This window comes from Ochotona curzoniae, unplaced genomic scaffold (genome assembly GCF_017591425.1).
Source record: "Ochotona curzoniae isolate NIBS_2020 unplaced genomic scaffold, NIBS_Ocur_1.0 scaffold_1037, whole genome shotgun sequence".
Lineage (NCBI taxonomy): Eukaryota > Metazoa > Chordata > Mammalia > Lagomorpha > Ochotonidae > Ochotona > Ochotona curzoniae.
In genome coordinates this window covers 21,867,101-21,938,416 of record NW_024467083.1, presented here as the reverse complement: position 1 = coordinate 21,938,416, position 71,316 = coordinate 21,867,101, and the positions used below count along the sequence as shown (strand labels likewise).

At 44.3% G+C, this 71,316-nt stretch overlaps 2 protein-coding genes and 1 long non-coding RNA gene across 14 annotated transcripts; 1 reads left to right on the top strand and 2 right to left on the bottom strand.

Moving 5' to 3' along the window:
• Positions 1-11,894: 11,894 nt before the first annotated feature.
• Positions 11,895-14,632, bottom strand: OLFML3 (olfactomedin like 3). 2 transcript variants are annotated; one of them, XM_040999342.1, is made up of 3 exons: positions 14,262-14,632; positions 13,355-13,640; positions 11,895-13,052 (listed from the first exon to the last, which is right to left on the bottom strand). In XM_040999342.1, the coding sequence occupies exons 1-3, from the start codon at positions 14,373-14,375 to the stop codon at positions 12,235-12,237; spliced, it is 1,218 nt and encodes a 405-aa protein (XP_040855276.1). In that variant the 5' UTR covers positions 14,376-14,632; the 3' UTR covers positions 11,895-12,234. The 2 variants fall into 2 exon arrangements, with proteins under 2 accessions (XP_040855276.1, XP_040855275.1); XM_040999341.1 differs by having other exon boundaries at positions 13,355-14,355.
• Positions 14,633-15,959: 1,327 nt separating this feature from the next.
• HIPK1 (homeodomain interacting protein kinase 1) lies at positions 15,960-69,314 on the bottom strand. 11 transcript variants are annotated; one of them, XM_040999325.1, is made up of 16 exons: positions 69,234-69,314; positions 57,125-58,202; positions 47,272-47,395; positions 40,786-40,905; positions 39,937-40,023; positions 38,046-38,230; positions 37,590-37,752; positions 35,296-35,521; positions 31,086-31,210; positions 30,102-30,236; positions 27,198-27,394; positions 26,637-26,819; positions 25,989-26,195; positions 23,563-23,804; positions 21,749-21,879; positions 15,960-20,612 (listed from the first exon to the last, which is right to left on the bottom strand). In XM_040999325.1, exons 2-16 carry the CDS (start codon positions 58,198-58,200, stop codon positions 20,124-20,126), a joined length of 3,690 nt encoding a protein of 1,229 aa, XP_040855259.1. In that variant the 5' UTR covers positions 58,201-58,202; positions 69,234-69,314; the 3' UTR covers positions 15,960-20,123. The 11 variants fall into 11 exon arrangements, with proteins under 11 accessions (XP_040855259.1, XP_040855262.1, XP_040855257.1 ...); XM_040999328.1 differs by lacking the exon at positions 69,234-69,314 and adding an exon at positions 68,845-69,025 and having other exon boundaries at positions 27,198-27,340; positions 31,086-31,207; XM_040999323.1 differs by lacking the exon at positions 69,234-69,314 and adding an exon at positions 68,845-69,022.
• Positions 69,315-69,345: 31 nt separating this feature from the next.
• On the top strand, positions 69,346-71,012 carry LOC121168856. Its single transcript, XR_005885759.1, has 2 exons — positions 69,346-69,607; positions 70,578-71,012. It is a non-coding gene; the product is annotated as an uncharacterized LOC121168856 (long non-coding RNA).
• Positions 71,013-71,316: the final 304 nt, after the last annotated feature.

The following is a 71,316-nucleotide window of genomic DNA, read 5'->3' as shown; positions in this document are numbered from 1 at the left end:
TGGCCCCTATAATTGTTTTTAAGACTTATACTGTAAGTATCCACTGTAAATACAATTTCTGCAATTTTTAAAGAGTATTTTAGTTTTATTGGAAAGTCAGATATACACAGAGGAGGAAAGACAGAGAGGAAGATCCTCCATCTGCTGATTCACTTACCAAGTGGCCACAACGGCTGGAGCTGCACCGATTTGAAGCCAGGAGCCAGGAGCCTCTTCCATGTCTTCCATGCAGTTGCAGAGTCCCAAGGCTTTGGGTTGTCCTTGACTGCTTTCCCAGGCCACGAACAGGGGGCTGGACAGGAAGCAGGGCTGCCAGGATTAGAACCGGCACCTATATGGGATCCTAGCACAAGCAAGGCGAGGACTTTAGCTGCTAGGTAGGCTACCACAGCAGGCCTGATTTATGCAGTTTTTACAAATTGCTGTAGTCCTCCTGAGATGGCTCATGATAAGACTGTGGTCTGTTCATCTGAACTTTCCCTGTGCTAATGGGCTGACCATTCAGCTATTGCGATTTTCCTATTAGAAACAGTACCACACCAATGAGCCTGGTCACCGTGCTCAGGTGACAGCCACTCTATGGGGCCTTAGAAGCTGCAGCCCTGTGCTTGGCCATTTGTTGCAGCGCTTCAGACCCACCAGGGACACCCACGTGCCATCCTGCAATCCCTAGGTTCAAGTCCCAGCCCTGCCCCGATTGCCAGCTTCCAGCTCATGCACACCCTGGAAGGCAGAAGGGACAGTGCTTGTCTTACCTGGCCCCAAAATGTGCCCTCAGTGCTTGTCAATGACACCAAGAGAAAAGAGTCACAATTAACAAAGAAAGGGTTGGCTCCTGGGCCAGCCTCCAAGTCCCACATGTGCGAGAAAAGGGCTTTTTCTGGTCATACTCCATCCCCTCTTCCCTCCAACTCTACCCCTCCCGCTCCGTCCCCATCCCCCTACCAAAAAGGGACCCAAGGCCAAGTCTCCTGGGAGAGTGGGAGGAGGAAGTGTTAGTGTGTGGGTTTCTGCCTCACCAGCTGGGCTCAGGCCAGGCAGGTGGTCTGCTGCGGTTGCATGCTGATCTCTTTGCACTTCTGCAGCCACCGCTGTGCCTGGTGGTGAAGGGGGAGCTTGGCGCGTCACCGAATCCAAACGTGGAGTCCTGCGCTTGCTCCTTGCCTCCAGAGGAGGGGAATCAGCTGGCTTCCTGCAACCTGGCCGGGCCTGGTAGTTAGCACCAGTGCTGCCCTGTGGAGCTAGCTTTTCCACGCCCCTGATTACCCTCCAACCACAGGTGATTCGCGGCATCGCCTCCTGTTAAAAGTTCTGAGTGAGACGAGCAAACTGAATAATGTGCAGTGGTGAATTTCCTCTCTGCTCTCAAGAACAAGTGACTGGAGAAAGAGAGAGAGAGAAAAGAACAGTGTTGGACCAGGGAAAGACCAGGATGCCCTGTGAGTTCTTCAGCATTCTGGAGAGAAAAGCATCAGAAACCCATTTAACAAAAATTCCACGATCTGATCTCACTTAGAGATTCTCATTAATTTCACAATAGAAGATGCCTTGACATCTTTCTGGTATTCTTAAAATAGAGAAATCTGCAGTCACATTCAGAAACAGAGGTGGGACCTTTATGGTCCGGTTTGTGATTTGCATTCATATGACAAGGTATGGCCCTGTTCCCCAGATGGCCTGCTGTGACAGGGGGCTCCCGAACCAGGCAAATCCACTGACAGGTGAGGAGGCACAGGGATTTCCTGTCACCTCCTCTGCGTGTGATATCCATGCCAAGCCTCCACCCTCTGGGCCAGGGTGTCCTGCCGCAGGCCCTGGGCCACACCAGCCTCCTGGGCTTGTGAACCGGGTTTGGTTGAATGCTCTGCTGTTGCTTTCTTGAAATTCTTGGCTTTTGTTTTGTTTTGTTGTTAGTTTGTTTGTTTTAAAGGCACTCCACATTTTCCTTTTGCCCTGGGCACCACAGAGCTGCACCTGACACTGTGAGGTCAAGGGCTCTGCCCTTTCCCAAGGCTGTTTTTTCTCAGGGACAAAGTAACCAAACGTTTATTCTAAACATGTCAGAATCACGTTTATTCTAAACGTGTCAGAATCGGGTCAAAGTGCATATCTCTTTTTTTAGAAAGACAATTTGGTGTTTCTGTTTGCTTTTGTTTCCTGATTTCTTTTTTCCTTTTTTTTAAAAGATTTATTTATTTTTATTACAAAGTCAGATATACAGAGAGGAGGAGAGACAGAGAGGAAGATCTTCCGTCCGATGAGTCACTCCCCACGTGAGCACAACGGCCAGTGCTATGCCGATCCGAAGCCAGGATCCAGGAACTTCATTCGAGGTCTCCCACACGGGTGCAGGGTCCCAAAGCTTTGGGCCGTTCTTGACTGCTTTCCCAGGCCACAAGCAGGGAGCTGGATGGGAAGTGGAGCTGCTGGGATTATAACTGGTGCCCATATGGTATCCTGGCGCGTTCAAGGCGAGGACTTAAGCCACTAGAGCACACTGCCGGGCCCATTGTTTCCTGATTTCAAAAATAATATATGCAAAGCCCGGCACAATGGTTCAACTGGATAATCCTCCCCATACAAGCGCCACAATCCCATCTGGGCAACAGTTTGTGTCCTGACTATTCCACTTCCCATCTAGCTCCCTGCTTGTGGCTGTAGGATGGCCCAAGGCCATGGAACGCGACACCCATGTGGGAGGCCTAGAAGAAGCTCCTGGCTCCTGGCTTTGGATTGGCTCAGCTCCGGCTTTTACGACCATTTGGAAAATGAACCAGTGTATGGAAAATCTATCTTTCCTTCTCTCTGCAAATCTTCTTTTCCAATAAAAATAAATAAATCTTTTAAAAAAGAATGGCAATTGTGGAAATTTGAAAACCATAAAGAAAAAAATTTGTCTTCATATTCACCAGATAACCATATATCTTTCCAGTCATTTTAAAAATCTATTTATTTTTATTTTAAAGTCAGAGTTACAAAGAGAGAAGGAGAGACAGAGAAAGATTTTCCATCTCCTGCTTCACTCCCTAAATGGCAGTAATCACCAGAGCTGGGCAGATCCAAAGCCAGGAGCCACGAGCTTCTTCTGGGTACAGGGACCAAGCACTTGAAGCATATTCTACTGCTTTCTAGGCACGTTGGCAGAACACTGGATTGGAAATGGAGCAGCTGGGAACTGAGCTGGCACCCAAATGGAAGGCTTAACCTGGCAAAAGTTTTTGTTGTTGTTGTTTTTAAGGCTTATATTATTTTTAGTGGAAAGGAAGATCATATTTATAGATAGAAGGAGAAACAGAGAGAAAAATTTTCCATCTGTGGTTCAAGGCCACAATAGCCAGAGCTAAGCCAATCCGAAGCTAGAAGCTTCTTCCAGGTCTCTCATGTAGGTGCAGGGTCCCATGGTTTTGGGTCATCCTCTGTTAATTTCCCAGGCCACAGGCAGGGAGCTGGATAGAAAGTGGAATAGTCAGGACACGAACAAGCACTCATATGGGATGCTGGCACTTGCCACTTGCAAAGGGAAGACTTGGCCATTGAGCCATTACACCAGGCTGCATACTCCCCTCCCCCACCAATCATTTTCTATGCATAATCTTGTCTTGTATATACACTGAAATTATGTTTTAGAAAATGCTTATTAAAGATTCCTCCAATACCACAAGCATTTTTTTTCATATCATTTTTCAAGTGTTTAATGGCTGCGTAGTTCTCTACTGTACAAAAATCTTGCTGTTTGTCCCATCTGCTACGGATGGGTCACTTGTGCTTATCAAAAATAACACTGCAAAGGAAACACACACAGACTTAAAAACAAACCAGATTGTTTTCTGGGGGTAAAATCTTACCAGTCAAACTTTACAATGACCGTTGACACTCACTGCTCAAGGGCTCTCTGGAAAGCTCTGCCCTTTGCGTGGTGAAGCAGGGGAGTGTGGCTTGGCTCTGAGGGATGATGGTTCCACTTCTCTTTCAGAGCCAGCAGATCATGGCACACTAGAGGTTTCGATGAAGCTAGTACTTCCACAAAGTCCCAGACTCATTCCTGTGCTACAGGATTCATGAACTGAGAGGTGAGATACCAAGGCCTCTAGGAGGAAGCAGTCCTTATTATTATTATCACTATTTTTAGAGATGTTTTTATTAGGCAAATTTACAGAGAAGAAGAAACAGATCTTCCCTCCACTGGTTCATTCCCCAGATGTCTACAACTGCCAGAGCTGAGCTGATTCAAAGTCAGGAGACTGAGAGAGAAATCTTCCATTTGCTCTCAACAACCAGGGTTGGGCTAGGTTGAATCCACTAGCCCAGAAGTTAATCCCAGAAACCCAAATATGTATTCCTCCAAGCTGCCTAAGGTGGATCCCGGTGGCAGGAAGCTGGAATTGGTATTGGAGCCGGGACTTTGGAAATGGGCGCTCTGTTACGGGATGCAAGCATCATAAACAGTGGCTTCAGCGCTGTGGTAAGTGCCTGCTCCCACAGATGACTTTAAGACTCCCACTAGCTTAAAATAGCTGATGTTTCTGGTCTGTGGACTATTCTTCCTCACTCCTGTGGCCCCAGCAAAGAACCTGTGATGTGCACCAACTTTAAATCTTTCAAGTCCATTTCATTCCTGTCCTACTCCAGATGAGAGGAGACAGCCGATTAGGAACGGTGTGAAGAACCTTTAGCGTGGGCCCAGTGGCTGCAGGGAGAGCTGGCAGGTGTGTAAGAAGAAGCACCAAGTGAAAAAGCATGAGAGCCTCGACCTCCGAGGCGTAATTGGTTCTGAAGGCATCACGGACTCTCGGCAAATGGTAGTCATGGAGGCTGACATCAAGAGTGGTGAAAGCCAGCCTGTACTGCTGGGAGTTGGTCATTCTACTTCATTACAAAACATCTCCTCAACTCCCACTGTGCACCCAGCTCAGGCTGGGAACAGAAGGATGGGCAAAGGGTGGATGCTGCCCCCAAAAGGCATTCTGAACTTCAATTTCTTCCAGTTAGTAAGATCAACGAGCCAAAACAAGTGAGTCTTGCAGCTTGAACCTCAACCACCCTAGAACCCTAAGAAGTGGACAAATCATCACAGGTTTCTGTTTTGCAAACCTGCAAACCGAAGTACAGAGGGTTGGCAGCCTGCTTAAGATCACACTTCCAGTACGAGGCCGAGCCAGAACCAATCACCCAGAAACACCAAGGTCTCCTTACTCTGAAGCCTGGAGCTCGTTCTTACTCCCAGCCTTGCACTCTGCCTTCCTCCTCCAAAAGGACAGTCATCACCGACGCAGAGCAATGCTGCACTTGACAACTGAGTGGATGTACAGGAACACAAAATTCAGTAGCTACAAAATGAAAATGCACGTGCCATCAGACAAAGATAAATACCTGTAAGAGCAAGAGCACCCAAACAGCCCTGATACATCTGTCAAAATCAGCCACAAATAGTCAATAATGACGGCTCCTGGGGACACCTGCTGAAATCTAAAATATGTGGGGAGAAAAATGTGGCAGCTTTGGAGCACTCCATGAAAACACACACACACACACACACTCACACGTGCACACCCCACAATCGTTGCAGTCAGGGTTGGTCCAGGTAGAGAGGGAGCTGCTTTGGTATACCTGATGGCTGGTGCGGATGGCTGTGCAGAACACCTGCCACCTGCCAGGCCCACCATGGCCGATAACACAGAGTTCTGAACTGGGAAATAGGTGCCTGGTCTTCCCATGGAATGATGTACACGTGGAAAAGGAAGAGGTTTGGATGTAAGCTGAAGAGCCCTTGATTCAAGACAGATGGCTTACAAGGGCAAGCGGACTCGGCCACTTGGCGGACCTCCAACAGCCAGACAGCAGGAGTCACGGGCCTGGGACTGAACATTTACTAAGCCTCCACGGTTCTGGATGCTTTGCTACATGCCACACTGGGCCCATTCATCCACTCGTCACACAGTCTGTAAGTCAGGAAGCAGTGCTAGGGTTCTGACAGGTGATTTGCCCAAGATTTCTCAGCTAGCAAGTGCCTGGAGCAGGATCTGCATTCAGCCTGAATTCACATCTGCTCTCTTGGCCTCCAGGATGTCAGCCCCAATATTTATGCATGAACTACGTGGCCTTTGGCAGGTCATCTTAGTCTCCCCAATCCTCAGCTTCTTGAGGTTGACCTGCTTCATGGGATTAGTAAGAAGTCCAAAGGAGATTAAAAGAATGAATGCGGGCCCGGTGGCGTGGCCTAGCAGCTAAAGCCCTTGCCTTGAACGCGCCAGGATCCAGTATGGGTGCCAGTTCTAATCCTGGCAGCTCCACTTCCCATCCAGCTCCCTGCTTGTGGCCTGGGAAGGCTTTGGGACCCCAGGTGTGGGATACCCAGAAATTCCTGGATCCTGGCTTCAGATTGGCATAGCATCGGCCATTGCGCTCACTTGGGGACTGAGTTATCGGATGGAAGATTTTCCTCGCCTCCTCTCCTCCTCTCTGTATATCTGACTTCCCAATAAATAAATAGATCTTTAAAAAAAAGAAAAAGAGTGAATGCTTTGTTATCAGAAAAGAAGTACACCAGGCTTTTGATGAGAGTAATCTTTTTTTCTTCTAAAGATTTATTTATTTTTATTGGAAAAGCAGATATACAGAGAGAAGGAGAGATGAAGAGAAAGCTCTTCCTTCCTCTGGTTCACTCCCCAAGAAGCTCCAACAGCCAGAGCTGAGCCAATCCGAAACTAGGAGCCTCTTCCAGGTCTCCCACACAGGCGCAGGGTTCCAAGGCTTTGGGCTGTCCTTCACTGCTTTCCCAGGCCACAAGCAGGGAGCTGGATGGGAAGTGGGACATCCAGGACATGAACCAGTGCCTATATAGGATGCTGGCATTTGTGTGAGGAGGATTAACCAGTTGAGCTATTGTGCCATGCCCAATGTAAGCAATCTTTACTGAGTATTAACTATGTGCCAGGATGGGAGTCTGGGTTTAACTACTGCTGGGAGTCAGATGCTGAGCACTGGCTCTCCTCCCACAGCCCAGTGCTGTGTAACAGCCTTCCTGCTCGGAACACAGGGCACAGCTGTGCCAGCCTAGCTCGGGAGCTTCCCCTTGGCAGTGGACCCCAGCAACCCTCACTGAGCGGAATGCAGGCAGTGTGCCACTCCTGAGTCAGGTTCCTGAGTTAGGAGACATGCCCACACTTTGCAGACTCCTTCCCCAGGCCGCGCGTCAGCACACACAGCCCAGACCGCCTTCTCAGAACTAGGCTCTGAGTCAGGCTCTGGAGGCCCAGAGATGAGCACACAGCGAGCCCGCCTCCCGACAAGAGATACGCACAGAGTGGTTGGGGTCATGGGAAAGAAAGGCACCAGTGTCGGGTGGAGAGGAGTGCCAATGGCAAAAAAGAAAAAAGAGATAGATTTATTTTTATTGAAAAGGCAGATTTGCAAAGAGAGACCTTCCATCCACTGGTTTACTCCCCAAATAGCCACAAGAAATAGACCTGAGCTAATCCAAAGCCAGGAGCGAGGAGCTTCTTCCAAATCTCCCAGGCAGGTGCAGGACCTCAAGGTTTTGGGCCGTCCTCAACTGTTTTCCTAGCTCACAAGCAGGGAGCTGGATGGGAAGTAGAGCAGCCAGAATATGAACCGGTGCTGGGATGAGATGCTGGCACCTGGACTGCCTGCAAACAGTTCCCAGCTGCAAACTGCAAACTGCCAACGCCCCTGGGGACAAAACCTGAGTTTTCCCCTTGGGGCCACCCCTGCCGAGGCCCCAGGAGTCAGGGTAGACCTCCCTCCCTCTACCACACCAGCCAGGTCATGCAGGAATGTACTGGAAAGTGTGTGTGTGTGTGTTTTAATTTACTTCTTTTTATTGGAAAGGCTGATATATGGAGAGGAGGAGACAGAGAGGAAGATCTTCCATCCCATGATTCACTCCCCAAGTGACCAAGTGCTGCACCAATCCGAAGCCAGGAGCCAGGAGCTCCCTCCTAGTCTCCCACACGGGTGCAGGGTCCCAAAGCTTTGGGCTGTCCTTGACTGCATTCCCAGGCCACAAGCAGAGAGCTGGATGGAAAGCGGGGCTGCCGGGATTAGAACTGACGCATTCAACGCAAGGACTTTAGCTGCTACGCTATCACGCCAGGCCCCAAGTATGGGTTTTTGTCACAACCCAAGTTGTTACAAGAGGGGACTGAAGATTCTGTTTGTATTTCTTCACTCTGCCCCCTTAAAGTAATTCATGGGCTGCCACCTTGACCCTTCTTCTGTGGGCTTATTAAATCCATAAATAAGGATTTAATCTTTTAAGCCCTCGCCTGGAGCAACTGAAGTTATGAGCAGGCCTGCGGGTGAAGGGGGCCACAGGGACTGAGGAGGAGTTTTTTCCTGGACCACACTACATGGGCAGGCATGGAGAGGCTGCCTGCAGGCTCCACAGACAGACTGCTGTGGTTCGTGTTTCTGCAAGAGCTTGTGGTGACCAGAAGCCTAGTCCCCACAGTGGCGGTCCTGGAAAGTGGTGTGAGCCAATAAGGAGGGAACACAGGGACTGGTGCTGTAGCATAGCAGGCTAAAGCTACAGCCTTTGGTGCTGCATCCTATGTGGGAGTCGGTTCGAGTCCCGGCTACTTCACTTCCGATCCAGCTCCCTGTTAACGTGCCCAAAAAAGCAGCAGAGGATGGTACTCGTTCTTGGGCCCCTGTACCCATCCCAGCTCTGGCCATTGTGGCCATTTGTGGAGTGAATAAGTAGGTAGAAGATCTTCCTCAGTAACTCTTTCAATTAAACAATTAAAAAATTTTTTTTAAGAGAAAGGGCTTGGGGCACCTAATCAGAGACCCTCATGGGCATGCATTCCTCTGAACTACATAAATAATATTAAAAATAAAATTGAGAATTAAAAAAAATCTAAAGCAAGTGTGGGGGAGGCCTACTGGGAGGTCCTCAGGCTGACTGGCACATGTCCTTGCATGGGATGGTGGTACCCAGCCTTTCTCTGCTCTGAGCTTGAGGCGTGACCCACTTGTCCTAATGCAGAGTGACGCAACCAGAAGTCCCTGCTCAGAGCCAAGCGGATGCCAGGGCTGTGGGTTTGAACCTCTAAAATGGTGAGCTACACCCACCCTTCTTCTTCCTAAGTAACCTGTGCCAGGCACTAGGTGATTGTGTTGAGGAAAAGCAGACATTGAGACTCAAGCTGAAGGCCGCAGCAACACCTATGCAGTCCCAGCAGCACTTCACAGGTGTGTGTGGTGACCCACGCCAGGTGCAGACTACAGTGAGGCCGTGGGAAGGCTCGGGGCAGAGGCCTGCACTACAAGAGGGTTGGAAAAGGGTTCCAGAGATGCTGAGTCTGAAGGAGGCGGAGGAGGAACAGAAGGAGGCAGAGATGAGGAGGAGGAATGTGCTCTGGTTCCGGTGTAGCTCAGAGCCTCAGCCCAGAGGAAGCCGCTGCAGCTGAATCAACAACTTCATTCTTGACATCTTTGCCCCCTGCCTCCCGGCCAGGGCTCCAGCAATGTTGGCTCAGGTCCCTTGATTGAAGTGAGCAAGATTAACACTTCATTTGCTCTGGCAGGCAGATGTTATCAGCAGCAGTCCTGAGCACAGAGAAGAGAGCTGGGCACTTGGGGCAGGAAACTTTTGGAACCAGTGTTGGTTCTTCCCCGGGACCAAGACCCCTCAAAGCTGCCTGGAGACCTGGTGATAACTGGCTCCACTATGATAGCACCTGCTGGCCCTCCCATCCTGGCCACTCTCTGCCTTCTGGCAACTGTCGGGGGTGCAGGAGGAACATCTCAGCCCTCCGTCCTCTATGAGCACCTGCTTCTTGCACTAATGTTGTTGTTGTTGTTCTACCAAACTGAAGGTGGGAGCCCATTTGCACCCCCAAGATGGGTGGCAGATGGTCTGAAAGGGGTGAGAAGCTGTTCTCTGACAACAGGACTAAGTTCCAGAGGCTGTCTCCTGGAGCAGCAGACAATTTAGAATAATGAATTTGGACAGTTCACTGGGTCTGCCCACACACTTGCACTCACCTTCCAGAATGCTTCCAAAGTAGCACTAGCTATCTTGTCCAGGAAGCAAAAGGGAAAGGTGGGGGAGAAAAAAAAAAAAAAAGACCAAAACGTAAGAAATGGTAAGCTCCCAGAGACGTCTGCCCTTTCAGAAAAGTCTGAGTTAACTTTTCCAAAGAAATGTTCAGCACCCCCCCGAAAAACCCAAAACAAACAAACAAACAAAATCCTGCATTTTCCTTTCTCATCAAGGAACCAAGCAAGGAAAGATACCACAATGAGAGACACACACAGGATGGATGAGGTCTTGAGAGTGGACTTGGAATGCTTGCTCCTGACACTGATGTCAACTACACACAGCAGCAGTGGCTCTGGCTCCAGCTCCAGGACGGAGAGCCACCAGCTTTGTAGGACAACCAGTATGGTCCCATTTCTAAAAGCTTCTGCTCAGATGCAGGCAAACACAGTCCCACTGGAAGAGACCAACACTCCCCACCACGCACACACGCACACGCATGATCGCAGCCTGGACCCTGCTCCCCAGACCTCTGCCGTGAACGGTGCCCCCTCCTCCAGAGCCTTGCATGCACCCTGTGTTAGATCCAGATGTTCCGTGGGCAGACCCCGCTGTGGGCTGACAGGCGGTGATTATGGCTGCCAGCCCCACATTAGGGGAGCACTGAATGGGAGCGCGCCCCAACCGCCTGGGGCTCCCTATAATAGCGCCTTTGTGAGGTGTCTCGTGGCTGTTTCTCCGTCAGAGAAAAGGAAAGAAGACAAAGGAAGATATGATGGGGGTGGGCCTGCCTGAGCCCCCCCCAGCCTGGACTGGGAAGGAGGAAAGACTTGCTGTCCCCTCTCTACCCGGATAAAGTAACCCAGAGCTCTCTGGGGACAGTTTAAGGACAAGTCCCCTAGTGACTCCTGTCCTAGGGGCTCCTGTCCATACACCAGTCTACCCCCGCAGGTTGAACATCCAGATGTGGCTGGGATTGTAGGGAGGGTGGGGAAAGTCAGGAAGGAGATCCGCAGGTGCCCAGAGACCGGAACCCAAAAGCTGCAGCTTGCCTCCTGCAGCCCGTGGTCTGCAACCCCATGCAGGAGGGAGGCTGGGCTGCTTGGGCCAGGAAGGGTTAAGTTGCCAAGACTTCTACTCGGCTTCCGGCCAGGTTCTGGGCCTGCAGTGGTTTATTGGGGGTGCATGAGGATGTAGGGTTCAGGGAATGCAAAGCACGATGCGTGGAGGGTAGGGAGAAACAGTCCCACCAACATCTGGGGCATGGCCACTGCCCCTCCTCCCTGCCCAAACCGCAGACGCTGTGGCAGCAGGAAAATCGGAGCGGTTCAGATCCAGAGCAGTTGTGCAAGCTGGCCCTGGAGAGGGGCTGGAAGCCACATAGAAGTGGGTGTGGTGTGGACACACACACACCCCTACCCTGCCTGAGACTTCAAGTTCTCATGCGTTCCCGGCACCAGTTTCCACATCAAACTTCAACTTAGCAGACATCCATTTTCAGTTCAGAATCCTGGGCGAAGTGGAGCTGGAAGCCCTGCCGAGGGTGGGGGGAGTCCAGTGTGTCCGGACCAGAGGCACAGTGCCAGTGGTCCATCTGAGACTGTTGGATGGCCAGTCCCCCAACCAAGGGCCTCTCGGTAAAGCCTGTTATTGGAAAGTTCCCTCTCCCCTGGGCTGGGGAGCCCAGCCAAGTCCTTTAATGTGGCTGTGGGAGTGGGGAGGGCGTGCAAGAGGAAGAGAAGGGGAGGGTGGTAACGGGAAGACATTTGATCTCAGGGCTACCCCAAACACACACACACACACACACACACACACACACACACACACACACACACACACACACACACACACACACACACACACACACACACACACACACACACAGGAGGAGTGGGTTTTCCTTTTAATGCAAACTATTGCAACAAAAAATAGAGAAAGGGAGGAGGGGAATGTTAAGTCTTTTTTTTTTCTTCTGCTCTCCCCGAAGTCACACAAAGAGCAAGAACAGGGTGCCACTTGCTGGGTCTGGGTTATTTACAGGCCCAAGATGGTAGGGCATGGAGCAGAAGAGCAGGAGTGAACTTTCAGAATTTTGACTGTTAGCTCTGAAATGATGCCTTGGTATCTGGAGTTTCATCTGACACAGTGGGAGCTATGAAAAACCTGGCCTCCCATGGGCTAAAATAAAAAGGAGGGGATGTGAGAGGGAATCCAGAACCCACACCAGCTCCTTAGACTTCCTCCTCTTTCCTTCTCATCTCCAGCTTATAGATAATCTGGTAGCCATCATCCCAGGCATAGAGTTGGCGCTCCCGGGGGTTATAGCGGAGGCTGGCATGTGCACCGTATCGACGGGGAAAGTAAGAGAGTGCCGCCCGTTCAGGGGTGAGGGTACCACTGGCATCAAAGGAGCACTGGATGCGGGCTCGACTGGCAGGGCGTGTGTTATAGACGACGTAGAGGGTTCCACAGATGACAAAGGCAGCCTCGGCATTCTCCCTGGGACACGGTGTGTCCCACTGCTGCTCTGTGTCTAGTGTCTGTGGATCCAACTTAGCCAGACACAGGTGCCTGTCATCCTCGCGGGTGGCGTAGACGGCCCACAGGCCCTCCTCGTCAGCTGCCAGGTCGATGTAGGTGTCTGCTGTGAGCCCATATGGGGGTATCAACCCCTCTGCTGGGAACACCGAGCTGTCTACCACAGTTCGGTTGGCCAGGTGGAATTTGATGAGCTGCAAAGTGTTCAACCCACCGCCCCCTCCAGGCCCTCCAGGAGGCCTCCGGGCGTAATACAGAAAGCCATCATATACCAGCTGCCCAGTGCCCACCCAAGGGAAGGGCACTCGCACTCGGGATGCCTTCCGGGCTGCCATGGCCAAGGTGAAGTCCCGCAGCCTTGGGAAGACAAAGGCTGTGTCATTCAGCGTCCCATCTAACACGTATATCTTCTCAGTTGGCCCCATCGGGTCCTTGGTCCACAGACCAGCCGGGCCACCGAACCGTTTCAGGATCTTCATGGATCTCACCTGGGAGATGGTGTAGCCGCAATCTGGTGGGGGAGGAGCACAGGAAAAGGAAATAAGAGGCGGAAGTCGGATACCTTTGGCAGGAACTCCACCCACCAGTGCGGGCTATGGGGAGAATAAGGGTAGTCACTTGCCCAGTGGAGGTCTACACTCTTGGGGGAGACTAAGACATGCAGGGTATGCCACAGAGGCCTGGGTCCCCAGGAAGTCACTTTAGTAGACCCGTCACTCCAGCAGTTGGAGTCACAGTGGACAAAGAGGACCAAGGGATAGGACAGGGAACATGAGGGCCTGCTCTAACATCTTTTTTTTCTTTTTTTTTTACCTGTTACCATGTCATACTTCTCATTTCTTCTGCCCTTGCCTTTGGCCTCAGGGCCTCCAGTCCCCTTCTCCTCCAGCTCCACACAGGGCAGAGCTGGGTTCTGGGTTTCCAGATAGTCAACCTCCCGCTCCAGACGGTCCACCCTCCCGGAGATGGTGTCAGCCTCGGTTCTGAGCGCCTCCCGCTCCTTCTCCGCCGCTTCCAGCAGCGGCAGCATCTTGTTCTTGAAGTCCCGCAGCTCGGCGGCGTGCCGACTGCTCTGGTCCTGGCACTGGGCCAGGCGCTCCTGAAGGGACGGAGGGATCGGGAGAGAAAGAGCTGCAGGATTACAAGTCCCATGCAGGAGTGGGGAGGCCCAAGCAAGGGAGTCAGGAATGTGAAAAAGAACAAACTTGAGCCAGTCTTTGACAGCCCATCCACTCCCAACAGAAAAGGAAACCAGATGTCCAGAGGTGTTAAGTGTGCAAACAGGCCAGCCCGGCCTCACCTTGGTTCCGAGCCTACCCCAGCCTCCCCACCCGCTGGAGAGGGGTCCCTCCTGCCCCATCCAGTTCTTGCAGGGACTAGGATGTTACAGCCATGACAATGCTTTCAAAGGCAGCAAGCTGCAGATTCCCTGGGAAACTCCACTTCAGCAGAATCATCTGCTCCTCCAGCACCCCAATCCTGGCTCCCGTTTCCTCGTTGTCCCCTTCCCCCACCTAATCCCAACGGGTCTGTTTGCTTTAGAATTGCTCTGTGCGGCAGGAGAGGACCTCTACATGGAGGATTCACTCGTCAGGATAGACTTTTCTGTAGGTTCTTGCAGCCTCCCATCCTGTCACCCCAGATGCCTGACAAATCGGTTGAATTAACACAAGCCGTGGAGTCCTTCCCGGCTGGGCTACAGGAGAAAGCAGTCCCTCACCTCTAAGGCAGCTAGTCGGCGTTCCATGTACTCCACAAGGTGGTGCTGCTGTCCTTGAAGGGGTCCTGACCATGACAAAAGGAACAAGAGGAGGAAAGGAGCGCTGGGTCCCATGGCAGCCTGGAGAGTGGGACAAAAGAAGGCAGAAGTGTGTTGGGCCTGGCCTCTTCCCCTCAAGCCCGTGGGCTGGCTGGGGAGGCGGGGTGGGGGCGGGGCCTTCTTTCTGATCTCCCTCACTACTCTGGAATGCTTTCCCAGTTTCTTCACAACCCCCACCCGCTCCTTTCCATCTAGATTGATCAAACACAGATGGTCCACTACACAGCAGCCAGGAGCCCAGCACCACCCGCCTGGGCTGCAAGCATCCCAGGAGCCAAGAGGCCAGCCTCTGGGCAGTCACTCAGGAAAAGGAGCTAGCTGGCTGCAGGAGGTTGACCCCCACCAGACAACAGCAAGCTCTACTCCTCAACTTTAGGAAAGTGCTTCCCAGGCTGCTGACTTAACAAACTGTCTTCCCTTCCCCACAGGAACAAAACAGGATTTTTTTTACTGCCTCATTCAGTGGAAGCCTGCAAGGGAGAGGAGGGTAAAGTTTGAGGGGAGCTGGTAAGAAGCACAGCTTTCAAGTCAATGAACTTTTTATAGCTCACTGGCGCCACCTTGTGCCAGGCACATGGTGCTCTCTTGCAGGATCAACAGCAATCAAGCAAGCCTTGGACTTCACCCCATGTGGAACAACTTCCCCAGAGCAAGCCAAGGAAACTGAATTTATAGGGGGTTTCATAATTAAAATGCAGACTTCCCCACGGACTACCCAGTTATCTTAGGGCCCATGCCAGTCTCCCTCATCCCTTCTCCATCTATCTGTTTTTTTTTGAAAGAGAATAAGGCAGATCAAGATAAAGCAATCACAAAATGTTAGTGAACTGACTTGATTACCTGCAAGTGAGAAGAGCAGCTCAGCCAATCTACATGTTTCTTGTTTTTATGCCCCTTCCCTTAAAAGCATTCTGGGATACTCTTCTCAAATTGAGGCCCATTCACATCAACTTCCATTATTCAGAGTGGGAGACAAATTTGTGCCCTGCAGTCTAAGGCCACAGTCTCATGAACCCTCACAGTGCTACTACTGAAAGAAAACAGACCACGGATCGTTTCCCTGGGCTATGGTCCAAGAAGTCTCTCCTGGTGTTTCTCCTACAGCTGCAGAAGACCAAATGGCTACAGGAAAGTAGACACCTGGCCAGAAACGTCATCACAAGATGTCAAATACAGAGTATTCATCCAGAGATCTGCAGTCAGTAATCTAGATAAATCCTTCTTTATCCAGACAAATCTTTAGGATAAAAAGAATCTATTCAGAGGTGATCCTTCCCCCAAAAGGACCACATGTCTAACAGTGCAACTTTCAAAGGTGGGGTGGGGCAAGCATCTTCTGCTAGGGACTTGGTTTCACTCTGCTTCTTCAGATGTCTGGTAAGAGACGCCAGGAAGCAAATTCCACCTCTTCCAGAGGGTGAGAGCCCGATGGTCCCGCACTTCACCTCCCCATCCCCACCGCGGAGGCCTGCAGGGAGAAGGCAGTTGTCTAACACTCTGCTGACGACCAGACAGCCGCAATAGCCTTGCTCGCTCCAGAGAAGTCCTTTGTCGATCTCGTAAGTATCCCATTAAGGAAGTCAAAAGCAGTCACGTGAGTCAGAAAACTTACTCATTTTATTGATGCATTGCAATTGCTCTACATTTTACCATATTATGTAGAAAATACTGAAAATACAAGCTACTTTGTAAAACCAAAGACAAACATTGAATCCAAAGATAAACTATGTTTTACACAATGGACCCTTTTCCCGTAGTTAGTATTAAATTTTAAATATCTATTTCTTTTGTTAAGATGATTATTTTACATACTCCCTAAATACATCTGCAATACAAACATAGCTCAGTAATTCTCAGAAACTATCTGTTTCTAGAGGCTTGTTGTAAAAGGAAGCGCACAACCAGAAAAGGGAGAAAGCAAAAAAAGTCTAAATCGCACACAATAACTAGCATATCAAATACATTTAATAAAGTAGGAATTCCATTGCAATATCAAGGATTCGAAGCAGAAATACTAACATTACATATAATGTACATATAATGTACTGCTACATGTAGTGAGATTATTTGTCAAGCTGAATTGAAACCACACATTATATAAAGTTTAGCAACAAACAACCACATAGACATGCTGCACCATTCATCAGTTGAAAACAAATCGAAACAGGAAGCAGGTTCGGGCCATTCCTGTCAGTGAGAGCCAATTTCACTTCCTAGTCTAAAACAAATCATCTCAACTTGTGAATTTTTGCATAAGAAATGCTGAGTAATGCACACATTTCTGTGCTTGCCTGGCTCCTGCAGTCAAGCTCGGCCCCTCTAGTGGAGGACGAGGAAATGAGCGATCACAAACGCAGGCTCAGAATGGTCAGGACTGCTTGAAGCGCAGTTCTCCTTCTGGGGATGGTAGGTAGCTGAATAGGGTGGGATCAGCTCCTGGGAGTGATCTAGCGTCCGACGAGCCTGATGCTTCACTACTCCCCACTTCCTCTGTCACCCAGAAGGGAAGACACTGGAGACCCTAGTTCTGAGAGGACTTACATCAAATTCTTACGGTTTCCCCCATGCTGCCCGGGCCAGCTGTGTTTTCGGATCCAGGGACAGAATCTAAAGCCACATCAAACACATACACATTTGGCAGACACGGGTGAAACTGTATCTTGGTAAATCTGAAATGTCAATCTGCAGTCTGGCAGAAAATCTGCAGTTTTTCTGAAGACAGGCTGCTAGTTAGGGTGACTAAGCAGCAAACACAAGCTCTTGGTTATTCTCTTTTCCCACAGAATGAAGGCTCCTATCTTAAATGGCATCTACTTGGTGGAAGCAGGCAGGGGGATCTTCTCTTCTTGCATCTCATTTTATACAAAAACAATACATTATGTTCCTTGAGGAAGAAAAAGATAAGGAACAAAAATTGTCTCCCTTAGGAACTAGACATGTGTTTGAACCAGGAAGTCAGAATGCGCTTGGCAAAAAAAGGTGGCACAAAGATCACGTGTTGACCAGTAAACAATTTAACAGTAGCAACAGAAATCATCAAATTGTCTGTTTTGACCAATATGGTGCTGAAAATACATCGCAGCAGAACAGTTTAAAGAACCACGCACACGCACACATATGTGTATTTCTGGGTAGACTGCACCGACTGCCCACCCCATCTTGGAAGCCCTTCCTCCTTACAATAAAAAAACTCCAAATACTTAGCTCCTCGGTGTTCAACCCGGTTCAGAATTTGCTGACCAGGTTCCACGAATCTCCCATCTCCATCGGGCACCTCCTTGACACCATCTCCATAGAGAACCAGTCCTAGAATTACTCCTCATGTATACAATTTCCAGCTCAGATGGAACACATCTGCATGTTAGGGTTAACCTTCTTCTTCGTGGCCTTTGTAGGCAGGAATGTTCCCAGTCCCCGTCCCTTCTACCTGCCCCAGATCCGCACAGGAGCTGAGAGTACAAGGACAATTTCACAGCTTGAAGGGCCCCAAGAATAAAAGTTATAAGAAAGAAACTTCAAAAGCCCCGATGATGCAACAAGTTTCAGTTCCTTCTTAGTATCCTTCACTGGTTAAGAAAGTTTGCTGTGAGTTCCTTGAACCAGCAGCACCACAAACTCTTCCTCCAGTGTGGGGGCTATGGTAAGCAATACAACAGGCTCTTTGGTATAAACACATCTGTTAAATTTCTTTTTCAACAAGCAAATATTTTATTATCAACGTTAACTATTTGCAGGAAGGACTGCCACATGGGAAAAAAATCGCATTCTAAAAGTGATTGCACATACTTTTAAAAAATGCATATTTAATATTGGCTTCAATCCTCTCACCCGCTTCCCGAATTCTCACAAAAGCACGGTAGCAACGCACAGTGACAGAGCAACGCAGGGAAAATGCTTCTGTGAGAATTCAGCTCAGAACCCAAAGTGGAAACGGGAAATGGGTAGAGGTTGCGGTAAAGAAAAGCTGCTGTTTTTATTCTTCCAAGTCAGCAGGGAAACTGAGAACAATGCATTTACACAACACAGCTACTACTCCTGTCCCAATACATCCCAGTGAACTGCTTAGGGTTCACGGGGCTTGCTGGTCCATCCTAAGGCAAGCTCACTGTAAACGCTATGAACCACTACATTGTCATATAAGGCACTACAATAAGGGGAGGAAGAAGGGGGGAAAAGACACACACAAACAACTCCTCACCAGACACACCTGTGCAAAACAATTCCAAGGGTTTCCTCTCCTTGCAGGCAATGCCCCTGCTCACTCAGCACTACAGTAATATGCTCTAATATAATTTCAATTAGTTCACATACATTCCAACAAGTATCAGTTCATTTTGGTTTAAATACAATGGAGACATCAATTCCATCTCCGGGGGTAACACTGGAGGATCAGATACACACTAAATACACAATTCAAGTGTAATCACTACACGTTTGATTACAAATAACATTTGGGGTTAGCAGGAAAAATTGCTTGTTATATTTTTCTAATCGATATGTACATATTTAATTATGCAAAATATTAAAACACCACCATTACAAAACTGCTAAAATATTTTTAAATTCAGTAATAAATTTTTAAAATATTTTTTGCAATTCCTACATGCACTTATTACATAAGTTTTAATAAGAGAGCATTCAATTTGCTGCTGGCATACAAAGAAAACTACTTAAAAGTATAAAAGCTATACACAACGTTCTTACCTGGTTTCAGATTCTTTAGCTTCTCCCCAAATAAATCACATAAAACAGAAGGGGAGATGAGGAAAACACAGGGATGTATTATTGAAAATTCATACTACCTTTAGGCAAAGCTCATCAATACCACCATTTCATAATAGAAAGATATTTTGCATATAATACAATAACCACCATACAACAATAACCACCTTAATGGCTTTTCCCATGACATTTAAGCTGAATCAGAGAGAGGAAAACTTTAAAATAACTTAAAAAAGAATTCATGGTGCTCATTTTAAAAGATGACTTGGCACTTTCATGGTAGGTATGGATTGGATTCTCTCACACACTATGTTACCAGAAAGTGGTGAACGGCCTTTCTAACACCACTTTAATATACACAGGAGCAACTGAGGGAATCCTAGGAGTAACACCGAATAAAACATACCACCAGTTTTATAAAACTGATCATTAGGTATGATACAACATGGGAAACAAAACTAAAACATCAGTCTACATGCTTCATAAACAAAGATAAAATTTTGAGGAGAAATGCCTGATAGTACAGAATAGCCTTGAATAAGCTGCTTTCCAAATAAAATGGGCAGATAAGCTTGGCTTTCAAATAAAAAAGTAATGATTTTCCTCTTTTGACTTATCAGACTTTCAATCCTTCTATCAGCATTTTTCCTCTGATACAGTAAAACAAAGAGCGACTTAAAAGCACTTATAGAAATCAAGTCAGAGAGACAATCTCATTTTCAAAGGGCAACCTCAGAATCATTTCTCTTCCTCAGTCACTGCAGAAGATGGGAATCTAAACTTTTTCAATGCCAGAAATGTTGTCACAAAAATAAAGAATTAAAAAATAGGGCAAACTTTGGGAGACTACAACAATGCAGTCAACACTGAGACAGGTTCCCCAGAGAAGAACCTTCTGCTTCTGCTTCAGTGGGCCCCTGCAGAACAAGTTGCTGGCTAAAGAGTTTCAGGAGAGAGTAGAGGAGGAGCTCACCACAGCCATTTTCAGCCTCTCAGGGACTGGGCCGGCAGCCACGACTCCTCCTCCCTCATGCTCACCAACTACAAGTAGGAATACTGGCTGATTTTGGTCGGACTCAGCGGGTACCCAGTGTAAATTGCTGAGCCTCGAGAGGACCCAATGTATGACTGGGTGGCAAATTGGTGTTGGTACTGAGCAGGGGCCACACTGGCAGAAGTGAGGAGGCTGGGCCCCACGCTGACAGGAACTTGGTGCACCAGAGTGCTTGGATGGGTGGTATAGGCTGTGGCATGCCTTGAAGAGCCCTGGGGAGAGAAGAGATGAGCAATGGAGCTGGTGGAACCCAATGCAGCAGCAGAGGTGGGGGCAGCATACGTATACAGGTGAGGCTGGCTTGGCAGGTGAGCAGGGGCTGGGGCCAGATGTGGGTGCCCCGTCGAGTGCAGTGGGCTGCCATGCTGAAAGGCGTAGGGGGCTTGGGAGAGTGGGGCCACAAACGCCTGCTGCCTGCGGGGGGCAGGGTTGCCACTTCTCTCCTGAGAGGCTGGAGCTGAAGATGACTGCTGGTTCTGGAAGGAGGAAGAAGGAAGTAAGGAATATTTTTTTTTTAATTTTGTTTTTTTCATAATGATTACATGGTTGATCAAGGTGGGAAGGATTGAGCTTTAAGGGAAAATCGGGTGAATTCATTGCTTCCAAATTTGCTATTTTTTCTTGTTGTTCCTGGGAGTGAGGAATCTTGAGGTCACTGGTTCAGGGTACCAGAAACCCAGCTGACAGTTAAGGTTCTGACCTGTGCTTGTTTCTGGACTGCCATGGTCCAGACTCTCCCAAACTGGCCATGAATGCTGTTGGCCACCCATCACTCTGCTTCTTGGAAAAACAAATCCTAGACAAGATCAGATAGCTGAGGAAGGAGGAGAATCAAGAGGTGACAGGGCTGCCCACTCCTACAAGTTGGAACTTGTTAACTCACCCTATTCTGGCATCAGGCAATTTAAATTTTTCCTAACCTTTCTTGCCATTGTTTGCTTTTGTTCTCCTCTAAGTTCTTCAAATCTCTCTTGAATTGTGGCGCCTAAAACAGATGCACTACCTCATACTTGCACGTGTTCTCTCCCTCATACACACACAGTTAACATTCTCTATCAGCACTCACTACTGGTAGTCATCATACATGTATGAGAACTTAAGTGAACACAGGATAAAAGGACCCTCCCCACCCCACTGGAGGATCACACAGCTGAGGAAAGAGGGAAGGCAGATCCCGGGGCACTAGACAACAGATAGGATAGAAGCAGTTGATTCAATTAAGCAGCTAGGACACTCTCGCTGTCTCGATTCAATAAACACTGTGAGCTCAGGTTATTTATGGCCTGGGAGATAAAGGGAGAGAATCAGGTCTCAAAGCATGTGGTAGTGTAAAACAAGGCATGTTTAAAAACATTGTAGGCTCTTTTTCAATTTCTGACACTTCTCCAATCTTCCAGTATAGACGAAGGAGGTCCCATGAAAAACACGGGAAGTGCATCCAAGCACACCTACACAGCACATGCAGATATGACACAGGCCACAAAACACCAAACTGACACAGAAAGGGCTTCATTTGGCTTTATTTGGCAATCCAGCCCGAAGCAAGATTCTCTACAGAGTAACAAGTTGGGGGGGGGGGCCCAAACAGAAGTCAGCAGCCCCTAGCGCTTACCTGGCTAAGGTTGAGTGGCTGGGCTGCGTTGGTCCCCCCACGCTGAGCTCGATACCCTGTAGGAGTAATACAGCATCCAGATGACTGCCCACTCACTGAGGCCACTGGCTTGGTCTTACTGTTCAGGAGACCTAAAATGAGTCAGGACTCAGTTGTGAGTGAGTCAGCAGCGCTCAGCTAACTTCTCCTGGCATATCACTAGGTCCCCATCTGTATAACTTTTCAAGATGAAGGTCTTACATGCATCCTACTTGTTTGGTTACTTTTACACTGGAAGAATGAAATCTATCTTACCCATTTCTTTGCTCTTGCTGCAAAATCTCCAAATGGTTCATTTAAGTAAATATTATCTAACCTCCTATTAGATACAAGAAACATTAGAAATACATACATTAAAAAAGACCGAGTCCCTAACCCAAAGGAGGTTATAGCTTAATGCAACGGGTTCAACAAGTACACAATGGCAGTGTGAAGCTGAGAAAGATGCTGGTAGTTCGCAGATTTAACTGTCATTAGAGGCTTAACGGCAGGCAAAATTCCATCTTGTTGGGTATTTAGTCTTCAAATTCTAAGCAATTACAACACAACTAAATACAAAATGGCATTTCCTTCTGCATTCTCCGTAGAAAAACTGGAGCATTTACTCAATGACTTATGAATAGTCCATATACTTGGACCTAACAGTTGAGGTCCTAATAATCTTCCTCCACAGCTTGGCAACAGAAGCTCTATGTTGACTGCAATGGGACTAATTCTAAGGAGAACCACAGTGAGGCTTAACACAATACCCTCAAGTTAGAACTCAGCTTATTCCTATGGCAATAACATAACCCAAATGCAAGTACAGCACAGATGACTACACGGACACCAAACGTTCACTTCCCATCCTTGGTATAAAGTTGACAGTGCAAAGCGGCGGCCTGGGCAAAAGCTAAAAAGGCCAAAAATGTACATGCCCCTGCAAACTAATTCCCTCTTCCTCCTCCTCCTCCTCACTGGATGTGGAGGTTCCAAAGCTTCGGCTCTTAACTCACTGTAAACTGATCATCTTCAATGGAAACTTTTATGAGCAAGAAGTGAACTTCTTTCCCCTTAAATTAGAAGCAGGGAATGTGGCCACAGGCTGCCTGCAAAATCATTTGGTCTGGCCCTGCCAAGGCAACTACATTCAGGATTACAAAGTCAATAAATCTATAGTGGCCTAATCTTGAAGTAGATCATTTTGTGTGGCCTGTACATGTTATAAATACACAAATGGCCCTTAGCAGAAAAAAGGTTCCTCGTGCCTGCTGAGCCATGAAAATTTGGATTTGTTACTGCAGGTAATATTATCGAACAAATGTAACTAATGAACCAGGGAAAACACAAGACTAGTATTTAATAGAGAAAAAATATGGAGGTGATTAAGTTGATAGTAAAAACAGTAATAGCATCATTACTATGGCATTGGTTGAAAAAATATAAGACATACTATTTTCTAAAACACTTGTGTGGTCCAAAATTATCAAGTTCTGTTCACTTCTACATTGCCAATCCAGAATTATTTGTTCAAATCTAACAACCTAATCATTTTCTCCACCACACGAATTGCCCACTTCCTCCCATCAAAAGTTTATGTGTTTTTAAGATTACAATTTCACTTTCATATTAACCCAATTTTTTTTTTCTTTAAATCATGGCCAAAAATAACTTCACAATATAGGGAACTGATATCTGAATTAAAAGTTAATCTGTGCTTTAAAGAGTTACCTATGCCATTGGTCCCTATGACTGTCATAAGTAGATTGAAGCTGTAGAGATAAAGGTGCACTTACCTGATGCCTGGGTTGCTACTGTGCAGTCACCCAGCTGAGCTTTCAGTGGAGGCACAATGATGGTACGGGTGCCAGTGCCATCTGCCACAACTCTGCCTGGCCCCTCCAGAAGAGCCCCACTATTGCCCCGGAGAGCACTCAGGGTATCAGTGGGATATGGGCTACTCGAGGAAGAGTCAGAGTCGGGGGAATCATTGACAGTGACATAGCTGATGACGTTAGATCTTGGCTTTAGGCCAGAGCTGAGGGGAGGAAAAATCACATCAAAGTTTAGTCGTCCTTTGTAAGCAATGTTCTGAACAGCCTCTGGCCTTCTGATGATGATGATGAGAATAATGCAAATCGTAACAACAGTAAGCTTCGGAGAGTTCACTACATGTCAAGCACTTCTCAGGCTCAACACACATCTTGCTCAACCCTTACAACAATCCTAACCAGTAGATATTATTATCCTCATATTGCAATTCAAGTTCAAGCATTAAATAGTGAAAGCAGGATTCAGATACAGAAGAGATTCCAGAGTCCACACTTCTAACACCTATTCCACATCTTAGCCATTCCTATTTAGTCATTTCATTATTTATCACTTGCTCTCTATGCTCAGACCATGGCACCTATACTTCTCTTCATGGTTGGGGTTCTGAGATGAGCAGTTCAGTGGGAGGGATACCCAAAGAAACTTTGTCTGAGGTGCCCAGGCCTGATTCTTGTGTGTGCCACAGTCCGTCACCCCAATCAGCTTATACACATGCTGGTGGCTGCAATTGCTGGGTCAGTTCTGGTTCCAACCCGGCCTTCCACATGAAACAATGAGTGTTGCAGTCCAGCCTAATTCTGTCCAGCTCACACTTGGCCCTCACACAAACCAGTGGGTGCTACAGCTTAGTTGGGGCGACTCCCCATAACCCCCCACCAGTCCACTCCCACAGATTGCTCACGTGCCAGGGGTTGCTCTGACCCATCTTGGCACAGCCCCTCACCTGTCTTGGCCTTTGCCTTACATGCTGTGTCCTGGCCTCCCTGGCTCATGCAAACCAGCCAGTGTAAGAGCCTCGCACAGCATGACCTGTGCTCCATCCTGATTTCTGTTCTTGCTGGTGAGCTAAGGTTTGCTCGGTCCTGCCCAGTCTATCCCCTTTGCCTCAATACTTTTATGGGGAGAGAACAAAAAATTCTACAACACCTGGTCAGGCTACCACTTAACTAACTCTAGCTTTTCCTTTTTAATAAGCTTGAGTCCACTTAAAGTAATCATGCTGATTATATATACCCATTAGGCCATTACCGTTACTTTCCTTACAGGAATGTTGCTTTTCCCTTCCCCAAATCAGTTCAATAACCGCTTTAAAACTTATTTCAGGGCCAGCGACATTCCATATGAGCATAGTTCCATTCCAACTCCATGTTTATAGAGTGGGAAAGTGGTAACGGTTTGGCTCTAATCCTTGGGAGAATGGAAAGAAGCTCTTGGCTTTCAATTTCTGATCAGCCCAGCTCTGGCTATTTTGACAATTTGGGAAGTGAATCAGCAGATGAAAGATCTCTCTCTTAACACTTTCAATTAAACTAAATAAATCTTTAACACAGGAAAAAAAACTTTTCTTGTCAGTTGTCTTATAGACAGCCTCTTTGAACCGAAAGGCTCTAACTTAATTCTAAGTTCCTTCTAACCAATAAATAAACAAACTCAAATTTATTAAATTAAATTCAAATTTATTAAAATTTTATTTGTATGAATCCTTAAAGTCTAAGTCACTTTCATGTGTGAATGCGACCTCCTCAAACACAAGAAGGCTTATTTCCTTCTAAATGCTAACACCAAAAGCCCAATAAATATAACCCAGAACAATCAAGGCAACTGACTACATTAATGAGATGTGCAGCATAGTTCAAGTAGTCACTTACTCTTCCTTAACTGCCCAGTACCTTGATACAAGCTCTTAACAGGGCAGTTTACTAAGAGCAAGTAGCCTAAGGAGAGTAATATGGCACTTAAATTAGTTAGCTTTCAGCTCAGGTAACAGAGGAAGAAGGAAGCTCTAAGTAGAGTCATACCTCTTTCAAACAGAACTTTTCAGAACAAACTGCAAAGCTTTCAAATAACCTCTTCTCGCCTACTCTTTCTGTTTAGGCTATCTATTTTCAGACTATAAAGTTCCTTGGAAGAAAGCAGTAATTCATAATACAATGTGCATTCCAAGCTAGAGCAGTCCGTCTACTTATATCAATCTGCTCTCTAATGTATCTGAAAGCATGAATTAACCAACCAGTATCTGAACGTTTATACAAAACTTGGCAATTCCTGGTTATGGGCATCTTTCCAAAACACCTTTTTTAACCCTTTCTCACAGCCAAGACTTGATTTATTTGCTGGAAAATAATGGTCTAAGACCAAACAAAGCCAGGGAACCATTCACCTGTCTCACCTGTTAGGCTTGTATTTGTTGTCCTCTTCCTCATCAGTGTCACTACGGATAGTGATGACACTCACAGGAGGGCTGGGAGTGTCTGGAATGATGATTGGCTGGTGCTGATCTTGGACAGGGACTAGGGAATTATAAGACGATGTGGTGCGGAGAGGACTGCTCCCAACCAGAGAAAAAACTTGGGAAGGCAGAGTTTCCAGAGAGGATCTGTAGGAAAGTTCACAAGGAAAAATGTCAGTCTTTAGCCACTTAGATTGTACAGCTTTTCTTCAACTTGCATTCTAACATGCTCTTTGACCACAAAAGTTCCAATGAAAAGTAAACTAATCACTTTGGCCAGAATTTCCAAGGGACAAAACACCAAAATACAAAGGCTTTTCTATTTTCGCATGCCATTTTGCCATGGTTAAATTTCACTAATAAACAGAAAAAATATCATAAAGAAAGCCCAGATTCCAGGTGATAGGGCACCATATCATTACAACTAGGACACACCTGGGCTGCATGCACAGATGTAAAGGTTAGATCTTCCTCAGTTCAGTAGGTACTTGCTGTTTCCTATCAACAGCATCTACACCACATTTCCAATGCTGGGCAACTTACATCTCCAACAATTTACTTTAAACACTGGCTTTACTGCAGACTTACTTGGAAGAGACTGCAGCAGCCTGCTTATTCTTCTTGGAAGGGAGGGAACTGGATTGCTGCTGTCGGACAACATGGGCAACACCAACATTGAGGGGCTGAGCAGTGGCCAGCGTCACATGGTTAGTCAGCAAGGATGGCTGCTGCATGATGGTGCTATACTGGTTGCCGTGAGAGTGGGCATTCCTGTGCCAAGAGAATGAAACAAACAAGTGAATCCTGAAACCACTAGGAACTGGGACCAAACAGGTAGTCAAACAACCAAAAACAGTTACTTTTTAAAAGTGAGGCACCTGAATTATATACAAAGCTTTAGAATCTCACTATGTGACTTCCTCTACTCCTTTCTTTGAACTAGGAGAAAATGATTTCTGACCTTAGAACTCACTATTTTCCTGTAGTCAATGTTCTTACAATGTCACCTCCTAACCCGATATAGGTTCTTGGAGAATTTCAAGCATAGATAGATTTTATTTTCTTCTTGGTTTCTTCATATATCAAGTGCTCCTACTCCCAAGGAATCTGCCCTAGCAAACCCCACACAGAGAAACACGGGGCACTTGCCTCCAGTCGGCCAGCTGTTGGCCACTCCCCAGGGCCTCTGGAATCACTGTGGCAGGCTGGACAGAGTTGTGTAAAGCTACGCCAGGCAACTGCTGCCAAGTTGAAGGCAGGAGAATTTGTTGAGTTCCTCCAGGCCAAGCCTGCTGTAAGGAAACACACAGAAAAAGATCCAGACTTGACTCATTCTTGACTTTTTCCTGTTTTTGAAAGAAAAATTCTTATCTTAGAAAAAGTGACTTGTAGATTGTTAACTTGCAGAGATTTAAAAAAGAAAGGTCAGAGGGGCTCTGGGCTAACAAGTCTTAGGAAAGGGGAAAGGGAGCATCCTGCTATCTCAGGTCGCCTCCATAACCTGACCGCCAGAGCAGTCAGATCCCTCCAGCCAAGTTTCTGTTACACTGTGGAGAAAAGCAGTCTGAAAGTTCAGAGCTAATTTCTGGTTATAAGGGGAGTATCATTTGTGCAAAAACTGCAAAATATATCCCTAGAGAGAGTTAAGCGGACTCCCTGGGGACTAAAATCAGGAATTTGAACATCTAAATGCCAATCAGATATCAGATCTAATCAAGACATCAAACAAAGGACAACATCTGTCCCTTGCTTAAAAGGGTGTTGTTTACAATACAGAGCTAGGAGAGGATCACTAAAGGCTGAAGTCTTTGGTAAACCAAGTGCTTCCCAGGAGGAACAAGCAAAAGCTTAACTTGTAGCCACATGAGGAATTAAAAGCTAAGACACTAAGTAAAACACCTTTGATGCATAAAGCAGTTCACTTGTAAGCTTCCTAAAAATGTTTTAATAGTTTGCAGAAGCATTCAACATAAAACTAATCACTAAAAATACATATTATTTCTAGCTTTTAACAAGCCATGTCATTTGCAACAGACTGAATATCAAGTATATTTTCTGGAAAAAAAAAGGAACAGATTTGAATTTTTTTAAAAACTTGAATTCTGCAGTAAAATTACCTACAATGGTTGGGTACATATGGTTCTGTTTCATGAATTTGAAACTTCAAGGTCATCAAACACTATTTTTAAAATATTTTGCAAGTTAACAGATCCACTTGTTACAAATATTGGTTCCCAACAAGAAGCCTTCAAAGCAGAAAAACTGCAAACATGTCTGTTACCATAAGCAGAATTTCAAACAAAACAAAAACAAACATAAGAGAAGTATGTTAAGTCACACCATGCGTCTTTCCATAAGCCAACACCTGCACAAGACAAAGTATGTAGTTTAATACAAAGCAAGAAAAAACATTCCAACGTGAGGCAGAAATCTGGCGTTCCAAGCGACGAACTGTTTTGACAAAGAAGAACAAAAATATGCAAAGCTTAGCAAATGACTAGAGCAAGCTTATAAAAGTAGCAAAGGGAAGTGTCAACTAAACTAATATTCCTGATCTCAAAACCACATGTGAGCAGGCTCAACAGTGGCTATGGGTTGGCACAGCAGAACAGCAAGCTAAGCCTCCACATGCAGCACCAGTTTGAGTTCCAGCTCCTCCACTTTCAATCCAGCTCCCTGCTAAAGTGCTTAGAAAAACAGGAGAATGGCCAAGGTTTTGGGCCTCTTTTCCACCCGGTGGACCCAGAAGAAGCTCCTGGCTTCAGACCAGCCCGACTCTGGCTTTTGGGGCCTTTTGGGAAGTGAACCAGAGAATGGAAGATCTCTCTGTCTCTTTCTCTTTCTGAAAATGAATTTTAAAATAAATAAGTAACAGTCGCTACATCGCTCCAGTTAAAAATACACATAACCCCTTGCATTCAAGTTCTGTTCATGGGAAAACTAACCCAGAAGTGACAAAGACTTAAAAACTGACAACAGAACACCTTCCAATCCAAGCATATCTACAGAAGTGTTTTACTCACACTTGGGGGGAAAAAAACGCGTTGAATCCTGAGGAATATCAGGATTCAATAATTGATAACTATTTCCAAATGCTTGCCTAACTTTTATTTTAAATGAGGAAACAGACAGCCAATGGATAATTCTAACTCTCCCAATTTGACAAAATACATCCGAAGATCATTCTTAAAGTTAAAATCCTAAAATAAACCTTACAATCCAGTTTGTTTTCCTTATCTCTAAGCTCAATACAGTTGTAGCCACATTCACGAGTTCTTCTCCATGACTTTTAATAACAAAGATTATATTTGCATAGTCTGTCATACCTTCACCTTTGTATATTTATTCATAAAATTTCTCCCACAAGTCCTAAAAAATGACACCTTTAATTTCAACCAACAATATGTTCCAAAACACATTCTGAAAGCAATGTCTTTAAATGAAGATGCAAGCTGCCAGTGATCACCTAGAGCAGAAAGCACTATTTCCATGCGCTCACAGAAGGAACATTTACAAACCGTTACAAGTGAGAGCTGCTTAAGCATTTCTACCTGTACCCAAGTTTCATAAGCTTAAAACCGCAAAAACAAAGCTAACTTGCCAAAAAATTCAAATTTTGGCCACCTAGGTACCTGTAGCAAAGCCAGACTGAAGGCCATTTCCTTCATTCTCAAGGATTAGAAGCTAAAAAGGTAGAAACCAGGGAACAGAGCTGAAACTCTTCCAAGGCTAAACACAGAGCTTTTTACCACTCAAGGCTGCTAAGAAGGAACCAAGGATCTGCCTTCTTATAGAGTAACACTGAACATCAGAGTGCAACAGTAGATGCCACAGCAAGTGTCAGGGAAAAAACAACAAGACATTAGAGATAGAGCAAGAACACAGCCACAAGATGGCACATGCTCCCATACCCTCCGCAAAGACTACACTAAAGAACTGCTTTTAGAAAATGAAAAACCAGAAGAAAATAGAACAGAAACAAACAGGATAAAGTAAAAAAATAAAGAAACCAAAGAAACTCTGTTAGTAACACAATCAAGTGAGGGGCATTACCAGTACAGCAGCAGTCTGTTCAACCAGCGCCGGCCGGCCGGCTGCGCAGCTCAGAGTAAAGGGCACCGCATACTGCGGTGCGATGGTGGCTACTTGAGGGTGGAGAGTTGCTACCATTAGTGGTGTACAGCTTCCCTGAAATGTAGATTAGGCAGGTGAGTGAAATAAGCATGGAGGCTGGATTCAGAAGGGGTTTCATTCCCCCCAAGCTATTACCAACAACAAACAGTAATCTCATAAGACATAAAATGCAGGAACCAAACACAACTTTCCCTTCAACTGTGCACAGCACTGGCCCACTAGGAGATCAAGTGTCAATGGCCTAAAGCAAAAAAAGGGATTAGAATCCTTCTTGGGTCTGATTCAGTGGATCAGTTTCATGACACAAAGGCATTTATTAGGAATCCTTCTTGCCACATTCACAAAATAGTTTTGGTTTTCACAAGGGTCTGTGTGTTATAAATCACAAATATTAACATACAGAATTTAAAACATGGTATTTGATGCTATATAAATACTTCATGATTTTTAAGGTCCCCTTAGTTCTATGTTCCATGGCAAGCACATAGTTTTAAAGTTTTAAACAGCTTGAACACCACAAATCAGACACTATTATAGTTTGAAAAACCGTCTAAATATCCTGATAAGTTTCTAAAAGAGTAAAAGGAAGGCAAAATGAAACTTTGAATTAAGAATCAAAATGTTTCACATTTACTCTATTTCTTTACAAGCTGCAAAATTAAAGAGAGAAAGGAAAACATAACAAAAACTTTTCTCAAAAAAATCAAAGGACCATTTGTCAAGTCCAAGGAGACACTAGAAGAGCTGGGAGAGCACGAGAGAGAAGCACCCTATTCCATACGGATCATACAGATGTATTCTTTCAAGACCACTGAATCATGACCCCAGAAAGATCTTACAGGCGAAGTAAACACAAGTATAGGGCTTCAGCATCACTAATGACCACGGTCCTCTGGCCCTTACCTGCGTGAGAACGCCTGACTGAATCTGCAGTGGCTGAGCAGCAGGGGCCTGGGGTACAATGGGCACAGCATTATCCATCCTCACAGGGAATCCAGAATGCTTTGTTGTTGCTTGCAGTCCAGCTGCTGAAACACATCACAGGTTACATGTTCTGGCAGTCTAGAAGCACCGTGTGTTCTGCTGGTTCTGTGGGGTGGCTTTTGGCTACTCTGCTCAAATAATCACAACCTGGGTTTTAGCTCTAGACACTTTAGACACTTAGACAAAGAAATTGTATTCAGATGAGTTTCAGGACATACAAGTTAAACAAAAGGGAGACTAAGTTCCCTGGAAAGTTTTTTGATAAAAGTAACTCTGGTTCAGGGAGATTCTAATTGTTTTTAATGCTACAGAACTTAAAACACAATATACATTAACAGTATGGGAAAAAACTAAAAAATTCACTTAATAAGTTCCATTTAAGTTCCATTGTTTAAATCATTAAGAAGGGAAAATGTGAGAAGTGTTTCTTAAACTATTGTATACAATTATAATTTTTGGTTATTAGTTAAATAATAAGAAAAGTTCAATAATTTATAATCTGTTATCTGTTTCACAAGATGCTGGACCTTACTGCAAAAAACAGCGCAGTTCACAAATTAGTTCACAAAGTCAGTTTTTCAAATCTTTACCTACTAAGCGAACTGAAGAAATTACACCTGGAATAAAAATACTTTAAAAGTAGACATTTGGGCTTACAGGGAACTTGCTTTACTTATTTTAGGAACCTGCTCTTGCCTTTCACAGCTTTCTGTTGAAACTCCTTTGTGGTTAATAGCTAAAAAAGCAAGAGCTCTGCTGTCTTGAAAACATACACCATGTCTTATCTATCTTTTTGTGTATTATTCTCTTAGCATGACACTAAATAAGAAGAAAACAGGGACATCTCATTCTGAGAATAAGAGGGGGCTAACGGCAGCTCTCTTTTCACTAAGACTTGGAAATCTTCAAACTTTTCTCTAAACCTACCCTGATTCAAAACTCGTAATTTACAGAATTTACATTTCTGTTGTTTATAAGCAACTAATGCCTATAATTTTGTTAAATGAGAATATGAACATTTAATTAGAAGATTTCTCAGTGATGTTTTCTAAGTTATCAATCATTTTTTCTTAACATTGCTATAAAGGTATCAAAAGAGCATAACTCAGTGCTGGCACTGCAACACAACAGGTTAAGCCACCTCCTGCAATGCTGGCATCCCACGGGGGTGCTGTTTTGAGTCCTGCTCCACTTATCCCAGCTAATGCATCGGGGAAAGCAGTGGACGATGTCCGAACTACTTTGACTCTGAACCCTCAGTGGAGACCTGGATGAAGCTCACAGCTTCACCCAGGCCCAACCTTGGCCACTGTAGACATTTGGGGAGTGAATCACAAGATGGCAAATTTCTTCCTCTCTGTAACACTGCCTTTCAAATAAATAGATAAACTTAAAAAAAACTCCAATTATAAGGCTGTTATTTTCTGTAAGTCAGTCTTAGGAACAAATAATCCAGAAACATATGAAGAACTAGTAAAATCAAAATTAAAAACACTACATTTAAAAAAAAATGCTTTTTATACAAAAAAAGTAATAAACCCAGATAAAGTAATGAAAAAGTTGCCCGTCATACTTCCTTAGGCAATTTTATCTAGGAAGCTAAGCAACACAAAATTTTTGTCAGTAATCCCAGGACTTATGCTATGATAAGACAGTGTTGCTGTAATAGCCTCCTACAAATTGGTAGGAATTGAGGCAGCAAAACCTAGGAGGAAATGTCCACTAAAACAGTTCGTCCATGGCTCTTGGAGTGGTAAAGTAAGAGATAAAATGACAGAATAAGTTACCACTGAGCAAAATATCTATTTTGGGCAACTGGTAGAGTGGGAAAGCATTATTTATAGTACTGACCTACAAATGTGACTCGAAAGTATTAGACTGCTACAGCATTTAGGTTAACGCTAACAGTCAAGCTAGTTTAAAACCAGCTACTTATTCCTACCACAAATGTAAACAAAGAATCAGCAAACAGTAACACTTTTAGAAGGTTCTCCCTAAACCCTGACCTAAAAAGAATTATAGCTTTGGGTTTGCTATTTAAGCTTTAGTGAACACAGCCCTTTAAGAACCACAGATAAATGAAGAGCGTCAAACTGCCCAGCTGATGATGCTCTAGCCTTTTCTAAATACGGGCACCTTGTGAAAGATCAGACAGCAATAGCAAAGGGGGTAACCTGGAATCCAGCGCTGCTGCTTAGAAACCCACACACAGGAGTGGCTGGCACCGGACAACTCTTCACAGCTATTCTAGTTTAAATTCTGAGAGGCAGTATGGGATAATACTACAAAAAGCCCAAGTGATGAACTCCACTGCCTGATTTCAAATCACGGTTCTGCCACAGTTACTTAAAAGACACTGGGCAAATGAGGAAGCGTGCTTAATTTTCTCATTCACAACAAATTGAGTACAACATGTTTACCATCTTGTAGGGTTATTTGTGAGGAAGAATTAATACATATAAAAGGTATTAGAACATTATCTAGTATAGGTATCATCACTGCTTTAATTTCAAAACTCCCTTTCATTTGGACATTTTAAATTTGCTATATTAGCTCCTTGGGCTATTTAGACTTTCTAGATGGGGAAAAAAAAAAAACCTGTCCAAGGCTTATACTTATTTACCTAATTACCCTCTTCCCTTTCTGCTTCCTTTGTTCACTTCATCCCTTAACCATCACCTGAGAAGCAGCAGAAGACATCAGGGTGCTAAATCTAAACTTGACCCAATGAAACTCACTTTGGAAAAAAGGTGGGAAAAGGCATGGATAATTTGCTATCAGTACAGTAAATCAACCACTCAACATATAGCATAGAAGTTACTATTATGAAACAACATACAAAAAATAATTTGGTAATTTAGGCTAAATGTGCATTTACGGATTGTGCATCTGCTCCTCCGCTCGCCCTGTGGCTCCTCCCTGGTTTACATGGCTATCGCTCTCCTGTCCTCCCGGGAATCTCTCAGTCTCCCCGCCTAGCCCCTCATTGCCTTCAGCTTGCTCCGACGCTGTCAGAAACCAAACAGACAAAAGAGTCATGGTCAGCAAGTAACTGAAGTACAAGAGAAAAATGCTACCTACATCTATTTAAAGTGCCAAGAGAAGCTAAAGTCCTGTTTATTCTCCAGGATTCTTAATATAATGTAACCTTCAAGTGGCTTATGCAATATTTCCCATATTTCAGAAAAAAAATGAACTGGACAAACCATCATGATAACATGAAGGATAGAAATGAGAAAACTAAAATGTTACTGTTCCACAAGGAGTCAACCTCCTTCTTCAGCTCTTTTCTTCCTTTGTAGATGGGCATTTAGAGAACAATATGATTTATAAGCCAACGCAGATAATCTTACTGCCTTCCCCATACAAGCACTTCACATCAATTTTTTCAGTTCAATAAATAATGACCTTCATTCTTGAATGTAGTTTAAAAGGCTTCCATATTTTTAAACATGATTTTTACATTTTAGGATAAAATTGTCACTTACTTGGAACATTATAATGGAAATAAGCCTCAATGTGTAATAACCCAGCTTACCGCACATTTTTCAATGTGCACATTCTGCATAATGAGAGACACATGCTTATACAAGATGCATGATATTGAAACAGGCTTCTACTGACAAGAAAACTGATCCCAAGAAATTGAAATAAGGAACCATGGGTGGGAATTGTGGCACAGCAAGTGCAGTCACCACCTGGGGTGCCTGCCACTCATGCTGGAGAACTGCTTCCAATCCTGCTCCCTCTCAATGTGGCCAGGAAGCAGCAGATAAAGGTTCAAGTACCTGAGTCCTTGCCAGTCATGCGGGACACTCAGAGTTCCCGATTGCTGGCTTCAGCCTGGCCCAGCCCTGGCTATTTCCAACACTTGGTGACTCCCTCTCTCCTCCTTCAGTCTTCCAATAATTTGTTTTAATGGAAACAAAGGGGCGCTCTGACCATGTGTCAGATAATACCACAATTTTACATAGAAAAGGGAAATTTACTTTGTAGTATCACACAGCTTCAGGTACCCTTTTCAGCACAGAATTAGAATTTAAAAACTTGTCAAAAGATCAGCACTAAACAAGTGTATATGCCCAAACAAGTAAGATGATAAGCTATCACACTGAGTTTTTGCACTTACTTTGGAAAGCAGGTGGACACACTATAAACGTCTGTTGAAATGGGTCTGTCTGAGTGCAAATCTGAGTGGTTCCCGGCTGCAAAGAAACACCTTGCTGGGCCACTCCAGGAACCGGGGCTGCAGAGGAAGGGTATAAAGCTGACTGGTAGTTTAGCAGCGAGACATCTGAATTAGCCAGAGAAAGAGTAGCAGCAGCTGCAGCAGAACTGGAAGCTAGAACACTGGCCTGAAAAACACAAAGATTGTTTTATTTGTACATTAGTATGAAGTAGGTAGAAGACATTTTTATACATACAAAACCTATCCAGAGGCTGACACTGTGGCATTAGGGGATTAAGCTGTCATATACAATGCCAGAATCCCCCAGGGGTGTCGGTCTCTGTCCTGGCTGTTCTATTTTCGACTCAGCTCCGTGCTAATTGACTGGGCAAAGCAGTGGAAGATGGTCCAAGAGCTTGGTCCTCTACCAGCCACAAAGGAGACCTGGATGCAGCTCCTGACTTTGGCCTGGCTCAGTCTAGGGCACTGTAGCCACTGGGAAGTGAATCAGCACATGAAGATCTCCGTCTCTCCCTGCCAATAACTCTTGAAAATAAATAAATAAATAAACCTTAAAAATTTCCTAGGACTGGGTGCTGTGGCATATTATAAGTCTCTACCTGCAGTGCTAGCATTCCAAACATACACCTCTTTGAATCCCACTGCTCCACTTCTGACATAGCTCCCCACTAATCCATCCTGGAAAACAGGAAGGAAAGGGAGGGAGAGAAGGAGGGAGGGATGGCAGGAAGGAGGGAGGGATGGCGGGAAGGAGGGAGGGATGGTGGGAAGGAGGGAGGGAAGGAGGGAAGGAGGGAAGAAGGGAGGGAGGGTGGGAGGGAGGGAGGGAAAAAATGGCCTAAGTGCTTGTGCCCCTGCACCCACCCGGGAGGAAGCTCCTGGCTCCTGACTTCAGCCCAGCCCAGCTCTGGCTGTTGCTGCTATTTGCACAGTGAACCAGCAGATGGGAGAGCCCTCTCACTAAATAACTCCACCCATGCAAACAAAAATAAATTTTTTTTTAGGATTCATTTTTACTAGAAAGTCAGATATATAGAGAGGAGCAGAGAGGAAGGTCTTCCATCCACTGGTTTACTCCCCAAGCGACTGCAACAACCAGAACTGTGCTGATCCAAAGCCAGGAGCCCAGAGCCTCTTCCAGGTCTCCCACATGGGTGCAGGATCCCAAGGTTTTATGCTGTCCTTGACTGTTTTCCCAGGCCACAAGCAGGGAGCTGGATGGGAAGCAGGGCTGCTGGGATTAGAACCAGCGCCCATAGGGGATCTCAGCGTGTTCAAGGTGAGGGCTTTGGCCACAAGGCTACTGTGCCAGGCCCTCGAATCTTTTTAAAAATGTTGTCCCAAAATAACTTAGAACAAAGTTTTAAAGTATAATGTTAACTATCTCTGAAATAATTCTCTGCTTAAGAAATCTCCCCAATTCCCAAATTTCAGGCAACAGTATAAGGTAAAACAGGCAAAGAATAACAAATGGTGTACACTAGCTGCAGCTATATAACCCCAAACATTCCATGCAAAAACAATGCTGGACCAGGGAACCCTATCAAATCTCATATTCTCCTCCACTTAGAAAGGAGAGCTAGCTACTAAACTGGGAAGCTTATACTTTCAGAAGCAAGCTTAAATGAAAATGTCACTGGTCAGCAAATACAAAACCACCCTTAAAGTTTAACATTCAATAAATTAATGAGACACATAGAATCCTTCTCCTAGAGGAAAGTCACTTGGCTAAAGTGAACAGCAAAGCAGTCTACCAGTCGAAGCACCTTTACTTGACTGCTGTGACAGACGAAGTCAGAGATCAGACTGTGTGTTTCCTTCTCAGCATGGGAGTGACAGGTACTATCAGCCCATCCCATCTCCCGTCACTTTTGCCAAGGCGACAAACCTCAAGCAATAAGAAATACCAAAACAGGATGTGAGGGCAATCTGGCTGCGACATCTGTCACCCCATTGATCGCCAGGGTTGATTCGGTTGATCTGGCTGGCTAGACAGGTATCCCCTTCCTCCCTCACCGCTCCGTGTGCGTCCCTCCCGAAGCCGCGCAATCGGTCAAAGAGGACAACCATCCCCGCTAGAGGAGGACTGGTCTTCAGTAGCTGCACTCCCCTGCTAGAACCTCCAAACAAGCTCTCAAGAAATACCAAAACAAAGCCTGTTTATCTCACACTGTACTCTGTAGGTGTTTCTGTCCTACCTAAGTCCTGAGTTTCCAAAATAGTTTATTGAATACCTGATTGTGCACGGTATTGAGCTGGTTGCTGAAGCTCATTGTTAGGTTTGTGCTTGTATTTGGGGCCACATGTGTAGTGAAGGGACTCTTGATCTGACTCACTGTGTCATACATGTGAACCCTCCGCTTGCAGATCTCCATGTTCTGGAAACAAGACTTAACACTGAAAAAGAAATCAAAGTCACTAAATGAGTGCTACAACTTAGACAGCAAATCAATCAAGACAAGGCTTTTTAAAGTACTTTCAGATCAACTCAATCAAGAGTTTGGATATCATAAAGACAAAAAAATACAAACGACTTTCAATCTCATGCGTTTTCAATAAGAAAGAAAAGCATTAGAGAGCCACATACACAAATACTAAAGTTGCTGCTTAGCTGCCACTTCCATTTAAAAAGCTGTAAGGCAACCAAGAATCACACCACAGCAAAACGTCCCAGACCCTGTCATACTCACTGATTGCTATGCGGAAAATCCAGAAGATGGGTCATTGTTACAAACTGATGGTTAAGAGTTTTCAGAGGAGTAATTCTCTTATCTGCATCAATTGTTAACATTTTTTTCAAAAGATCAATGTATTCTCTTCGATCTGCCTTCTCTGCCAACATGTCTGTTCCCTCTAAGTCTGTAGACATATTCACCTTTAAGGAAAATTTACAAATAATATACTTTTTCACCAAAGCAGCATATTTAGCATTGAATCTACTTCCTTTTCTCATTTTGGAAATATTTAATGGCAACAAAGAAGTCTCTCTTTTCTCAAAAAGAAAAACCTAGGGAAATTCTTTAGTGTAGCATGATCACTTTCACAGGAGCAAACTCTTCTTAAACTACATAATTTCAATCCTTGTCTAAATTTAGTGGTAGAATAAAACTGAATAAATTTTTGTCATTAAAAATTTAGAACAAGGGGCCAGCAATGTGCCATGGTGGGCAAGGTCACAACCTAAGGACTGTGAGTTGCCAGCATTACCAGTTTGAGTCTAGGAGGCTCTACTTCCAATCCAGCTCCCTGCTAGCCTGGAAAAGCAGAAGAGGAAACCCAGATCCTTGGACCCCGGCACCACATGAGAGACCTGGAAGAAACTCCTGCATTGTGGTTCTGATCTGGCCAGCCCTGGTTACTGAAGCCATTTGGAGAAGGAATCAGCAGAAGGAAGATGTCTCTCCATAAATTTTTTTTTTTTAAGATTTATTTATTTTTATTGGAAAGGCAGATACACAGAGTAGAAGAGACAGGGAAAGAAGATCTACCATCCACTGATTCACTCCCCAAGTGACCACAACGACTGGTGCTGCGCTAATCCAAAGCCAGGAGCTTCTTTCCAGGTCTCCCACGCAGGTGCAGGGACCCAAAACTTTGGGCCATCCTCGACTGCTTTCCCAGCCCACAAGCAGGGGAGCTGGATGGGAAATGGGGCTGCTGGAATTAGAACAGCCATCCGTATGGGATCCCAGGCATGCAAGGCAAGGACTTAGGCATTAAGCTACCGGACCTCACCATAATTTTGCTTTTCAAGCAAATAAATAAACCTTAAAAACATTTTTTTGAGTAACCTTAGAGTTATCATTATAGAACACAGTGGATTAAGCCACCATGTATGTGCAGGTGACAGTTTGAGTGCTTGCTGCTCCACTTTCAATCCACTTCTCCATTCATGTGCCTGAGAAAGCAGTGGGAAATGGTCCAAGACACTGAGCCTCTGGCATCCAAGGGCAGACCCAAATGAAGTTTCCGGCTCCGGCTATGTCCTGGAGCAACCTGGGCTATTGCAGCAATTACGGAGTGAGCATTAAGAGTCTGTAACTCTGCTTTTCAAATAAACAAATAAAAATATTTTAAATAAATAAATAATAAACAAATTTTGTGCAAGAAAAAGCATTTGTGATTACTTAAGTATAAACATTTCTATTATTTAAAAGATTAAATAACAAAGGTTTAAGCAGAGTTGAAAACATAATAAGCATTCAAATGTTAGTTCCTTCATTTTTAGTAGAAAAAAATCAAACAAGGAATCTTAGAAAATAATATCTAAAAACATGGGTATGTAAGATCAGTTAGGCAAACGCAGAAGAGAAATATACATGCTGACTACCTCTATTTGAAATGTTTAAGATTTTGGAGTCTCAGATTTTTAAACTAAAGGTGCTTATTAACTGGTAATTCTAAAAGTATCCTTGTTAGGATTCAGATAGAAGCATAAGGCAGAGTATCAATGTATATTTTTTCTATGAAAAATAAGAATACATACTTGAAAGATAACATCTTTCTTTTGCATATGCAGTAGAAATTCGTCTCTACTTAAAGTGAATAGATGTCTGACTTTGTGAAACTTTGCATGCTTACCTGAGCCATGTCATCTAAACAGTTGAAAATATATTTCCGAGCTTCTTTTGATTTTATTCCAGTCTCCAACTCATGTTCCTCAGGTGTCTAAAAAACAATAATTTTTTAATTCCATCTGTATTTTACAAATTTTATTTTGAAGCCAACGTGTACAAGTGTTACCACCTTGCCAAAAAGAGATGGCAAGCCTGAAAATGATTTACAACACAGCAATCTTCCAGTGGATAGATATCCCCTGACATCTGGCCTCCCTTTCTACCGTGACAGAATACACACACAAGTGATGATGTACAGTTCCTGAACAACATCAAGTAAAAAGAGACAATAGCATTTTTCTCTTAGAGCTATTCTGCAAAGAAACTATACCTCAAATGCTAACTGTTCAAGAGGCTGAGGTAGTCAGCAGGTTAACCAGACTACTCAGTAACTTTTCACATCGAAAGAAAAGGCTCAGACACAAAACAACAAATATTTGTTTTAAGAACATACAGAATGCCTGAATGTGGGAAGTCAGAATGTTACATCGCTTTGTCTTGTTTACTGAGAATTTTCTTTTTTAAGTCATTACTAAACTTCTCTAGGTGTTTGGATCACTGAAGAGTGAACACTACTCACCATTATATAAAACAGCCCAAACACCCTCAGCCACTGAAGTGGCACTTGGTAATTTGTTTTAAACTGAAGATAATGCCAAATGTGAATAAAAAATTCACCAAAGTCTTCCCTTCAAAAAACTTATATCCCTCTATTATTTCCACTGCTCCACCTCAAAGATTTAATAACTAAATTTTGAATTCAAATTTGGGAGTGGGAAGCATGGCAGATGGCAAAACAACAAGGAAGACAGACCTTAAGCCTCCACAGTGGGTAGCCCAGGTTAGGGTCTCTGTTGAAGAACCTGGTTGTTTTTGTTCCAGCACTGAGAAGATATTCAGCCGGTAGGCCTTGCGTTTGTGAAATATAACGAATCTGAAACATCAAAACCATCAAACATCAATTTGGAGTTAAAAAGATTATTAAACACTATGTTTTACATCTAACTGCAGCCAAAAAAAAAAAAAAATACAGCAAAATAAATACATAAATAAACTCTTTAATCAATAAAGTGAAATTTATCTATAAATACAAACAAGGAAACAACAGAAAGTTCATGGAAAATGTGCATTATATTTTAGTTATAGTTTCCTTGAACTTTTTTGAGATATTACATTTATTTATGTGAAAGTCACTAAGCGTTGAAACTGTGGCATACTGTAAAGCCTCCACCTATAACACCAGCATCCCCTATCAGCACCAGTTTAAGCCCTGACTGCTCCACTTCTGATCCCACTCCCTGCTAACGTGTCTGGGAAGGCAGAGGAAGATGGTCCGAGAGCTTGGGCCCTGTACTCACATGAGAAGTCCAGAATAAGCTCCTGACTCCTAACTTCAGCTTGGCCCAGGCACAGTCAAAGCAACCATTTGGAGAGTGAGCCAGTGAAAGGAAGATCTATCTCTATAATTCTTTCGAATAAATAAATTCCTTTAAAAAGCAAAGAGATGCTAGATAGCCACTCCCACTGGAGAGCATGAGCTGGGACCAGACTAGGCAGGGCTGCAGCACCTGTGTGCCTCATATGAACCAGATCAGGGAAGAGCCAGGACGGGCAGACTATTCCTACTAGTGTTGACAAAACTGGAGGGGCTGAGAGCTGTCAGGGCTTAGCCGTAGCAGAAGCTGGCACTGGGGCCATTACTGTTAAGTCCAACCACAGGGCCATCTGGAGAGAGCACAACCAAGAGAGAGAGTGACCTGGGAGGGAAACAGTGAGCTCCCCGCTTCTTGGGTTAACACTCCAATGGGAGGGCACAATAATAGCTAGGACAGGGGCTGGGATGGCTAGACAGGCACTCAGCAACATCCATGAGGGCTGGACAGTTGAGCTGGTTGGATGGAACCAAGCTCCAATACCCCTCAACATTTACGAGAGCCCAGTGGGATATGGGGCAGACTGAACTAGGCTGCTACACATGCTGGCAAATCAGGGCAGGGGCGGGCCAGGTAGAGGTTACTGGGGGTCGCTCTCACTAGGCTGCAGCTCCCACAGATTGATGTGATGAGTGGGGCCAGGATGGACTGCAGCACCCACTGATTCCAGTGGAAGTCAAGGCTCAAGACTGAACCAACCCAGCAATTGTAACCACCAGCTGAACGGGGAGACAGACTATGCCAGATCCTGTATTTGCTAGTATATATAGGACTCTGGTCTGGGAACACCTCAAAGTTTTCTGGGGATCCCCTCAACCGAAATGGCAGACTTAGAACCTTAACCAAGAAAAAACAGAAGATAGAACAGATCAGTCAACTACTACAGCTATATGTTGGCCACGAAATACCGGACAAAGGGAGACTCCATGATGGACTATGTCAATCAGCAGATTATTCAACAGTCTCATCGTGCCTGGAGTGGCGAGACTGGTAGCAATGCATAACTGGCGAATTACCGGGACCACTTGAGCAAAGATCTCAGAACATGCCCTACATCAGGGACCTGGGGTGGATGGGAGACTGGGTGGGGCTTCTCCTCAATATTCTTTTAGCCATCGTAACTTTTTATCCTAATCAACAATGTAAAGATTGCCAAAATATAATTTTTTAAATGTATTTAAAAATAATAATAATAAATAAAGCTAAAACACATTTTTTAAAAAGCAAAGAGAGGGCCCAGCACGGTAGCCTAGCAGCTAAAATCCTCACCTTGAACACATCAGGATCCCATACGGGCACTGATTCAAATCCCGGAGGCCCTGCTTCCCATTCAGCTCCCTGCTTGTGGCCTGGGAAAGCAGTCAAGGATGGCCCAAAGCCTTGGAATCTTATACCCGTGTGGGAGACCTGGAAAAGGCTCTGAGCTCCTGGCTTTGGATCAGCGCAGCTCTGGTTGTTGCAGTCGTTTGGGGAGTGAATCAGTGGACAGAAGATCTTCCCCTCTCTGTCTCTCCTCCCCTCTATATATCTGACTTTCCAATAAAGATAAATAAATCTTAAAAAAAAAAAAAGGCAAAGAGAATGGAGAGAAGAAGTAAAAGAGGGAGAGATGGAAAGAAGATAGAGAACCAGAGAGAGAAGTAGAGAGAGAAGCAGACAGAAAAATAGAGAGAGAGAGAGAGAGAGAGAGAGAATGAACAATACATAGTTACAGAGAGGGAGAGAGATCTCCCACCAGTTTCACTCCTCAGAAGGCTACACACGCTGGGGCTGGATCAGGCCACAGCCAGGAGATTCTTCTGAGTCTCTAGAGGCTCAATTACACCATCTTCCACTGCCTTTCCCAGGCCATAACAGGAAGCTTGACGAGAAGTTAAGTAGCCAGGAGTCAAACCACCATCTCTATGAGACAGACTTTGCGGTTGTTGGTTTTACCTATTCTGCTACACCAGCCACTGTGACCTTTGTTGGTTTTTTTTTAAGGTTTTATTTATTTGCTTAATTCATTGGAAAGGCAAATTCACAGAGAAAGATCTTCCATCCACCTGTTCACTGCCCAACTGGCTGAACAACTGGAGCTGAGCCAGGAGCCAGGAGCTTCTTCCCAGTCTCCCATGCAGATGTATACTCCCAAAGCTTTGGGTTATCTTCTATTGCTTTCCCAGGCCACAAGCAGGGAGCTGGGATGGGAAGTGAAGCAGCCAGGATAGGAACCAGCACCAATATGGGATCCTGGCGGATGCAGGGCAAGGACTTTAGCAACTAGGCTATCATGCTGTGAACATTTTTAACTATCCTCTAAACATGTTAGCCTACCAATAGCCAATTACCAAATTATTTCTTTGTTACTATATCTGTAATTTCAAGGAAATTCAGTTTTTGAAACTTTTGCGTATAATCTTTTTAAATTTTATAGACTTGCAAACTTCAGAACAAACTAGTCAGAACATTTTCTAACAACCCCTTGCGTGGTTTATCAACATTTTTTTTTAACACATTCAATGAGAAACATTAGGGAAATTTTTCCTCAACCCTCTTTCTTCTTGGAGCATCTAGCTCTCGGCTGCCGCACTCTTAGTCACAGAGCTTATCTTATACCATAAAACCTAGCACTTAATTTAGCAATTCCATCCTCCTATTCATAGAGGATAGGCACCATACTTCATTTAACACTGAATCTACCACGACCTAGGCCAAGATTTCCTCAAACAGTGGTCTGAATACCTGGAGTTCCCAAAACTTTCATAGGTGGGTCTAGAAAATAAAAACTATTTTCATTATCATAATAATCAGGAGTTACTTGTCCTTTTGAGTGATTAGCAGGGATTCCCAGAAGTGCCGTGTGATGTTACTGCTTAAATCCCTGCTTCATTTTCCATTGTTCACATTTCTACAATTCTCCCAACACAGAAAATGATAAAACCAGTGGTTTGCTTCTCTTCCCACCCTTGATGGCAATACAAAAAGCAATTTTTTTATAATCTCCCTACCACATATCTTAAAAATAATAAAAAAAATTCATGCAGAAGGAAATAAATCCTACTTCTGATTTCCCACAGTCCAAACATTCTCAGCTTTAATTTCTAACACAACACATATTAACTGATCTAAGCCACATCAACAAAGCTCTTTAGAATCTTCAGGAATTGTTATGAAGATAAAGCAGGTCAGTACACTACAATCTATTGGCCAAATCTGGTCCACCATCACAGATCATTCTAGACAACAGCAAGGTGTTACTCCAAACCCCTGGAAATCAAAACACAGCACTGGAAAATAATAAGTAAGTTAATTAATGTAAAAAAAAAAATCATCACGTCCTATGTGATTTTCTTTCACATATAAAACTTATTAGTTTTTAAAATCCTGGATAAAATTATATAATGAAATACTGTGCAGACATTTTAAAATAAAAGTACATGAACTGCCATCTAAAGATACTTTACAATATATTAAACATAAAAGCAGATCACAAAAATAGTTATTTTTATAAAAAAAAAAAAAAGATTTTGTTGATTCTAGCAAACATATTTTTTCCACTAGCATCTTTGGAATCAGGATATGACTTAGAACTGACACGGTTTCATTACCAGCATTCTTTCTTTGAGGTACAAAAAAACACTGTGTCTTTAAACCAGCAGTGTCTCAGATTTGACAAAATACAAAACATATCCTCTCCTTTATATCCACAAGGTTGTATGTGGAACACAACAATATGGAGAACATATTCTCTCATTGTGTATTCACCAGGGCAAGCAATGATGACTTTTTTGAGTAGACACAGTTCTTGCTCTCATAGTTTTCAGTTTACTGAGGAAAACTGATACTGAATGTATAATTCAAACTGTGTCAGCATTCTGAGGAAAATAATTAGGCTTCTATAAAAATACAGAACAAAGGAACCTGACCTAGACTGGGCACTGGAGAGAAGAGGCTCCTTTGGGAAGTGGCACTTGAGCTGACAGAACAGCATGCGCACAAATCCTTATTCAGTGCTGCAACAATGCCAAGGAGGCAACAGCACGGACAGGAAGTAATGGCCTAAGACCAATCCAAACAGGAAGAAAGGAAGGCCCCTGATGCACGTGGAGTCTCATGTCAGGGAGCTCAGGGGCCATAATAAAGACAGCCCATATATTTCAAAAGCAATGGGAAATCACTGAGGCCCAACAGGGTGGCATGTCCAAATTTATGCTTTGAAAAAATATCACTTTGGATTAAAAAAAAATTGGAGAAATACTAGAGTAGAGAAACAGTCACGGTTTAGTAGCCCTGGTAAGTGATAAAGACAGCCTGAAAAATAGCACAATAGCAATGGGAGAAAATGAGTAAATTAGCAGACAGGCATGTGGGGCAGAAACCTCAAGCAGACTCCTTGCTCCCTGCCCCCGCCCTCCCCTTGGCCGCCCCTTCCCTCTGCCTCTCAAATAAGTTTTTTAAATGTACATTTTTAAAAATTGCAAAGCACTGAAGAACCTAGATGTCTTCTGCTTTTGTGATTCTGTCTTAATGGCTTGGCTGGGGGCTGTGTGAACTCCAGGCCTCGTAGTCTACATGACACCCGACAGGACACCTGGCAGGTCACTAGGCAGACCACTCCTCAGGAAGGAGGTACCTGGTACTTGATAAGATTCACTGTTCTACAGCCCATCAATTTGTACTTATTGAAAGTTGCTTGCTTCGAACCCACCAATAGAAGCCTACTAAATCATGACTGTATAATTAATAGCCTGAAATGTATCAGAACCCCTGGGCTGTTCAACCAGGGGGCTCTCTCTCCTCTTTCGCCCTCCCTGCTGATCCTGCAGCAGCCTTGGCTGTAGCAGCCCCTCCCTCTCCAGCCCTGCAGGGCTGGGGGAGGTGGCTGGGAGACCTAGGCTAACCTGAACAAACCACCTTTATGCCTTAGCACTGACTTCAGACTCAATGATTTTCTGGGGATATCAAAATCCAGCACAACAGCACCAAGTTACTAGTTATTTATTACACGGGCAACTCATTTTTTATACTATAATCAAAACACTAAATTTTTGCGAGTTGGTGAATTCTACATCCATTCAAACAGATTAAAGGAACAATTTTTTTTTAGATTAATAGGTAGAACACTGTTTTGCTTTTTTTTAAAAAAACAATTTCAGATAATCATTTAATTCTCCAGAAAGGTAAGAAAGAAGGTAGGCAGAGAGACAAGCAGACAAACTCGGCCCACTCCTGTGTGCCAGCATCAAGAGCTGAGAGTACATGGCGGCATAAGAGTCTCCAACCTCAAAGAACTTACAGTACGCAGGGTTCATTTTTTTTAAAGAACAAGAAATTTAAAATGTATAATTTACTTCAGTGGCAAATTCTTTTCCCTCAGTGCCCCAATTCCTTAGGAAATTGTGGCATAGCTTACAGGTTTATTACAGTACTGTGTAACTCAGTGCCTTCCTTAATAAGTACTATTTTAAAGTCATATATATATATATATATATATAAATTTCCAGAACCTAATGTGTTTCAGGTTCAAGAGAGTAATTTTTTCACTGTATGTCATACAGAAAAGAATATAATACTTCTGAGTGATCCAAAGTTCACTTTTCAAATTCTAGGTCCACATCTTTGTTTTTTCATGTTTCAACATGCATATGAATACAACAAAGCAATACAGATATAAAAATATAACACTCTTTAATATAAAATAAAATCTTTGTCATGCTTTATACGAATATGAGTAACTTTAGATTATGAAACAGGCACAGGCAATTCTACATTCTTGTACAAGTTTATAGCAGTGATTGGAGGACTGTTCCACTGCTACTTCCCTTGCCATAGCAGCTACCTCACTGTGACTATGCGCTTTGAGATTTCCAGTCAGTCACCCTTACCTGATCATATTCTGAAGCACCAGGATACAGTGGCCATCCCAGGAACAGCTCAGCTATCACACAGCCCAGTGACCACATGTCAATAGCTTCACAAAAAGGCAACCCAAGAATAATTTCAGGGGCTCTAGAAAAAAAAGTGATTAAAAAGATCTTGTGGAAATTAATGTTAATTAAGTCCTATTTCAATATTAGCTAAATGTACACTTATTTAACAAACCTAAAAACAATTCATCATCTGGAACTATTGGAGCTAGAGAAAAAGAACAAACTATGTATTTCAAAGACAGCATATTTCTGCAACAAAACACTCAGTAGTCACATACAGTTGGCTAAAGACATAATATTGCATCATAAAACCAATGCCACCCCTTTAAGTATTATCCCATTTTACAGATAAAGAATCTAAGCACTAAGAGATTAAACAATTTGCCATGTTACACAACTATCAAACAATGGCTCCCAGGCAATCTGGATCAGGATCTGAGCTCTCAAACATCTTATCATCTATTCCAAAAAACATCCTTTTATTTTTCTAAGATTTATTTACTTTTATTGGAAAGGCAGATATACAGAGAGGAGAAGAGACAGAGGGAGAAGATCTTCTGTCCACTGATTCACTCCCCAAGTGACCACAACGGCCGATGCTGCGCTGATCCAAAACCAGGAGCTTCTTCTGGGTCTCCCACGCGGGTGCAGGGTCCCAAGGCTTTGGGCCGTCCTTGACTGCTTTCCCAGGCCACAAGCAGGGAGCTGGATGGGAAGAGGAGCTGCTGAGATTAGCACCGGTGCCAATATGGCTTCTCGCAACATGCAAGGTGAGGACTTTAGCTGCTAAGCTATTGAGCCAGGGCCAACATCCTTTTTTTTTTCTTTCCCTTACATATCAAGATACCATGGCATCTGCATCTTCAAAGGACACTCCAGACTCCTCATGTAAAGGAACTTAAAAAGCTCTTCATGTAGAACTATCTAACTGGCCATGTTTTCGTCCCATTGATGCCTAGATTCAAGTGATTGGTATGCTGCTCCTGTTCTCCTGTTTTATGTGATTAGCAGAGGGCTGGGTCTGAGCAGAGAGGGTACAGGTATTTCTTTAAGCAGGAACATCCTCCCCAAGTAATTATATATGATTAGCAGGCCTGAAAAAATGATGATAATGGCAGGCATCTGGCTACTAAGACTCTGCTTAAAATGTGCATATCCCAAATGTTTGAGTTGGATACCACCCTTCAGCTCTCTGTTAATCTACATACCCTGGGAGGTGGTGGTGATGGCAGGTAATTTGATGCTGCCACCCCTTTTGGAGACCGGCACCAAGTGTCCAGTAACAACTACAGCCCCAGTGAGGGGACATCTTGAGCATCTGGAGAACCAAACAGGAAACAGGAGCTCTCTGTTGTCTGCCTCACCCTCTCCCTGCTTACCAAGTCAAATAAAACAAAACAGTTGGAGGGTGCTAGAGGTTCCAACAGCTTTTCTGGTCTTTGACTATTTGACAGTTGTAGGTGGAACCACCAGCATCACCAGTTTTTGCAGTTTGATGTGAATTGTGGGTCTGTTAAAAGACTTTACAAGTGGTATTCTATGGACCAACACCATGACTCAATAGGCTAATTTCCACCTTCACCTTCAACTGCCAGCATCCCATACAGGTAGCAGTTCCTGTTCCGGTAGCTCCACTTGCCATTCAGCTCCCTGCTTATGACCCAGGAAAGCAGTGGAGAATGGCTCAAAGCCTGGGAACCCTGCACCTCTGTGGCAAGAGGCTTCTGGCTGCTGGCTTTGGATCGGCGCAGCTCTGGCCTTTGCAGCCAGTTGGGGAGTGAACCAGCATATAGAAGATCTTTCCCTCTCTGTCTTTCCTTCTCTCAGTAAATCTTCCTTTCAGATAAAGTAAGTAAATCTTAAGAAAGAAACAAAAGAAAAAAAGAAAGAGAAAAAGGTAGTATTCCAGACCCAACATCATGATGCAGCAGGTTAAGCAACCATTTGTGACACCAGCATCCCACAGTGGAGTGCCAATATGATTGCCAGCTGCATCATTCCACCTTAGCTTTCTGTCAATGCACCTGGGAAAGCAGAGGAAGCTGGCACAACCACTTGGAACCCTGTCACTCGCATGGCGGATCAGGATGGAGCTCCTAACTCCTTCCCTTGGCCTGGCCCAATCCCACTGTTGCTGCCCTTTGGGTAGTGAACCAGCAGATGCAGATGAAGGAATTCTCTGTCTCTCTCCCTCATTACCTTTCAAATAAACAACTTTTTAAAAAAGTGATTATTTTGCTGGCCGTGGAAGCCACATATTACTGACAGAATTTCAGAGTGCAGAGAAATTTCAACAATTATGACATGTTTTTAAGATGGCACAATTTTCATAGGACTATTAATGCAGCTAAGAGTACTGAAATAATATAAAGGTTTTTCTATAATTGAAAAAGAACAAAAATTTTCTACTCTCAGTGAGCAGAATCATTAATTTCTAAGTTCATAACAATGCCAAAAATAGCTGGCAGAGGAAGTACAAATGGCTTTGTGCCAAAATAAAAGCTGGGTTTACAACATTCTAAAGCATCAATTAGAGAGCAACAGATTTTGCCATTTCTATCATACCAGGAAGATATTTTGAAGCCCAAAAGGTTGGTCTCAGAGAATGTCCAGGACACCCCAATAACTACTTTTATATTAAAAAAAGGTAACAATAATATAGCACTCTTTCTTTTTAAGGATATATTTATTCTGAAACGCAGAGATACAGAGAAGTGGCAAAGGCAGAGAGAGAAAGACAGAGAGAGATCTATCTTCAGTCCAGTGTTTCACTGCCCAAATGACCACATTGCCCAGGGCTGTGTCTGGTTGAAGCTAGAAGTCAGGAGCTTCATCCAGGTCTCCTATGTGGGTTGGTCCAAGTGCCCTAACAGTTGGGCCATCCTCCAGCAGGAAGCTTGGTTGAAAGTGGAACAGCTGTGACCCAAACTGGCACTCATTAAGGATGCCAGCACTGCAGACAGCAGCTTTACCTACTATACACAGCTCTGGCTTCTAATAGTCTTCTAAAAAGGTTTCAGAGAAATTAAAGAGAACACTAATTCCAGCCCTCAAGCCCCAGTTAAAAGCAAATTGCAAAATGAAAGACTGGCTGAAATTTCTTTTTTTTTTTAATTTAGTCTGACCCTGTTTCTGTCCTGACAGGACATGCCAAGATTTCTAGCAAAGTTTACTCAAAATGACAATTCTCCTGCATATATTCTATTAAGAGACAAGAATTGCTAATTTGTTATTCTTCCCCCTGCAGACAGATATCAGGATCTCATATGGGCGCATTTTGTCCCAGTGCTCCACTATCCATCTCCGTGCTTTTGGCTGGGAAAGTAGTGGAAGATGGCCCAAAGCCTTGGGATCCTAAGCCCATGTGGGAGACCAGAAGAAGCTCTTGACTCCTAGCTCCAGACTAGCTCAGCTGTGGCCCTCGAGGCTATTTGGGGACTAAATCAGCAGGTGAAAGATCTCTCTCTCTCTCTCTCTCTCTCTCTCTCTCTCTCTCTCTCTCTGTCTCCCTCACTGTCTATAACTCTTGAGTTTCAAGTACAATAATGAATAAAAGGAAGGAAGGAAGGGAGGGAGGGAAGGAGGGAGGGAGAAAAGGAAGAAGAAAGAACTGTCAGCCTTAGCTGAACTAAACAAGCAAGAAGTTATTTTTCTCTTCACTGAGTAAGGCACTAACATTGAACTGAACATTTCAACTCTAAATTCAATTATAATTCTTGAAAGTATTTTTGTTTAATCTTTCCCCGGCTTCCATTATTTTTCAATCTCTCAATATATACTCTATGAAATTCTCAATATATATTCCCTGAAATTCTGCTTCCATTTCATTTGTATAATAGGAAGCCTAAATTAATTAACTCTCCTAGCTCTGATAGCCTAACAACCAGACAGAAACACACACACATACACACATACAGACATATATCCACCGAAGCACAGGGAAGGAAGAAAGAAAGAAGCAAAATAAAAACTGGCAACCTTCACTTCAGGAGGAAAACAGCATGAGCTGCGCATGGACAGGACGGTTTCCTTTTGGAAGATACATGCATCGCATTCTTAGGGAGCAAATGATAAACAGGCCCTAATTACTAAAGTCAAGTAGAGAAATAATTATAATCCCTCCTTTCTGATATCTCTACTTCAACCTCTTTGCAAAGGGAACTTCAAAAAGTTTGTGAAAAAAAAATTAAAAGATACTTCTGATACCAAAAAAAATCTTGAAATCCACAGTTTTTTCATAATATGCACTTTCCATGAACTCCTTGAACACCCCCTCTCGTTGTATGTAACAAAAATTCCTCCAAGGGTCAGAAACCTACACTCCCTGGCAACCACAGCAATCTGAGGTTAGGATCACTGGACAGCATAAATTCTCCAGTCACGTTCATGAAATTCTTGCTTCTTTCCTCCTATTGCAAAAGCATCAAAGCTACTACTTATTAGATTGAAGTTATTATATAACCTACAACTTTCTATATCTATGGCATTAAAACTATAAGCTTGTGAATGTCAGAGGAAATTAAAACATTTGACTAGGATCAACTGAAAACACACTTCACTTCCCCACACTTAGTCCTTCCATAAATGACAAACCAATCTCACCTTGAAAATAAGACTGGCTGGTTTGTTCTGAGTGGGAAAGCACTGAGCTTATAAGCATGATGGACCTCTGTACCAAAACTCAGGCCTCAAAGCATCAACTTTCTTGGGAATCAGTCTATATTCACAGTGAACCGGAAAATAAAGTATTATTTCTACTGCCTGAATCACATAGCTGTACCCACTGTCAGTGGAGACAGAACGGTGGCATATTCTGGCATGAAATCAAAACAAAGCATTATAGCGAATTAAAAAAGAGAAAAAGCTAGTTTGGAATGCCCCATTAGACAAAACAGGGCTCCACAGAGGTATTCTGAAAGACAAGAGACTGGCAAAGGGGCCCACATGGTAGCCTAGCAGCTAAAATCCTCACTTTGCACATGCCAGGATCCCATATGGGCACTGGTTCTAATCCCCCTGGCCCTGCTTCCCATCCAGCTCCCTGCTTGTGGCCTGGGAAAGCAGTCGAGGACGGCCCAACACCTTGGGACCCTGTACTCGAATGTGAGGCACAGAGGAGGTTCCAGGCTCCTGGCTTTGGGTTGTCCAGCACTGGCCGTTGCGGGCAATTGGGGAGTGAATCAATCAATGGAAGATCTTCCTCTCTGTCTCTCCTCCTCTCTGTATATCTGACCTTCCAATAAAAATAAGTAGATCTTTAAAAAAAAAATAACAAAAATAACAAACACACACACACACACAAAAGTGACAAAATAATGGACCCTAAAACAGTATTAAAGCAATAGGAAAGGAAGCTTAAGAGGACCACCACTGTGAATAAAACCAAAGACAAAGAAAGAATGCTATTCCATTTGCCTTACATTTAAGTATTACTGTGACATAATAAAGCACTCATTTCAATTCTAAACACAGTCAAGCTGTAGCTACTGAACCTCAGTACACACAGTAATGAGTCCTATTTTTAAGGGGTAAAATTAGTTCCACCTAAAATTAGTCAGCAACGGTTTATAGAAAGCTTTGTGCAATACTAATTCTTAAAATTTAAAAAACCTGGGGCAGTGCAATGACATAGCAGGTAAAAGCTGCCACCTGCAGCGCCAACATCTCTTACGGACCTTGAATAAAGCCCCAGCTGCTCTACTTCCAACCCAGCTCTCTGCTACCACGTCTGGGAAAGCAGCAGCAGACAGCCCAAATCCTTAGGCTTCTGCACCAACACGGGAGACACAGAAGCTCCCAGCTCCCGGCTCCAGACCAGCCCAGCTCTGGCCACTGTAGCCATTAGGAGAGTGAACTAGTGGATGGAGGATCTGTCATCGCTATCTCTCTGTAACTCTGCCTTTCAAACAAATAAAATAAAATCTTACTTTTCATAAGAGAAACCCAAATTGCTCAAGTGGCAAATTAAATTATAAGGACTGGAAGGATGTGAATATCAGCACAACCAGTGAAAGACCCGGCACAACAGCGTAGTGGTTAAACTTCTCACCTTGCATACGCCGGGATCCAGAATTGGTGCTGGTTCTAATCCTGGCTGCCCTGCTTCCCATCAGCTTCCTGCTTGTGGCCTGGGAAAGCAATCAAGGATGGCCCAAAGCTTTGGGACCCTGCACCTATGTAGGAAACCCAGAAATGGCTTCTGGCTTCGGATTGTCCAGCACCGGCCGTTGCGGCCACTTGGGGAGTGAAATCATCGGATGGAAAATCTTCCTCTCTGTCTTTCCTCTCCCGTCTGTGTATCTAATTTTCCAATAAAAACAAAATGAATCTTTAAAAAAAAAGTCAGTAATGCTTTTTGATGGAATATCTTTCTCTGTCTCTCCTCCTCTCTGTATATCTGACCTTCCAATAAAAATAAACAAATAAACCTAAAAAAAAAAAAAAGAAAACAACAACAACAAAATCATAGATCCAGGGGAAATCAAGGACTTCCAACGAAAAAAAAAAAAAGAAATAGTTGTAGGTCTCACACATCCTGATTTGCCTGCATTGTAGTGTAGCAAACTAACCCTCTACTTGCAACACCAGCAATCTCATATGGGCATCACTTCATGTCCCAGGTGCTCTTCTTCTAACGCAGCTCTCTGATAATGTGCCTGGGAAAGCAGTAGAAGATGTCCCAAGTACTTGGGCTCCTGCACCCATGTGGGAGATTCAGAGAAAATTCCAGGCTCCTGGCTTGAGCCTGGGCAAGACCAGAACGGGAAATCTCAATCTCTTCCCTCTCTCTCTTTCTCTTTGTCCTTTCCAAATAAACAGAACAAAACAAAACAAAACTACCACAAGAGGGCCCAGTACAGTAGCCTAGTTGATAAACTCTTCATGTTGCATGCATCAGGATCCCACATGTGCACCGATTCCTGTTCTGGCTGCTCTACTTCCTTCCAGCTCCCTGCCTGTGGCCTGGAAGAGGGCCCAGAGCCTTGGGACCCTGCACCCACATGGGAGACACGGAAGAAGTTCCTGGCTCCTAGCTTCAGGTTGGCTCAGCTCTGGCCAATGCAGTCATCCGGGGAGTGAACCAGCGGATGGAGGATCTTTTGGTCTGCCTCTCTCTGTAAATCTGCCTTTCAGATTTACAGAACAAAGAAACAAACAAACAAACAAAAAAATAATTCTTAAAAAAAAAAAAACTACAGGGAAAAGGCAACCCATAAAAAGGAAGAAAAATTTGTAAAGCAGGTTTGATAAAGAATTAACTGTCCAAAAAAAAAAAAAAAGAATTAACTGTCATCCAATCAGCAATAAACAACTACATTCAAAATTGGGCCATGGCTTCTGGTGAGCACCTGCTGTGCGTTACGTGCAGGCCCAACAGATGCCTTTAGTTCGTTGAAGGGACCCAGCCACCCAAAAGTGGAGATGTCCTGAGCACTTGCTAACTACAGGAAGAGGGTTTGCCTGTGTTTTCCCAGAAACTGAGTCACAGCCTGTGTGGGTACCTGGACCCCATCCACTGGAGGAAGCCCCTCCAGTAAGACAGCTTAATGACCTCATTCTGAAAGATCATCACCATCAAGGAAACAATGGAGAAGGAAGAGATCAGACCCCTCCCAACACCAGGCGACACAGGGGATTTTAAGAGATTGGGCGCATCAAGCACAACTGTCCCTAACCCTATGATGTATTTGATCAACAACTGAATGATTGATATTCTGACACACTAATAATCTGTGGGAAAGGTTATGCTCTTGTCCCTAGAATTTCCTGATGGATCCTCAAAGCTGTGGGTTTCCCTATGGCTCATCTAACCTCGGAAGTGCAGCAACTCCCTTAAATACAACGCTGCCCCTGGAAAAGATGGAACCCCTAGTGAAACTGCCTCTATAAGAAATTAAAAACTAAATTTGTTTAATATTCCTCTTGTTCCACTACGGTCAGGAGTGCAGAGAAATTATCCACCTTCTTAGAATGTTTGAGGAAGACTTTAAGTATAACTTATTATTTATAGATAACAAATTCTTAACAGCCTTAGACATTAGAAAAACCATAGAAATCTGTGGTGAGACCCAAGAACAACCCTGACATCTTCTTAAAAGGAGGTTGTGTGTACAGAGCAGCAGGGGATCTCAGGCTGGAGCAGGAGGATAAGAGGTCTGTATTCTAGTCCCGGAGACTCCAGGAGGCCTCCCAAGTGCTTTCGCAGACCAGGTCACCATAGTTGCAGGTAGGCAAGGGAGCTGAGACAAAGTGTTTCAGGAGGGGAAACCTAAGGGTACGTCTGAGTCAGCCAAGGCACCAGCCCATGTGGGAGACCTGGGCTGTGCTAAATAGCATCATCCACTGCCCACAGGCACACACAAAATCTGGGGCTATAATACCCACCCGCAAGTGTCATAGCAGGGAGCAGGCCACGTAAAGCTGGACTGCAGCATCCATCAATTCATATGAGACATGGGGCTGGGACAGAACTGACTAGGCAGCTGCATACACCAGTATGTACACTGGCTGGTGCAGGTGGAATAATGATCCAGACCCTGAACTGGTCAACACACACCAAGAGTCAAGTATGAGATCACCCCAGGTGAGCTTTCTTGGGGCATTCAACAACTAGATGGCTGGACTCAAACCATGGCCAGAGAGAAAATCACAATATATACAGTACAACCTTGGAGTGCATGTATTGGGACTGGGTACCCTCAGCTGCTGATGCCTGTGCAGAGGACAGCATGTCCAGATACACATGGAGGACATGAAAGCCAGCTTATCTAGGCCAGCAGAGGACATCTACTGCCTCACCAGAGGGTGGAAAGCAGAACAGGTTGGACAATTCTCCTGGCCAAGCTCTACAGCGTGTTTCTGGGTCTGTGGACACACTAAGATGGACTTTGTCAATCAACAAACCTTGGAAAAATTTTCTCAACCCTGATGCAACAAAACCAACAACTTCTCAGAACTATCAAAACCACACAAGTAACACCATCAGAACACTCTATCCAAATCCAGGTCTCTAAGGCATCATTAAATGACCACCCCTATCCTCAGGTGCCAATGTAGTAGCAAGTACAGGCTGCTCCCTCCCCTTCCTCTCAAGAAGACAGGAGAAAAAACTGGAACACCTGTCCTATCCACTTTCCTCCATATCTAACTCTCCCCACCCTAATCAGAGGCTCACATGGGCTGCATCCCTCTCAACTATGTAAACGATATTAAAAGGAAAACAGAAATTTTAAAATATATTTTTAAAATAGGAAAACTGGATATAATGATATAAAGATGTGCTATAGTATACATCTTTACTCCCACATAAAAGGAATCCTCCTATCCCCTGACACTATGATACTAGATTTTCTACCCTTGCCTATAACTACAGTGCCATGACACACTTAAATAGCAGAATGTTAAACCTGTAACTGTTACTAAAGGACTGTACTACCATAATAATATAAGGGAAAATGGTGGGAGAAGAAAATGAAGAGGGAGAAAGGGGAGGGAAAGAGAGGAGTCCCTGTTATCATGAAACATAATAACAACTGAATGTTTAAACACAGTATTAAAGAATAAATCAGATAGAATTCAATCAGCCTTCAAGTCATATTGAGTTAATTTTTCTGGTTTTAAGTAAAATTTCAGAAATAAGATAAGGTTACATAAAGCAAACATTATACAAATGAGGTAAAAACAACCATTGCTTTTGTCTTGGGATCTGTAAATAAATAAATTTATCATTATATGTACCTCTTTGCAACATGTTAAATGCAAGAATACCTCTGTGTGTACAATACGGTTTTCATAATTTACCACTTACCTATAGTAGCGTGACTGTAAGTAGGTGGAGCACACAGCTTTGGAAACATGACTAGCAGAACCAAAGTCAATGACCTTCACTCGGTAGGGTTGGCGAACTGGATCAACCAGCATTATGTTTTCAGGTTTAAGGTCAGCATGAATCAAACCAAGGCTCTTGAGTTTCATCAAGGCTGTGGCCACCTGCTGCAAGATTGGCCTGATATACTTGAGTGGCAGTGGGCTAAACTTGTTCTGCTTAAGAAAATCATACAAGTTCTGCTCCAACATCTCAAAAACAAGGCAGGTATGATTCTTGTGTTGAAAGCACTCATAAGAACGGACAAAATTATACTCGTCAGCATTTTCACTGCTTAACCGGGAAAGAATGCTCACTTCAATCTGCCCTTGTCTGGCATAGGAGGGGTGGTTCTTCAAGATTTTAATCGCCACAATTTCCTTTGTGCTCCGTTTCCAGCATTTTGCTACCTGTCCAAAGGTTCCACGGCCCAGGAACTCCAAGACTTCATAGCTGTTGGTCATAGAGCAAAGGATCTCATGCTGGACCAGCTGGTAATCCCCTTCTCCGCTTGAACTGCTGCTTTTTGTGGTCACCGTGGTGGTCGTGGCAGCAGCACCCACCACAGTCCTGTTTTGCAGCATGAGAGGGGGATGTTCTTCTATGATCTGCACACTACCGTTGCTATCAACTTCCTCACTTTTTCTTTTCAATCCACATTTTTGATAGGGTTCGAGCAAAGTCACGTTGCTTCTGTGAGTCAGGGTCTGGCTGCTCTGGAAGGTTGATGTAGCAGCACTAGCTGAGCTATCAGCAGCTGTTACAACAATGTGCTCCACTGCAGGGGCTGGAAGCAAGAGACCCTGGTCGTAAGCAGGGATGTTGAAATTTGCTACCTGCTGAGAAGAGTTGGCTTGTCCTTGTGTGGCTGGGAGGGTTTTGCTGTGGGTATAGTATTTGTCGTTGCTGCTCTGTCCTGAAACATCCCAGCCAGAGGGCTCTATTTTCAGTTTCTTCGCACTGCAGAAGGCACTCGACGACACTGATGGGGGGGAAAACACCTGCAGCTGTGATGCCATACCTACAACCAAGGAAGGGAAGAATGAAACCACAAGGGTAAGTAAGCGACCCCATCAAAAAGTTGTAGTTGATAAAAGAAACATGTAGTAACGTTCCCCTCCTATTAGAGGCTAATTCAATCCTAGTCCACATTCAGAAAAGTGAAACCTTCCACTCTAGTCAGTCCTACATGAAATAGTGCTCAGCTCTGCCTAACAAATTTTAAAAGCATCCTCCATAAACTGACCAAAACAAAGTAACCAGGATGCTGAGAAAGATGGAGGGCATCTTCTGAAGATCCAAGAAAGTTAGAAAAGTACAGGCAAAAGGAGGGAAACCAGTCCAGCTTTTTGCCCGAGTATTCCACAGCCACCTCAAGCTCCATAAAGCCCCAAACAAAACAAAAACAATTTTTTTCAGGATAAAATCCAAACATGTAACGTAGCACCCAAGCTACTTCACACTTACATTCTCCATTCTCAATCATCTGACCCTCAGGACTCGGGGTTCTAAAGGAATCCCTAACCCCTTCTTCCACGCATCCCCCCTCTCAAGTCCCCAGGATTAGTCAGTCATCTTCAAGACACTAAAATCTGTCTAATCCACACTTTTCTCTTTAGAAATCCAAACCCTACATTCAAATGCATACTTAATACTGCAACCTGAATGTCTTAGATAATACAAATTTAGCATCTCCAAATTTAAATTTATGGGTTTCTGTGTCAATTATGAGATGTCACTAAATACCCAACAGCTCAAGTGAAAAATCAGGGAAGCAACGAGCCCGAGACTCCTCATGTATGCACTGGTGACACAACAACCTATCTCACATGAGTTTTCTGAGCATTAATATGTGTGAAGTGGCAGTGTCTGCCACACATTCATTACCCTGACTCACTCCTCCACATCTATATCTAGTTAGTCCTATCACCTAAGCATATTTCAAACCAGCTATTTTTCTCAATCCCTTCCGGTAACACATCCCAGTCCAAAACTGAAAACACATGCTTTTAAACTGCACAAATCAATTAGCTGTTCTCTCTCCTTAACCATCTCTTTCCTCTTCCCCACGATTTTTCTTTGCTTTAGTGATAAAGCCCCAAACCCTCACCCTGTATTAAAAAGTCTCCAAAAACCTGCTTGCTGGCATCCAATATTCTCCAGGCTGAATTCTCTATTCCAGCCACATTAACCTCAATCATCTTACCTCCAAAAGCTCAGAACGTGTTGAAAAACTGTTCCCCCAACACTTGTGTTGTACATACACACATATACTCCCATCAATTACCCTCTCAAGTACTCCCATAGCACCCATGAAGTCCCCCGTAACTTGATATTCTTTATTTAATGTCACAATCCTTGCTACACTTGAAATTCCTTGAGGACAGAGCTATCTCATCTTCACTAAAATCTTCACAGCAATACGGAGTAGGCACTGCTGTTATGATCTGACAGGATTTGTTTCCTCAAATGCATGCAGATGCTTAAATCCCAAAGTCTTACAATAAGTCAGCAGATCAATGTTGATGCTTGATGGATTGGAGTGGGCTTGATCCAATCATGGACTTTTAGGGTAAGGTCTTCAGGGCTGGACAGGTGGCTAGGGAAGGGCCCTCTGTGGGAAAGGCCCCACAGAGATAAGATAAAAGAAAGCTTCCTGGCTCACCACGTGACTCTCTTGCTACCACCCTTGACAGCCCAGTCTTGATCAGTGAACCTTCAAAACTGTAAGCTGAAATAAATCTCTTTCCTTTCAGACATTTGGAAGTAACTAACACATGTGGAAAAAGCCTTGATCCCTGTCTACAAATATCATTATCTACCAAAAACCCTCTAACAATCCAAATAAAATTACAGTATTTCCAAATGCTTTTCTGTTTTTTTATATCTTGTTTCTTATATGTGATTCTTGAGATACTGACAGAAAACACCACTCCTGTCCATATAGTAGTTTTACTAGCCATAAGACAAACATACACAATTAAAAAGCAATGAAATGTGACAAAGGACATTACAAAACATAAAAAAAAAAAGTGTGGGAACCAGCACTGTAGCTGCATTTTTGACACCAGCACCCTGTCAGCTCCAGTTTATGTCCACAGCTCCACTTCCAATCCAGCTCCCTGGTAATGACCCAGAAAAGCAGAAGATGGGCCAAGTGCTATGGTCCCTACCACTCACAGGGGAGACCCAGAGGAAGCTCCTAGTTTCAGCCTGGCTCAGCCCTGGCCATTGTGGTCACTTGGGAGAGTGAACCAAGTAGCTCTTTTACCAAATTTACATACTAAAATATATGCAAAAAAATACATGCAAAAATACTTCCTGTCGTTTTAAAACTATAACAAACTGGGGCCATTGTTGTGGTGTAGCTTGTTAAGCAGCCATCTACAAAGCCTGCGTCCAGTATGGGCCAGACCAGAGTCCCAGCTTCTCCACTTTTAATCCAACTCCCTACTGATGTGCCTGGGAATCAGTAGAAGATGGTCCAAGAACTTGGGTACTTGGGTCCCTGAATCCACCTAAATAAAACTCCTGGCTTCAGCCAGGCCCATCCCGAGTCATTGTGGCCATCTGAAGACAAAGGATCCAAAATCTGTCTTTCCCTGTTTCTGCAACTCACCCTTTCTGATACATGAATCAATCTTTTGTTTTCACCAAGCTGTTGAACAAAAGGAAGCAAATTTCCTAAATTTATTTTCCATATCTGTTGAGAATTTTAACAAAATTCTATCAAAATTCATAAATACCAAACTATTCACTGAAAGAATATGAAATGTAAAATGTGTAATTTGCAAGAACTATTTAGGAATAAGGTGTCATGGAGCTGTAATACTGCAAAGAACTCATGAAATGTAATCTCAAGATTTAAAAATTACATTCATAATTATGCTCTCTGGGTCACATGGATTAAGCTGCTACTTGCCACCTGTGATAGCAGCATCCCACTCAGAATTCCAGTTTTGATTTCAGCTGCTCGGTTTCTTTCCAGCGTCCTGCTAACACATGGAAAAGCAACAGAAGACGCCCTGAGTACTAGGGTACCTGCTACCCACATGTGAGATATGGATGGAATTCCAAGTTCTTGGCTTCAGTCTGTTGCAGCATTTTGGGGAGCACATCAGTGAGTGGAAGCTCCCTTTCTTATCCCTGTGGAATTCCAATGTCACAGACCACAGCTTTACATTCTACGTAAAATTCAGACCCTAAATGTTTTAAAAACTAAAATATTACATTTATGGGCCTGGTGCAGTGGCCCAGCAGCTAAAGTCCTCGTCTTGAATGTGCCAGGATCTCAAACGGGCGCCAGTTCTAATCCCAGCAGCTCCACTTCCCACCCAGCTCCTTGCTTGTGGCCTGGGACAGCAGTTGAGGACGGCGCAAAGCCTTGGGACCCTGCACCTGCATGGGAGACGAGGAGGCAGTTCCTGGCTCCTGGCTCCAGATCGGCACAGCTCTGGCAGTTGCAGTCGCTTAGGGAGGAAATCATCAGACAGATTCTCTTTCTCTGTCTCTCCTCCTCTCTGGATATCTGACTTTGCAATAAATAAGTCTTTTTTAAAAAATGCCCATCTGAAAAAAAATTAAAATTCTGCATTAACAGAGGATTGTCATTGCAAACTTTTTACCCAATAACCAAAACATAATAGATTTTAAATTTTCATTCTTGGCACTACAAAAAGCACTAAATTGTAGAATATTCTTCAGAATATTTTACTACACAAATGAATACATGCTTCTCTGAAAAATGTTAAAAACTTAATTCAATTGAAAGAAAAGAACAATCCAAAATTTCACTGACTTTTCTCATGGTAAAAGATCACAAAGATATTTTTATAACCCAACCCTGATTGTGATTTCAACTAACAAAGAAAAAAGAAAATACAGAATCAAAATGTCAAAAAGCAACAGATTCTTACTATATTCATTCTGAAACTCAACTCAAAAGTAGTATCTAGACACAGTATAACACTATAATCCACAAAATCTTATTTTGGCAAAGAAAGAAATTCTCTTCCTCAAAAATCTCACAAACAAAAACACAGGACAGAAATAACATGTGTGCAAAACTGCTTATGTGTAAGATTCAGTTAAGACTATCACAAATATTTTCAATCCACATGAGAATATCTCCCAATAAGCTACAATTTATGACTTCCTGAAAATGTTGAGCCTCTTAACTTCGCAATGAACAGTCTCTTCCTTCAAACTCAACTTTCCAAGGACGTGACATTATCAATATAATGATAAATTTGCATTCTGCCTTAAACTAACTCTCAAACCAGAACTAAAAAACAGAAAATTATTAGTACTTACACTTATTTCTAAAAAGAGAGCTGAGTCTTGCTAGACCAAGGTTTTCAAAAAATAATCAAATTTAACAGCCTTCCAAGCCCCTGCCATTGTCACATTACACACTGGGGGACCTTTGGGTTTATAGTCATACTACACAATATCCAAGCATCATTACCTTCAGTGGACAGCTGGGTGTGACAATCAAGGTAATCATTTCTCAATGTTTCACCATTAGACCTCAGTGACTTCCATATTTTCCTCAATACAACAATAAGAAGTTTTTGTTGTTTAGTTCAGTGCCACATTTGCATCTTGAATACAATTTAACAACTGGTGATCCAAATAAACTCAAATCAGTACTGGATATTGGTTTCTTCCTCAAATACTTGCTCCCAGCTGATAGGTACACAGGTGTATACACAGATATAGTTTTTTATAATAGATTATTTATTTTTATACAAAGTCAGATATACAGAGAGGAGGAGAGACAGAAAAGAAGATCTTCCATCTGATTCACGCCCCAAGTGATCACAATGGCCGGTGCTGTGCCGATCCGATGTCAGAAGCCAGGAGCTCTTCCAGGTCTCCCAAGTGAGTGCGCAGGGTCCCAAGGCTTTGGGCTGTCCTTGATTGCTTTCCCAGACCACAAGAAGGGAGCTGGATGGGAAGCAGGGCCAGGGGGATTAGAACCAGTGCCCATATGGGATCCCAGTGCTTTCAAGTTTCAAGGCCAGGACTTTAGCTGCTAGGCCACCATGCCAGGCCCCAGATATACTTCTAAAAATCTGTGGGAAACACAGAAGAGGCAGGCATTGTGGTGCATTAGGTTATGCCACTGCCTGCAGCACCAGCACCCCACATTACACTGATCTAAGTGTCAGTCCCTCTGCTCCGATCCAGCTTAGGCTGACAGGCCTGGGAAGGCAGAGGAAAATGACAACTTCCTGAGCCGCTGCTTAGGGGAGAGACCAGAGTGGAGCTGCTGACCCAGACCTGGCTGTTACAGCCACTGGGGAAGCAAACCAGTAGACAGAAAGTCACTCTCTCAATCTCTCCCACTCTCTATTGCTCTGCCTTTCAAATAAACAAATAAAAAGAATTTTTCTAAAAGTTTGCTTTGGAACAAAAAATAAAATTTGAAACCCATGTATAGTTCTTTAATTACATAAAATTTTCACGGACTTTCTGAAAATTCTATCACGGCCTTGTAAATATATGAATATTCTTACATTAGATAAAAAGTAAGAGTACATTTTAGAAAAATAAAGCATGATTGGTGTGGAAAAAAATTCCTCCACCAGAACACCTAAATATCTCTCTACAGTTCTACTTACTTAAATAGCCTGCCTGGCTTTCCCAAGTTGTATTCTTACGTCCCTTGCTAAGTCCTACTCTCCAAATTATTCCCCACCTTTACCTGTCACTTTGAAAACATTAATCTTACACACACCATGCTTCAAACCTACGACTAAAGCCCCAAAGCTCTAATTTGCATCAGCAGGCCTAGTGTGGTCCTGCTTCATCTGGGCTTCTCCCCCACAATCCCTTCCAGGACAGAACCCCATAGGCTGCCTTTCTTCCTGGCCTCCATTCTCTAGAAACAGTGCCCCCCCCAAAACTTCATTTTCCCCTCCTGGCCTTCTTTTCCTAACTTCTATTCGTACTCTCCCTCATGTATCCACTTAGTTCATTTGTTCCATGTGGCAGAGGCTTTCAATTTTTTATCAATATCTACTCTCCCCTTCATCTCACACATGGCTAAATCATGTTCTCCCATCCCCCTCACCAATGGGGTGCCTTTTTTATGTTCCCTTCTACCTGCAGGTACCCCTGGAGACCCAACCTCCTTCCACTGCGAGACAGTACCTAAGGGATCGGAAGAATGTGGATCCCAGAACAGTCCTGCAGAGCACAGAAGCCTGCCAACCTACAATATACCCTCCCACATATCCACACATGAGTATACTCTTCAACCCCTTCATTTTAAAGGAGGTCCTCTGGTAAAGGTTCCCGTAACACTCAACTACTTCTTTGCACTTACCGCACTTGTACATGCTTGTCATGTATTCATTTAACAAGCATTTTGAGCAGCTACTATTTCTGCCATGAACTATTCTAGACACAAGAGATAATAACAGTGTTCAGATGGACAAGATATCTTATCTCCTGGAGTCTACATTCTACTTGAAACACATACATACAAAACCAAGAAAATAGTAGTTAGTAAGTGCTATGAGGTAAGCAAAACACAATGACATGGTAAGGAGGGAAGGTCTTGTAACAAGGTGGTGGCATTTAAGCTGAAACGTAATTGACAAAAAAGCCATTTCTGTGAAAAAGAATAATACAAATACCAGACCATTCTTGGCCCCACTGGAAGAAGAAACCCATGTGGATGGAGTGAAGCAATGGAGAGAGTAGCAGTCTGCTGCGCCCCCAGAAGAGGGCGAGGGCCAGATCACAGGCCAGTCTGTGGGCCACTCTGGACTGTCTGACCACTGATGCTCACTCAAAACGTCTGCACGGCAGGAGCCACAAGGACAATCCACAGCGGCCAAGCGGGTGTCGGGCTGTTTTTTGATCCCTAGCATCTATTACAATGGCTGGCATACAGTATATGCCAAATGTCTGCTAGAATGAGTGATCAGAAAATGAACATTACCTCTCCATAGATAAATCTGAGAGGACCTCAGAAGCCTTTCTGACTAATTAGAGAAATGTTCACATGAAGATGTAAATGATGGTCTCTTGTCTATAAGTGTCCTATATATAATAATACAAGTGAAAAAGTAAGCTGGAAACCTCACAGCACCATTTGAATCAAAATTCCCCACCCCCTTTCCTGTGGTATTTCCTTCCTTCATATGGAACTTATGACAAGCCAGTTCCCCAACTTGTATTGCAATAATAGGATGTAGAATAGAGGATACCAGTGGAGTAACTCCACAATTCTATGTAATGTCCACCCTTCTAAGCCAATTTCTAGCATTTTAGCAAACTAAGGGATAATCTCCTTCTAGTCAGGATGTTTTCTGCTAAATCCCAATAGTTGTCTTAGATTTGGAATGATAACTATAGCAACAGAACAAGTAGGTCCTTTGTGTTCAGCAAAAGGGAACTGCTGCAGTACATGGACAGGACAGTCAATAAAGTTCAGAATAAAGAGGAACATACCTCAAAGAGTTTCGAGTGTCTATAGGAAACCCCAGAGTGAAAGAAATCTATTTCCTAGGGAATCATGAACTGTGAGATTATCTTTTTTTTTTCAGGAGGGTCCTGGCTAGAGCAGACAGCAAAGGTCAAAAGGAAGCGGGGAGTGGAAGGTAGAAGAGGCTGCTTAGGAGGACAAGGTGACCTGTGCCAGGATGCCAAGGGATGCAGAAAAATGAGAAAGTGATGAAAACTGTAGAGTAGAAAACATTGGCAAAAAAAAAACAAAATTATATATACACAGGGACTCCAACAGCTTACAAGCAACCTTAAAAGATTCCTTCTGGGCCCGGCGCAGTGGCGCAGTGGTTAAGGTCCTCGCCTTGCACGCCCTGGATCCCATATGGGCGCCAGTTCTAATCCCGGCAGCCCCGCTTCCCTTCCAGCTCCCTGTCTGTGGCCCGGGTAAGCAATCGAGGACGGCCCAAAGCTTTGGGACCCTGCACCCGTGTGGGAGACCCGGAAGAGGCTCCTGGCTTCGGATTGGCACAGCATCGGCCGTTGCGCTCACTTGGGGAGTGAATCATCGGACGGAAGATCTTCCTCTCTGTCTCTCCTCTCTGTATATCCGCCTTTCCAATAAAAATAATAAATCTTAAAAAAAAAAAAAAGATTCCTTCTCAACTTTCCTAATTCCAAGATGAGAAGAAGAAATCCAAAAAGGCAAGACAAGTTTTACAAAGTTAATGAACAGCCAGACTGGCAAAGAATTCAGGTCTTCTGGTTGGTTTTCATTGAACACTCTGGGAAAGCCCAGTCCCAGGTACTTTAAAGATCCAAAAGAACGACAATGACATTTCCCTACGTTGCAAAATCATGGAAAGATGAAGCGATATGACCAAAAATTAAAAAAGTAAGTTATTTCAAAATGCCAAATTATACACTAAAGAAATATACTAACCATTTCGGATCTGGGCTTCAACAACTAAAACAAAAAAACAAGTAACAAAAAAACAGAACTAAAAAAGCAAATCAGTGATTGTTGAAGTGGTACTTGAAAGCAAATGATCTTGATGACATGCTCAGAACAGCATGAAATGTAAGAAAAAACAGGCAAAGGGCTAATAATAGTAAGTCCTAAAAAAAAGACCTAAAAATATATAGATTGCTGTCATACAGTTATGAAAAGGAAAAAATAAAAGGGCAGATGGCAGATTAAGCAGCTCACATTTGCAAAATAACTTCAAATTATACAAGAACCAGTTAGAACCAATAAGCTGCACAAGTTCCAAATTCAAAAAAGTTTGGTTCACTGTTTTTTTGTTTTCAAACCAACAAACCACTGATGGAGCTGTGATTATATAAATAAAACCCCAGAATGAAAGAATTCTATTTCCTAAGGAATTGTGAACTTTGAGATTATCTTCTTTTTTTTTCTTTTAGGAGGGCACTTTCATTTGGCTTAAAATCCCAAGTTAGCAATCAACTAGCTCTTAAAAACACACACACACTACAGTCCTGTTCAGAGACAGGACAAGCTATTGGTGCAGAGTGAAGACACTGCCTGAAGACCTGACTGCCAACCTCAGCCAGCACACTGAGCGGCTCTCACCATCTTACTGGCTTGGCTGCCCCCTTCGCACCATCCAACCACAACTACATGCAAACATCCTTTGGGTCAAGAATAGTATCTTCAACAATACCTCCATCTCACCAACACTACATACTAAAGAACCTGAAGATAATGAGAGGCCCACCTGTGGTGCAGGGGGCAGCCTCTCTGCAAACTGGCATCTCTTTCAGGCGCCAGTTCCCAGCTTGCGGCACTTCCCATTCAGCTCCCTGCTCATGCCCCTTGAGTGCCGCAGACATTAGGGGAGTGAACCAGCAGACAAAAGATGGATCTATCCCTCTCTGTAACAGTGCCTTTCAAATAAGTAAATATACACACACATATAAAGAGATGTGAAGCTACGAAATCAACTGAATGGTAATGATTAGGTTAAAATACTTGTCAGGGTGTTTTGTTTTGTTTTGTTTTGTTTTGTTTTGCTTTGTTTTGTTTTGCTGAAAGCTTTTAGCATCCATATGAAAACAAAATTTAAAATGCTGGTAATGGTTTGCATTCTCTATAATCTCACACACATACACAACTACAGACCAAGAATCAAAAATAGCTTTACACAAACAAGAGCGAAATTGTAGGTTCTGCTAAGGGCATCAGCCACTTAATTGAACCCTGCTTCATCAAGAACAGGAAAGCACGCTGCTGTTTTCATTAACAGCGCCTAAGAAACAAATGAGATAAACGGCAGAGCCCGCACCACAGTCCACAGAGGAAAACTCAGGTTTGAGGCAGTACTTGAGATGCCAAGGGCGAGCATCTAAGGCATCCTCAAAACGTGTCTAACAACTGCCTCGGGGTTCAGTGGAGTTGAGATTTATAGAAACTCTGAGTCGCCCCTGCCTCCTCCGTTGCCGCCGCCCCCCCTCCACACACACACCCTCATTCTCCACCCCAAACAGGAAAGAAAACGCGCCCAGCATAAACACAGGCCATTGCTCAAGGCTCGTCACCACAACAAACTGGAGTTAGACCAGCGCTCCCGGGAGACGGAGCCCCAGGTCTTGGTTGCTAGGCACAAAAACGGACTCTTCCCCGCAAACCCGGGAACGCTGCGAGCTGGAACCACGAGCTCTGCTTGTTTTCCCATCTTCTCTTTGGCGGGGGAAGTCGCAACAGGCAAGCCAAACTTTCCCCCTCCCTTGAAAACAGATCTGGAGATGTGCCCTGCACGGGTGCACGTTAGAGGGGGCTGGTCCCGCGGTGGGCTCCCACCGGCGCTAACAAGTTACAAACCTAACCAGCACCCCGCAGAAGAGAACAGCAAAGCAAAGCTTCCACACCCACCCCGGTCTCCCCCAAGCACCGGGAGCCCCCCTCAAAGCCGCGCGCTGAGCCGCGCGGAGAAACGCACACGCACAAGCCACACACCGGGAACCTGCCGCGGCAGCCGGGTCAGACGGGTCCAGCCCCCCGAAAACAGCCCCCGAGCCTGCGCTCCCCCGGGGGGTCCCCGGCCGGCACCCGGAGCAGGCGCCCCCCGAAGGCCGGGCGTTCCAGCTGGAGCCCGCGGGGAGACCCGGCCCCGCCTCGGGGCGCGCTCCGAGGAAGGAGGTCGGCGCCCGCCGCAGCCCCCGTCCCGTCCGCCCCGACTCACCGCCGGTGTGTGTGGTTCTCAGCCGCGAGCTGGGGCTGCCGTGGGGAGGCGGCGGACGAGACGCGATCCGGGGCCCCGCTGCCGGCTCATCCTCGTATCCCCCCGCGCGAACCGGCCCGGGCCTCGACCCCCGCTGCCCGGAGCCGTCCCGGCGCCCGTCCTCAGCCTCCCGCCCGCCCCGCCAGCCGGCCCCTTCCCGCCGCCACCGCCGCCGCCGCTCGCGCGCTCCCGCCTCGGCCTCCCGCTGCCGTCCGGGGCCGCCGCCGGGCCCCTCACTCGGCTGCCGCCGTTGTCGCCAGACTCGACCAGAGGAGCGCCGAGCGGCCGCCTCTCTCCGGCCAGCTCCGCCTCGCCGGAACTGCTCGCCCGCCGGGCGCCATGACACTTACTGAGGCGGAAGTGAGGAGGTGGAGTTGCGCTTCTAGAACGGCTGCATAGTCTTAACGGCGCTGGGAGTGGGTGGGCCTCCGTGGGGAGCCAGGGTGGAACGCGACCCGGGGACTGACTCCCCACCCCTCCGCAAGGCAGGCCCCGCAGTGATTTTAAAGATGCCTGGGAGCGGTAGGGAGGGAGGGATCGGGCTGCAAAATGTCATCCCAGCCAATGTGACATCACCACCTAATATGACTCCCCGGAGCTCCGGGGACGCAGTCGTGCCTACCTACCGGGGAAGGACTTCACTGCGGTTCAGACCTTAAAGTGTCGTTGTCATCTAGACATTCCAGCAGTGTGACATCTGTGGACTGGTCCCAGAGGCCTCCCGGTTCGTAAGGAGCCACTTATGGAGAGGGAGTATCAAACATTGCATATGTTGGGGTGGAAACCCATCCTTCCAAACATTCTGTGAGTTCATGTTCACATTCTCTTGCTGGGGACTGGGTATTGAAACAACAAAAGACGTTAGACACAGCATTCTGAGAAATGGACATTAAGTGAAAACGAAGTAATTGCCATCCCCAAGCATGGTGAAATGCTGTAAGGTTTCAGATCTACGCCTACTGTGTCATACGGTCTGATTCTTGAATTGGGTTGGGCTTTTAAGGAGGCTGGTATAATCTGTTCACTGTTTTATCCCACAAGTGCTAGAGGCAACAACCAGCTGAGTCCTAGAAAGTCACTGGCCCCACGGCAATGGCTCAGTGAGCTCATCCAATATATGCAGCAGTTCGAGTCCCATTGCTCCGTTTCCCATCCAGCTTCCTGCTTGAGGCCTGGGAAAGCAGTGGTGACCCAAAGTCCTTTAGATCCTACAGACCTGTGTGGACCTGGGAGAAACTCCTGGATCCTGTCTTCAGATCGGTCAGCTCCCTTGGGGACTTTCTGTCCCTTCTCTTTGTAACTCTCCTTTTGTAATAAAAAATAAATCTTATGTCCCAGCTACCGGTGACATTCACACATCCCTGGCCAAGTAGTTTCTCAGAGATCTCACGTTTTCAACCATGATCACTTTCAACTCCTGTATCTCCTCACCAAAAAAAAAAAAAAGAAAGAAAAAAAAGAAAAGAAAAGAAAAGAAAGAAAGAAAGAGAAAATTTTTGTCAAAGGCGCTCAAGTACCTTTTAAGGGAAGCCACTTGAGTCCCTGGCTTAACACTGGGAGAAGTTCCATTTCACTGGGAACAGGGACACACATTTCCCTAGAGGACATGGGTTAGTAAGTGATCAGTCCCATGGGGTGGTTTTTGTTTGCTTATTTTCATAGACTTACATAGAAACATCCTTCTTGCTGTTTAGAGAACATAAAGTCCCCACATTGGGCTGACATGGGAAACATCAAGACATGAAGAGGGACTTGAATGTGCCTGCCTCATGAGCCAGAGAGAAGACAGAAAACTTGAGGTCTTGAACACAAGCCACGTTCAAACTGCCATGCCTTGGCTCATCATGACTCTAAGCAATACTCCTCATCCCCTACTCTCCCAAGCCATGTCCCTCTGCACTTTCCCAACATACCTGAAATGTGACTTCTTGGAAACCATCCCTGATGGACTCAAGTGGACTTCTTATGTCATCATCCTCTGACCCTTCACTGGTGCCTGATGGATTTATGCTTGCTTATTGATCTCTATTTTTATTGCTCTCAGGTCATTTCCTCAGTCTCTCCAGTGCACAGGGAGCTGTTTAAACTCTAATTTTTTTTTCCCTTCTAATAAAAATTCAGTGAACTCCTGTGTGCCTGCTCTGTATAACACTCTCCTAGATACTGTACCAAAAGCAAGATGAATAAGATGGTCTTTGTCCCTCAGGGAACTTTCACTCTAGTGATACAAATAATGCATGCAGACCTGAAAGACTTGAAGGAAACATCAGAGAAGGTGATACTTGAAGAGAACATCAAAGAACTTTCATAATGAGAGGTCACTTTCCATTCAGCTAATATTCAACAAGCATCTTGTGTGTACAGGAACTTTGTTAGAAAACAAAGATTCCATGACCAAAAAAGCCAAAATAAATAGACACACACACACAAAAA

Excerpts from the sequence above, each read along its gene's own strand:
- OLFML3 (XM_040999341.1), bottom strand. The coding sequence starts at position 13,901 with ATGGGGCAGGAGGGACCCCTCTCCAGCGGGTGGGGAGGCTGGGGTAGG. Across the intron at positions 13,053-13,354 it reads GAAGTATGACATGGTAACAG|ATTGCGGCTACACCATCTCC; the intron begins GTAAAAAAAAAA and ends CTCCCCCACCAG.
- HIPK1 (XM_040999325.1), bottom strand. The coding sequence starts at position 58,200 with ATGGCATCACAGCTGCAGGTGTTTTCCCCCCCATCAGTGTCGTCGAGT. Across the intron at positions 38,231-39,936 it reads GTTTAGATGACATGGCTCAG|GTGAATATGTCTACAGACTT; the intron begins GTAAGCATGCAA and ends TTTTCCTTAAAG. Across the intron at positions 37,753-38,045 it reads GATTTTCCGCATAGCAATCA|TGTTAAGTCTTGTTTCCAGA; the intron begins GTGAGTATGACA and ends TTTCTTTTTCAG.